The sequence below is a fragment of the Ambystoma mexicanum genome, chromosome 3p, assembly GCF_040938575.1.
Source record: "Ambystoma mexicanum isolate Mex_15411 chromosome 3p, UKY_AmexF1_1, whole genome shotgun sequence".
NCBI classification, from domain to species: domain Eukaryota; kingdom Metazoa; phylum Chordata; class Amphibia; order Caudata; family Ambystomatidae; genus Ambystoma; species Ambystoma mexicanum.
This window is the reverse complement of record NC_090925.1, coordinates 1,072,081,715-1,072,153,803: the sequence shown is the minus strand read 5'-3', so window position 1 is coordinate 1,072,153,803 and position 72,089 is coordinate 1,072,081,715.

The window sequence follows — 72,089 nt, the reverse complement described above, 5'->3', positions numbered from 1 at the left end:
CACTTCCACATTTTCCCAAGCATGCCAACTGGTAGGTGACAATTTATGAGTTCTTGATTGGGTTTAATGCACTAATTGTAATGTGATTGCTTCAATAACTCCCTGTTTCTATTGCAACTACCTGGGGACTCAGTGTATTGTTCCAGCCACCTTTGGCCTCAACAACTGGTTAGTGAGTTATTTATCCTCTCTGACTGGTGCTATGGGACGGAGGTATAGGGACTCATTACACGGAAGGCGGTAATCCAGGGTGCTATTAGCACCCTGGACCATGCCGGTAAATTACCGGCACCGCCTTGGCGGAAAGGGGATTTACCGCCCCATTCCAAGGTTGGAGGGGCGGTAAATCCCCCTTCCGCCATTGCCCTTCCCCATTCCCATTTCTGCCCCATAGGGCTCTATGGGAATGGGGAAGGCGCTAATTACGGCACTGCAATTTTGCGGTGCCGTAATTAGCTCCGAGGTCCCTTAGCGGGTTGGTTTTTAACGCCTGCAAGAAGCAGGCATTAATTCCTCCAACCCGCAATGGGACCTCGTAGTACGGCGGTAAGGGTTAACGGTCACCGTTGCCATTAACGGTGACCGTTAACCCTTACCGCCGTCCGTGTAATGAGGCCCATAGTCTTCACAAGAATCAGCTCTGACACCTTCATTCTTTTGATTTTTTGCTTGCTTGGTTACAAGTCTGTGTCACTCTCCAACCAGTCACTATCATTTCTGCTCACTCAAGAAAACAACACATGTGCATCATTAAACGATTTACTACATTTTCTTTTTTTAATCAAGAAAAAAGCAAGCATTGACAAAGCTAACAATTTGTGTTTTTGTGTAAATATGGGATAGGCATTTGCCAGTCACTTCCATAATAGAACAACATGGCCATACATTGGGAACAAATTGAAAAGTATGTGATTACATCGGATTATGATCGCAGTAGCTGGCAGATTTCTATCTAATACCCATAGATAAGCTAACAGTGTTGGCTGTAAAATGTGTTTTGTTAACAGGACATCAGCGCAACTTATGAATCAAGTGGTTGAAGGAGAACTTGGCTAAGACATTTGCACTGCTCCATTACATAATTTACGTCTGCAATTAAGCTATTAACCCTGAGCAGACTGCTCAGGAATGACACTTGCATAGCATATCAAGGATTCAGGAATCTCCTGTGCATACTAAAGCTACTAGCTGGTGTGAAACATTCGATAGCTTTGCATTTGCACAACACCATTACCCTTGAGATTTTTCAGGGCATAAGACGCGTTGGGGCCTGATAAATCTCTCACCTTGCCTAGTTCTTCATAACAATTAGACTCCCTCTCAATTGTTCCAGCTATTTTCTTCCATAACTCGCCTTCCACACGCCCCATTACTACAAGTTTATGTCATGACACCTCCAGTGCACATCATGAAACCACTAGCACACAACTCTCCTGTGGTACTCATGGTTACCCCTCCAGGCAGCGACGTGTGGTCAGAGGTGCACGATGCCTCCATCGCAATCCAACAACAGAATCTGGTTTGTTACGGCCATGGTATACATGGCGGCTCCAGCAGCGTTATGGTTGGCAGTTGCCTTGGAGACTATGCAGTGTTCGTACTACACGACTACACAATAACTTGGGATGGGCGAGGTAACGTGTTCGCGTTACCAAGTTAACGGCATAAATGAACGCGGAAAAACCCATCCGGCGCTTCTCAGCTGCGTTCTTACCCAGCTCACAGCTTTCTCCCAAGTTACTTCGAACTTCTGGTATTTCTGGATTTTGACCACAGTTTTGCTTCACAGACCCTCTCTTGACAACCCCACGGCTACAGCGACTTCATCTCGGCTCGGATCTCCCAAACTGCTACGACCTCAGCAAGGCGCTACGCACTGCCTCTTGTTTTGACGTTCTGCTTTGGCGCCCTTGCTTTATGAATTTACTTGCTTCTGACTGCAACCTGTGCTACTGGACTGCCTTTTGGAATTCCTTTATTGCTCCACTCACACGCTTACACGGAATCCTCACCTGAGTTCCTATCTGCCTCGTCAAGTACCTTCCGGCACCTGCTATTTCATCCACCTTGCACAGCCCCAGTGGGGGACTAGTCAGGTACCCTGTCCACCCTCCTCCACTTCCACATTTTCCCAAGCATGCCAACTGGTAGGTGACAATTTATGAGTTCTTGATTGGGTTTAATGCACTAATTGTAATGTGATTGCTTCAATAACTCCCTGTTTCTATTGCAACTACCTGGGGACTCAGTGTATTGTTCCAGCCACCTTTGGCCTCAACAACTGGTTAGTGAGTTATTTATCCTCTCTGACTGGTGCTATGGGACGGAGGTATAGGGACTCATTACACGGAAGGCGGTAATCCAGGGTGCTATTAGCACCCTGGACCATGCCGGTAAATTACCGGCACCGCCTTGGCGGAAAGGGGATTTACCGCCCCATTCCAAGGTTGGAGGGGCGGTAAATCCCCCTTCCGCCATTGCCCTTCCCCATTCCCATTTCTGCCCCATAGGGCTCTATGGGAATGGGGAAGGCGCTAATTACGGCACTGCAATTTTGCGGTGCCGTAATTAGCTCCGAGGTCCCTTAGCGGGTTGGTTTTTAACGCCTGCAAGAAGCAGGCATTAATTCCTCCAACCCGCAATGGGACCTCGTAGTACGGCGGTAAGGGTTAACGGTCACCGTTGCCATTAACGGTGACCGTTAACCCTTACCGCCGTCCGTGTAATGAGGCCCATAGTCTTCACAAGAATCAGCTCTGACACCTTCATTCTTTTGATTTTTTGCTTGCTTGGTTACAAGTCTGTGTCACTCTCCAACCAGTCACTATCATTTCTGCTCACTCAAGAAAACAACACATGTGCATCATTAAACGATTTACTACATTTTCTTTTTTTAATCAAGAAAAAAGCAAGCATTGACAAAGCTAACAATTTGTGTTTTTGTGTAAATATGGGATAGGCATTTGCCAGTCACTTCCATAATAGAACAACATGGCCATACATTGGGAACAAATTGAAAAGTATGTGATTACATCGGATTATGATCGCAGTAGCTGGCAGATTTCTATCTAATACCCATAGATAAGCTAACAGTGTTGGCTGTAAAATGTGTTTTGTTAACAGGACATCAGCGCAACTTATGAATCAAGTGGTTGAAGGAGAACTTGGCTAAGACATTTGCACTGCTCCATTACATAATTTACGTCTGCAATTAAGCTATTAACCCTGAGCAGACTGCTCAGGAATGACACTTGCAGTCCAAGGTTTGAGGTTACTGCTTGGTGGAGCTAGTTGAAAGATATCCCACAAGGATATGTTTGAGGTGAAGAGGGGCAGGTAGTGAGTGGAAGTGGCAATCGGGATTAGCACGGCCACAGTAAATCAATGGAAGGGTAAATAATCAAACAACAGCAACAAGCTGTGTCCTTCCTCACATGCCATCTCCCTCCTAATTTTATGTAGTCTGATGCAAGAGGTTCAAATAGCCAACACGTATTATGTATGCCACTCTCAGCCAGTCGTGATGTTTTTCTGTCCCTCACAAAAGGGATTTGTGTATTACTCATTTGTACAACTCTGTCTCTTTTTGCATAATTAGTTCCAATGAATTCTTGTACTTCTTGTATTCCTTCATACAAAAATAATGTGTGTGATCACTCATTTTGTTTCTTGTGAGTATTCTTGTCTTCTGCCAGTCTGTGATTTTATGCTCCCTCTGCAAAAATCTATGTGGGTCTCTGTGAACTCAGTCGTTGTGATTTTCTGCTACAAATTGAAAACAAATAATAATGTGTGCTAGTCTCAGCAACTAACTACATTTTTTGGCCCGTAATACAATAAAACAACACATTTGTATCACTGTGAATATGGCACAGTCTTTTTGATTTCATGTTCATTTAGGGAAAATAATATGTTTCACAGTCCACCATGACTATAATGGTCCGTTTCTCCAGGAGAAGAAGCGCTCCTCAATGGAGGGAAACACAACCATTGCCCCACTCACAACCCAGTACCTGAGATGTTCTCCACCCCCACAAAGGATAATGTATCCCCTCAATTTATCACTTTGATTTTCTTTAAGAACACAAAAATCACTGTGTTACCTCTGCCCAAGAACATTCTCACTAATTTTAAAATAGCCTCACTGTCATTCCAAATCTTCTGTAACTACGCTCTTAATGTAGTCCTAGCTTAATCCAAAGAACCCATATATGTTCTAGTTCTTGTTCTCTGGACCGACTTCAATAGTAATCTACCATGTTCATCATGTAATTCCTTTCGCTAAGCCAGCATCAACTAACAGTAGCTTCCTGCCTTCTCGAATGCCCCCTTCGGATTGACCCCAAAACTTCCAAGCATGTGCCTCGTATAGGCCGATGTTGAACGTGCTCTAACTTCGTTTGCAAGACAGTTTTCTGCATCCGAGTTTAAGAAATTCGACATGGATAAAGTCAGCGAAATGCGGGTTTCGTGAAGCATGCCAGAACTAGGTCAGGATTAAACTTAAAAAATGCAACATAGGATACATGTTATAACTACGACATATACAACATATACTGACATTGTTCTAGGATTTTACACATAAATGAAGCCTACATGTATTATAAGAGCGTAAGAACAGTACAAGAAGTGGTGGAACACTTTGTATTGCCAGTGACACAGTAGCAGTAATGACCACAGAGTGAGTCAATAACGCCATTGTTTTGCTACTTTTTGACCTTTCAGTCCAAGTCACTGGCAAGAAGATAAAGGGCAAAGTAGAAAACGTTATCCTAAACTATAGGAAGCACTATAAAGGGCAAAATAAAGACCACCTTCAAAGTCAAAACTGCTTTGCAGTATGTGCATTGACCATGCAAAACAAAGGAATGGCCATCATTCTTTGTTTATTTTGTGCAATCGTGAACCAGTTGTATCTCCACGCTGGGCGCGAAGAATGTGAACAGATTCAATAATCAGCAGAGCATATGGCTCGGTTAGTGCACATTCCCACTAATAGACATATGGTGTGGAATGAGTGGCTGTGGGAGTCAGATCTGCACCATTCGAGCTGCCACCTGCGGTGCTCAGTCAAACTCACATGAGACTCCGCCCAGAGGGTGACCTAGCAGGCAGGTGCAGGAGGGGCGTTATGGGCAATGCCGCAGGGACGTCCAAGGCGAGGCAGGGTAACTGATGTTACCATGTGGCAGGCCTGAGAGAGCGGAAACCCCCACCCTCAAGCCTGCTCCTCTCCTCCCCACGGACACGGAGACATGCAGTCTCCAGCATACAAAAGCAAGGGAAGGGTGAGGTGTGAACTATAACCTCACCCTTCCACCAAGCAACAAGGTGCTAAGCACCAGGAAGGTAGCTATCAGGCAGGCCGCAGGGTCAAGGACCTTCACCCCCTCCTGGGGGCACAGACAGTCGGCTACACCAGCCTGGGGGCTGGACTACAGCTCCCCCACTAGGCACATCAAAGACCCAGGGCTCCCCTGGGTCTTATAAATAAGAGCAGCATGCTCTAAGAAAACACTGCTTGTTTGTTGACCCTGAATGGGGACCCAAACAAACAGGAGGTTTGCTGTGCACTCAGCGTCCTCCAATCTTTGTTTCTTTACTTAAACACATTTGCCGTGCAATCAGCATTGTGTATTTCTTGACTTCTGGTGTTCGCCGTACACGCAGCGTCACTTTCTCTCTTGAAACATCGTACTATTTCAGTAAATCCCTTGTGGCTCCCCTGCTTCGCCGTTAGCGTGGATAAACAAACAAACGTGAGAGGCCCAGCTGAGTGATCCAGGGAGTTGTGAAGCTACAGCAGGAGCGGTCTGAGGAAGCGCGAAGGAAGGAACCCGGCGCTGCGGCGGCTTTGCAACATGATTTCAAGTAAGTCGGCCGCGGCGCATGGCGGAGGCAGAGGTGCCCGCCGCTCATGAAGAGTGGCTAAATGAAATACACTAAGCCTCTGTTTGGAGGCAAGGCAACAAAACAAACAGGCCTGCTAGTACATGGCCGCACTATCTAGACGGGGGGGCTCGTACGCCACAATAAGGAGCTCCATTCATTTTGCTTCCAGTTGGAAGCAAGGCAACACATAGCAACATGGTCCGCGATAACGTTGACTGATTAGTAAAATGCCAGAAAATAACATTTGTAGCCACCAGGTTATATAGTACAGATTTGAAGCATCCCGCCTACAAACCTGACGACGGGGTTTAGAGCCTTGTGATCAGTGGCAAAGCATAATTTCATGGACGACACTCAATATTGCTCATTTTTGGTACCAAATTATAACAAATCATAAAATTTAACAGGAGCACGGGGGGCGGCCGAAATAGAAACAGCAGGCCAACATATGTTTGTGTAAAGGGGCACAGGGATGCTTATACTTTAAAGGGGTGTGTGGGTAAAGCTGCAAAGTTGCAAAAACCATCTGCAGAGGCATGTTGTCCATACCCGGACAAGTGGCTCAGCGAGTAGAGCGCCAGCGTCGACAGCCGTGCAGAGCTTGTTGATGCAGTTTCGAATCTTGGCAGGGCCTAACTCACACTTTTATCCCTCCAAGGTCAATAAATTAGTCCACACGCCCTGGGCAATATTATTCACAATCCAATGAACGTTACAGAAGCCATTTGATATTTCTTGAAGGGGGTTTTCCATAATACTGAAACTGGATAGCAGATAAAGTGCACAAAGTTGGATGATACAGGCCCAACAGCAGACAGCTATCCAAAGCACGCAGCAGCATAGTCAGGTTTCATGCATACAGAATTGTGTGACACAAACAAACAAAGTGAATGGTGAATGATTAGTCACGTGTTCACAAAGACAGTTAGGTAACCACACAAAGTTCAAAAGGGAATAAAGTATTTACAATTCTTTTACTTAAACAGGCAAAGAATAATGGCTCCCAAGCAAAAACAAGAAGAACCCACAACACCACCACAGAAGCCCAAATCACCCCCCTTGTTGGCGGCAATAGAAGCAGCCGAACATTATGGTTGGGCCTGGGTCAGGAAAAACACTTGCCACCAGGCCTGGAGAACGGCCCACCGCCAACAAAGAAAAGAAAGCCGACAGAAGGCATGGGAAAAGGTAACAAAAACAAAAAATGGTCTCAAATATGTGTAAACATGAGTGAAATGCAACAATTATTGCTTGAAATCAGGGGTCAACAGCCACCTTCCCCAGGATGGACCGTTTCCCCAAGCCCCACCACTCCGCTTGAACCCAACATCATTATAGACCCCCCACCGCCCACAACAATATTAACAACACCTATGTCACCACCTTTAACAGTGCCCCTGCCGCTCACAACGACAACACCAATAGCAGCCGCTACAGGTCAACTTGCGCCAACAGTGGCATCACCAGATCCGACAGGTGCACTGAAAGCATGGGCAAATCCCAGTGCAAATACACCGGGGCAGACGGGGGGAAACAGCAACAACCCAGCAGACATGTTAATGATCAGCAGTGCCCAACTAGACCTATAGCTGAAATCCTTCCAAAGAGAAATCCTAAACAGATACAAAAGAGGCCTGACATGGAACATTGACATTACAATCAAAGAAGCCATATGGGCAAAAGAGTTCAACAAAATCTTTTCACTTATAGAAGCCCAACGCAAAGGGAGAGATGCTTTCAGGGATCCCAAAAAGATAGAGGAAAAAGCCATAGCTAGGAACCGCCAGGTAGAACAGAACTGGGACAACTGGTTACAATCTTTCACCATCCTAGCAACCATCTATGAGGAAAAATTACCCATGAATGGTAGAAAACTATGGGCATACATGGAAAAGATTAGAGAAGTAAAAATAGCACAAAGGGGAAAAACCTGGCTAGCATATGATATTAGATTCAGGCGGAGCATGTCAGAGAGGCCAGCCATAGAATGGGACAAGGTACAGAATGATCTATACATGCTAAACGCTGAGCCTCCATCAGAGGAAGAGGCCAACCAAGCAATACCCAAAAACAACAGAAAGTCACAGGGCCCCAGAAATTCTAAAAATGAAAAATACAAGAAGGGAGAGCAGCCCTTTCGGAAGAACTAGCCATGGGCAGCTAAGTCGAATGCCCACAAAAAAAATCAAAAACCACCCCGCCAAAGCCAACATCCCATGCAGGAAGTTTGAGAAAAATCATTGCAACTGGGGGAAGGAATGCTGGTACAAACACATGTGCACCAACTGCAATGGTGACCATGCAGCAAGCAATTGCACCAAACTCCCAGCCAAAAATGCAACAGCCTAGCAGCAACACCCCCGGCCTCCGCCAATCCCATATTTAGAACCAGGGAGAATGCCCATCAATCCTAACAACTTTAGAGATGCGCTTAGGAACTACCCAGATAAAGAAGCTAGCAGGGCTATCCTGCAAGGTTTCACCAATGGTTTCATCATCCCTTTCAAGGGGACAGGGACACAAAAAATCCCAAAAAAACTGAAATCAGCCATGGACAACCCAGAAATGGTAGAGACCAAAATTGAGAAGGAACTACTACTAGGCAAGATTGCAGGCCCCTGGAACTGCATACCCTTCGCAGAGTTCATAGTCTCCCCACTAGGCTTGGTCCCCAAAAAAGAACCCAGAAAAATGAGGCTAATCCACCACCTGTCCTACCCAAAAGGCCAATCACTGAACAATGGCATCCTGCACACAGAATCTGCGGTATCCTACACACACTTCCAAGAAGCAGTGAGACTCATACAGGAGTGTGGTACGAACGCCCTTATGGTCAAATTAGACATAGAATTGGCTTTCAGATTACTGCCAGTTCACCCAGACTCTAAGCAATGGCTAGGGTTCACTTTCAAAAACAAATTCTATATAGCAAGATGCCTCCCCATGGGATGCGCAGTATCCTGCACCCTATTTGAACAGTTCAGCTCTTTTTTCCAATGGGCATTCCAAAAACAAAGACCAGGAGCCAAAATAGTTCACTACCTTGATGACTTCATGGTAATGGGACCAGAAAATTCTGAAGAATGCAGTAGAGCTCTGGCCAAGTTAGAGGAAATGGCTGCACAGTGGGGCATCCCTCTGGCAATAGAGAAAACGACCAAACCAGCCCCCAACATAATCTTTCCGGGATTTGAAATAGATTCTGCACGGGGCCTATGCAGAATTACAAAAACTAAGATAGAAGAACTACTGGAAAAAATACAAGGCCTGACAACAAAAGGCCACAGTAAAAGAAATCCAGTCACTGGCTGGAAGCCTCAGCTTTGCAGCCAGAATAATCCCCCAGGGGAAGATATTCTCATGTCTGGAACAAAAATCAAATCATACACCAAACCCCAATTACACATCCGGCTAGGCAAAGAAGTAAAACAAGATCTGGAAGTTTGTGGGAATTTCCTCAGAAACTTCAACGGGACCTCACTTTGGCACACACCATTGAATACATGGACAAAAAGGGTCCTTTTTACTGATGCAGCCGGGAGCAGGGCGTTTGGAGCCATACTTGGCGCAGAATGGGTGGCAGGACACTGGCCCAATTCATGACAAATGGCACGGTGGACAAAAAACATCACCCTCATAGAAATATTTCCCATTTGGCTAACCATACACATCTGGGGCAGATCTACCAAATGCCATTTAGTGCTGAAAGTACTACGAGCCATTACAGCAGTCACACTGCAGGAAAACATTGTGGTCAAAGCAAAACACATCGCTGGAGCAGACAACAATATTGCAGATGCTTTATCTCGCTTTCAGTGGCCAAGATTCCAGAGTTAGCGCCGCACGCCCAGGAACAGATCACGCCAATACCAGCGGAATGCTGGTCAATAATGGGAAACTAAGAAAAATGGCATCAACACCAGTGCCAGAGAGCCCAGGCCAGGATGCCCAACAAGAACCAGGCACATCACGCTATCCACAGAGAACAGGAACCCTGGCACGGGGTTCCTAACAGAAATGGCCGAGAAGGCACTGAGAGGCACTACCGCAGCTCAATACAGTAAGTGCCTACAAACATAAATATTTTTAAAATGGGCTCACAACCAGGGTTTCAAGAGGGACTGGGCAAAAAGACACCATGTAGCAATTTCATATTTTTCCAAAATACGGGGAGACTCAGACCCCACCCGGAACACTCTGATATCCTACGCTATGAAAGGCTGGGGCAGAACAGAGGAACCCCAGGTAGAAACCCACTGCCCCTTAGATTTCAACAAACTAGTAAAAATAGCGGAGCAACTGTAGGCCATATGCTGGCACCCCTATGATACCCTGCTATTTAAAACAGCATTTTTTCTAGCGTACTTTGGGGCCTTTCGGGTAGGGGAACTCATCGCCTCCAGCACAAAAGCCAACAATGGGTTAGGCATCATGGAGGCTAGGGTCAGACAAGACAGCGTCAGCATAGACATCCAACAGTCCAAAACAGGGGCCAAAAGGACCATCAATATCTGCTGCATCGACGATGCAGAAAACCGCCTGGTGTGTATCACCAACCTTTACTACGCTCAAAAGCCAAAAGTGGGGGGGAAGTTCTTAATCCACAGGGATGCCTCGGCACTAAGCCGCTACCAATTTAAAGGGGTGCTGATGAAAGTAATCAGCAAAGCAGGATGGGACCCTAAAGATTTTGGCACCCATTCCTTTAGAATCGGGGCCGCCACCTCAGCATGGCAAGGGGGCCTGGCACCAGAACAACTAAAAAACATAGGGGGATGGAAGTCAGATTGCTACAAAAGATACATCAGACCGCAGCTAATATAGCCCCCCACCCCTTTTTCTCTTTCTCTCCACCCCTCCAAAAACAACTGCCAGGGAGAGGACACCACTCCAATCAGCATGGATAGTCGGCCACTCATTCGTCTTCAGGACAGGCCGATGGGCAGAAGAAACTAAAGAGGGTCCACCCTTTAGGAACACCATAGCTTCCTGGTCGGGATACAGAGGTCTTCTCTGGGCCGACATTCACAACACACTAACAGAGCTGGTCGCATACAGAGACCCGCCAGAATTCCTGATAGTACATCTAGGGGGCAACGACCCAGTGTCTGCTGGAAGGAGAAAACTACTGGAAGAAATTTGCTCCTCCTTAGCTAGCATTTCGCATAACTGGAGGGACACAGAAATCTACTTCTCGGCCATCCTGCCCAGAAAGAAATGGCGGGGGGCCAATTGTTACAAATCAATAAACATTTCTAGACAAAAACTGAACAGGGGTCTGGAAAATGTATGTATAGCACGAGGCCTGGGTTTCATAAAACACCCGGCCATCACGTTAGGTGACCCAGATCTGTTTCTTAAAGACGGCACCCATCTATCAAACCAGGGCATGGAACATTTCTTTCGAGAAATCACAGCTACCCTAGCCTCCAGCGGTTTGCAAGTAGAAATACTTTCGGGGGAACACGGCCAGCCTAGCAACCTGCCCATGTGTGTCGGCATGGGCCAGAGGGGGTAACCTCTGGACCCGGTGCACAAAAGTATGATGATATTATGATATGTGATTATTGTTATTCCATAACCATATCTGCACAATAAAATCCTACGGCCTTTTATTGCCAACACTTGACAAATGTGTGCTCTTGCTTATTACTGGTGAGGGTAAGGGTTCGGCCCATACAATTTGCATGCATATGGGCTCAGCAGTTATCACATTGCAGTCATTAGGCAGGGGCACGAAGGGCCCAGAATAGCTTCCGTTGCGCCCTTTTTACTATTGGCCATTTAAACTCTGATCCACCCAGAAGAGTTAGTTCCCGTCTGTAAACATAGCACTGGTAAACATTGTACCCATGGTGTGTGCAGCGTGGGGCAAACGGGCAAACAGTGTAAGTAGGGTGGGGTACACGTAAAGGAGTGATCGGGGCCCTGCAGCATTTGGACAGAGGCACGTGAAGAATGTAAATGCAGCCTGCAATGTATGCTTTGCAGGTGGCATTTATAATGGGTTCCATTAACTTGACACCTGCATAAAAAAACAATATATACGCGTAAAAATGGGTCCCTGTGACACACGTTTTGTATTAAAAAATAAATAAATAAATAAATAAATAAATATAAAAAAAATGCAGGAGCTTTCACCTAAGTGTTAAGAGTTCCATAGGGTTTTATAAGTATGTCACTGCACCACGTGCTGGGCTATGGTTGCCATACATGCTTAAAGAAAGCAGGCCAAATTCACGCCACAGAAGGGAATTCCCTTGGGTAAGCCTGTTGACTTAAAGACCCATGGACAGTGGTGTTAAGGAGGACAGTCCTTGATTACAGCTCTGCTAGTAAGTTAAAGACATGCTGTCAGACTTCAATCATCTGTACAAGGTTTTGCTTAGCAACCCCATGCACTGTCCTCTTGCGTGATGGAAACAGCTTTGGCAGGGGCACACCAAGTGAAACTCCAGTCCAATAAACCGATGGCAGCAAATGAACCGCATTGATCACAAAGGCTCGCGATAAATTATCTCCCGCTCAGGATGAAGGCTGGAACACGGAATGCTGATTGGAGGGCCCCAGCGTTAGGCAGCGTTCCCAAGCCCCGAAATGTCAAGTGCCCAGCAAGTCTTCATACTCGCAGAGAGTGCCTACCTCCTCGTGCCAAGGAAGTATGCTCCGAGGCACCACAGACTGGGGAAGGCGGATGAAACATTCTGGCAATTGTCCACTCTAAAGAACGTCGCAGCGGGTCACGGGCATACGCCATTGCCAAGAACAACATCCCACACGCACAAAAATGAAGGTGATTTAATGGTTTTAAACACAAATTATACTAATAAAATACCAGAAAGAAACACACAGCTCTTCGGTGATGCCTTCCAGGGATTTTCACTGTGTGGTAGCCAGGTGCAGATGATTTCTGCAGCCATGGGTGTCGCTCTCAGAGCATTTTCTGTACAACTAAATATAGGAGGCAAAAACAATGATTAACAAGCATTGGCAATGTCAATAGTTTTTGCATGCACTGTTCTTTGCGTTTTTCATTTATAGGCACCACGGTGTAAGGAGGAGAGTGCAAAGTTTTAAAGGAGGATTCAATAAGGGGTGCAGGTGTGCAAGGAATGAGATGGGGAATAGAGCAACAGAGGAATTCATTGATAGAGGGAGCCAATGATGAGCATGAGGAAATATGAGTTAGAAACAGCGAGAGTGTAAGAGAAAAGGTGAGTGTGACAGGACAGATGAGAGTTGGTTCCTGCTATGACATAAACTAGAACATGGGCAAGCCCAGTGTTGTCATTTTCCGAGAGATAAATATAAATAACACATATATTAAGAAAAAGAGTGTACCTTATCCAAATCTGGAATCTCAAGCCGCTTTGCTGGATAAAATGTGGAGCAGGCGTGGGTGTATCTGAAATGGTTGGAGTTTCAATGTACGTTGAGCACAAACGAATTGGAAATTTTCTGATTCACCAGGGTCTGTATTATATAAAGATGGGAACAAATAGAGGGACATAAGTTTTAGCTCTGCTGCAGAGGCGAGACACTAAGGGGGTAATTCATGGAATAAATGTGCACCGAAATCAGTGGCGCAAGCAGGCGCAAGCAGGCGCAAACGTGAAAAAGCCAGCGCACGCATGCGAATCGCACGCGTGCCATTCTTGGAAGGCCCTGCGCGTGTAATTTCCAGGATGTGCGCCAAATCCGTGCGTGGCGCACACCGACGCATGCGTCATTTCCACATCCCGAACGCTGGGCCCGACGCGCACAGCGAAAGCGCACAACGTCAGCGCACTGATCAAAAAGGGGGCGGAACAAGGGGCAGAACACACGGAATGGGGAACAAAATGTGAAAATAAGGGCATAACTGGGGAAGTACGCTGGGAAGTACATAGAACGCCCACATGCACGCGAACTACACGTATTCATGAAATCGAATAGGGAAAACCTGCGCACGTCAAAACACACGCACATGCACAATTACATCCGCCACACGAAAGCAGGCGGAAGGGCCCTCACGCAGCATAAAAGTGCGCGCCAACAACAAACAAGCATATACAGCTACGATGAATGTCCCGTTCCTCGCATTAGTGATCTTGGGACACCGCAGGAGGAGGAGAATAGCCAGGCCCCGCATTTTTTTGCCCAGGACCAGCCTTTTTGGAATGCCTGATGACCAGGTCTATGGTAGGTATAGGTTTCCACCTCATATCATCCTAGAGCTGGTCAGGGAGTGGGAGGATGAACTCACATCGCCCACCCTGTGCTCCCAAGCATTGAGCCCCTTGGAGAAGGTGCTCAATGTACTCCATTTTTTGGCCAATGGGTCATTTCAGCGGACAACTGCCATAGTGGGGGGTGTCTCACAGGCCACGTAGTCACGCTCCCTACACCAGGTGTTGGCAATCATCACTGCGCGCCCCTCAGTCTGCAGACACATATACATGCCCAGAACACCCGCAGAAAGGCAGGCCGTGGTCCTGGACTTCTACAGGGTGGCACACTTCCCCAAAGTCCTCGGTGCCATAGATTGCACCCATGTGGCCCTACGTCCACCTAGGGCCACTGAGCACATCTATCGAAACTGCAAGCACTGGCATTCCATCAATGTGCATGTGGTATGCGATGCCAAGGGAATCATCACCCATGATAGTTTCTTATTTAGAATGTCCGCCCTGAGCCGGGCCCTGGAAGCTGGAAGCATGGCGAAACATGGCTCCTAGGTGAGTACAAATGCCAGTGCACATGCATACATGTCACACACAGACAAATACAAAAGCCCCACTAATGACAACTATTATCACCTTACCCGAGGACAGAGCCTACCCTCGGAACACCTACATGATGACGTCCATACGGAACCCCACCACACCATCCCAGGTAAGACACAACTTTGCCCATAATGCAACCATGGCCATAGTGGAGTGCACATTCGGAGTGCTCAAGTCACGCTTTCGCTCCCTTGACCGCTCTGGTGGACAGCTACTATATGCACCCCCAGTAGTGTGAAGGATCATTGTGGCAGCATGTGTCCTGCACAACGTTGCAACACGGCATGGCATACCAGTGGACATGGTGGTGCCTCCACATCCCCAACCACACGCATGGCTGCTGTGCATGGGAGGGGAAAGGGCATGTGGCGAGGCAGCCTGTACCCAGCTTGTGGCCACATTTTTCACCTAAACTCCAACCCCTGCGGAGTGCACACAGGCCTGGCACATACCAGGTCACAATCGATGATGACAAAGGGACAGTTAACTGACACTACCTTACCACCCTGAGAATGTGTCCATGGAACTGCCACATTGTGTGCATCCCTAGCTTCTTAAACACAACCAATCTCATGTGACCAAAGGAAACACATTCAAGGCATTCCCCCCGCCCCCTTGCTAAACAGCGCATGAAAGGACTGGCATGCCACCCAAACCTTCCCAACACTCCTCAACCCTGACTGCCACACCATACCATGGCATGCAATGTCAAAACATCCAATCATATGCATAACACATGACACAATAGTCATGAAGTTCCATGTGAGAAATGTGAATAGTCACCAGACAATTACACCTCACATGGAATCAGAAGAAAGGAGTAACCAAAACCTCACACCCTGAAAACGGTGCCACAAATGCATGCCACCAGTCATTCAAGCAACAAAAGTCTGAATACCTTTTGCCATGCAAACTGGACAATAGCAAATGGCCATATCAAACACTGCACAAAGCACAGCACATCGAGTGTGGATTGCATTGGAGAAAACCCCTCTGCATCATTTAAAAAATGGCATACAACCAAATATCACCCTGTCATGCATGTACACGAATAATGACTCGGAAATGAACATGGATTGTCGTGACACAGCATGCATGAGAAGGCAATCTGGGTGCAATGTATTTGGAGGGGGGGGTGTTGCCTAAGTGTATTCGTCCATATGGACATGTCTAGAATACATGCATGTGAAATGAAGTGAATGCCAGTGTCCCGTACACAGCACATATGAACATAGCACCAAGGCCGCCCCTGTGTCTCAAACCACACCCATTCCCTGACACGTCAAAATAAATCACTACATTGCATCAGCCATTGACCAGCAGAACATATCATCGGCAATGGCAGATAGTGACCCTTCACTGATTCATTGAAATCGATTAAATGAACAACACACAAACTTCATCAAAGCGCATCAATGAGGGAGTGAATAAGGGAGAAGAACAGTATATTCCTACATGTCGTTCAAACAGTCCACAATGTGAGAATGAACTGGAAAAGCAAAGTACATATTACAATTGCCTGGACCAATAAGGGAGAGCCTAGGGAGGGAATGTAGGATGACATAACTAGCATCAACATTCCTATGCCTAACGGGAATAGTCGCAGTGCAGGAGTCACATAAGGAGGGGATTGACGGAAGAGGAGTGAAGAGGTGAGGAGAGTAAAAAAAACAAGTGACAAACTGTGGTAGGTCTACAAAGAATCAACATAGTGCTGGGGAGGCGGAGAAGAAAGACAGACAGGTAAGGGGGAAGAGATGACCTGTAATCAGTGGTGGAGGGACTAATGATCAAATTAACTGTCAAAATAATACTTAAAATGGTGAAGGTCGGGTGTGGAAGGACGGAGGCAGAAGGGCAAATGTCTGCAAAGAACAAGCGTCAACGTATCACCATGGACAATGGCAATTGGGCTAGTGGTTGAAAATGACAGCCAGAGTACAAGGAGGAGGCCAAAGGGTGGTGGAGAGGGAGGAGAGAAGGGAGGAGGAATGGGGAAGATGGTGAAAGAAAGCACACACAGGGGGCAGAGGGAAACCTGACGTTGCAGGAAAGTAGGGGATGTGATGTTGAAGGGGGGAGACAGAGGGACACTGACAGGGGCAGGGGAGACAGGGGAGCATTCACGTGACTGAGACGGCATGTGGACAGGTCTAGATAGGGCCACCTTAGTGGTGTTTTGATAGTGGTGGCAGGCTCAAGCATCCTGGTTGGCCGGATTATCACAAGGGCCAAGGGCCAAGTGCAAACAGTAAGAGGGGGGGAGCAGGTCTAGGACACAAACTGAAAATTTAAATGACAAACAATGTAGTCATAACTCAGATGTCACATCCAAACACCAGCCAGGGCTGGGAAATGTCCAAAGTGGTGCTAGCAAGGAATGGGTGTTTGTTGAAATGCGTGGTGACAGGGGTAACTCAGCGTGCAGCCTTGATGTGGCATATCAAAATCACTTTGGGAAAACTGTCCCAATTCAACATTCTGAGCACATGGACCCCTCCCACCATCAGTGTGTTGTATGCAGCCAAAGGGTGCATGGTACCAGCTACTGCACGAAGTGCATCAACATAGACATTCAATACATAACAAACATCTCAAGCAACATGATGAAATGCACAGTCAGCTTAATACTCGCCAAAGTGAAGTGCAGATATGCATTGGAGAACCCATCTGAAATACCCACTAGGGGTGTACACACAAGTAGAACTGCAGGCTGGCCACAGATATGACGGAAGCCCAATGCCCATGTGTGATATGCTGTTACACCGAGCCATCCTTTGCGAGCCCATGGAAAAGGGAAGAAGGAGTAGCATACGTGTCAGGACCCCAAGCAAAACACATACACAAGACAAGCCTGAATGGGCCCATCAGGAACATACAGTGGATGCCTTCCGATGCCACAAAGCACCGCATTTTCACATGTATGCACAAAAGACAAAATAAAATTGAAAAAAAATAATTCTAAAGAAAATACAAATAAAATCAAATAATCAATTGAAATAAAAAAATGAAAAGAGTATTCAAAGAAACAAAAGCAAAATCAATAAAATAGAAGAAAACCAGAAAAAAAACATAACAAATAAAAAGCTAAGTGAAATCACTGAAAAAAACAGCAAAATAACGGAAAAATTAAATAAAATGAAAAATGAAAATGAAAAGATAACATACTTACCAAAAACCATACAATTTGGATGAAAAATCAAAAATATTATCAGAATAAAAACTGCTGGAAAAAATAAATTGCAGGAAAAAAAGAATCAAAAATGGCCATATATGACACGGGGGTTAGGGGGCACCAAGGAGGGGGGAGGTACAGGGTGCACCTCTACAACCATATGTGTAGATGTCGAGGTAAAAAAAAAAACTCAATGTGCTTAGCACCTGCACGGCCCCACCTATGTGGGATATAGGTTGTCATCGTCACCCTCTGGATCTGAATGAGAAGGTGGAGGTAGTGCAGTTGACTCACCACGCCTAGCCACGCCTTGCCCCTCAATGGCCGCAAGTATGCAGGTCTGGTAAGCCAGGTCCTGGTGGGCAATGAGACTGAGGTCAGCATGCATTATCTCACGTGTTACACGTGCTTCCTCCTGCAAGGACTGATGTGTGAGATGGAGTTCTGCTTGCATGGCCTCACATGACAAACCGAGTGACTCCCGGCTTGCACGGAGTTCAGCCGAGATGGTTCTTTCAAGCTGTTCAAACCTGTCTTCTGTCCGCCTACTCTGATCCATCATGAGGTCAGCTAGAGTAGATCGGAGGGCTTGTTGTTCCACCCTCCGGGCCTCACGGTGTGCCTCTGCTTGAGCATTAAGTGATTCAAGCAGTGCCACCATTTCAGCCCGGGGCGCCCTGTCATACGCCATCATGCCCAGCTGGAGTGAGCGGCACGTGAACTGCGTAGTCCGTTGATGGAGCACCATTTTCCTAACAGAGGGGAGGATGGAATGGGCCACACTTTCCATACCTTGAGAAATCATCTCAACTGCTCCCCCTGTTGCTGTGCTATGGCAATCATGGAACGATCCCACTCAGTTGACCCCGGTGGCACACAGCAACCGCGTTGGCAGATACCACACCTGCTGAGCCCAAGGAGCCCTGGTCCTTGCTGGGTTGGTGATGCCTGCGGCTGCAGGACTGCATCCCTCCGTTGACCTGATGCCCCAGGAACATGGCCACTGGTGTCGAGTGTGACCGTGCATCCATAACCGCCACAGGTGGACATTCCAACCCTGCCTGGTCCCCTAGAGCAGGTGTTGCAGAGAGAAGACCTTCCGACACAGGATCACCTACCGGCGATGACATATCATGATGCAGATCCGGCTCAACATAGTGGTTAGAGGATACATCAGAGCCTGACTCAGAGTCAGCTCTGAACACAATGGCCTGGAGCACCTATGGGTTCTCGTGGGCTGCCACCCCACAACCACCACTGGTGCCTGGTTGGTCATGTGAACTGACCACTGTGTCTGGGATGACATCTTTATCCTCTGCCGCCAGTGTGTCATCACCTGCAACATAAAAAAGAGAAACAAGAACACACATGTCAGTAGCACATACCACACACATACAGTTCACAACATTGACAGACAAATAATGAAACAGCCATGTCACAGGCAATCAAACCCCAACATGCATCCAGTAGCATTGCAATGCAGGGCCATCCCAGAAGCAGTAAAGGATGTGTGCAAAATGTGAATGCAACACATGTATTGCATGCTGCACGTCACCTGCATCACATACAACCTCTAGAGGGCATACATCCAATGCCAAAATGAGAGATGGTAACAAATAGTGAGCACCTAGCATAAGCATGTGTTACCACACAGATAGACTCAGCTAGAAATGTAACCAAACACACCATGATACATGTAACATGCATGTTCATGTGCAGCACTCAACTACAATCAACTATGCATAGTACATGTGTCATAGGAGGCATCTACGCTAGTGCATTTCCATACTGTGGTGGGAGGGACATGGGTACATACATGTCAGGTCAACATCACACAGCACCATCATGATTGCACGTTGAAGGGCTTAACTTGGCACAGGAATGTGTGTGTGCTGCAGTGCATGTGTAGCCCCTCAACTTACAACATCAAGATGTGCATAGTGATGACAATATTTAAACATTATGGCAGTGTAACAGCAATTGCAGCCATCATGTGCAAATGGCAGGCACCAGGTAGCATGGTTTCCGTAAAAAACCCACCCTATACCCAATAGCAGGGAGGTACTGCATGGCAATGACATGTTCCATGCAGAACTGTGCATTGCCAGACAGAGTAGGTGTGCGTTTATTGCATTTCGTCAGTCAAATGTCTCTACAGCCAATGAGAAGTGGACATGATGGAGGAGAGTTGAGGAACCATCCATAGTACATCCATGCATGTAGAAGATAACACCAGTTGAAAAGTGGTCATGGGCCTGCAACTGGGGGAGCCATGACCATGATACAAATATGCACAGCTAAAAGACGTGACACACAGACCTACAAAGAGCATGACATGGCTGCACACATGAGATGACACTTGGATCATCCTGGACAAATACAACAATGAGCAGGTGGTGAAGGACACCTAGGGGCATACATGGAATGCACATGTAACAGGATCCTGCACATATGTGCATGGGGTGCCACTGCCATCAGCACACTCAGAGTGAGCCACACTGCACCAAGGACAAAGGATGCGTAAGACTTGATGTGACATCTCATCAAGATTGCACACGTACACAAGTGGCTCAGAGCACAAACAAGCCAAGGGAGGGGAACAAGGGAGAAAAGCAATTCAAAACAACCATCATACTGGGCACAGTGACATACAGAATATGCTAGTGCATGGAGAAGGGACAAAGGGTTGAAGACCCAGGAAGGGGGAGAAGGGGAACATTCCAAACAGAGGAGACCAAAGAAGGAAAATGAAGTGCAAGGATATAATGTCCATTCAAAAAGTGGTAGTGCAGCCAGCAAGTGGCAAGTGCAAGATGATTTGGACAGGGCAAATCTGATGAGTACAGACAAAGAGTGCTGGACTGTATGGGGCAAGCACTGGACCCCTTGATATGGGAGGCCTGTAGGCAGTGCAGCAGGGAGGCAGGGTGAGCAGGTACCTGATCCGATGGACAGAGTGTGTGCAGGGGCACAGTGCCAACAGAGGAAACTGTTCAGCTGGGTAGAAGAGGGGCTAATGCAGGAGCAAGAACGAAGGTGTTGAGGTGCTACCAGAAGCAGATATATCTATCCTCAAGATTCAACGTGGCCAGTTGGCTGATCAAAAGTGAGCTCCCAGCTGTACACACAGATCTGCTCCTAGCTCATTTATTAAATTAACGACTGACCTTGAGGGAGTGTGGGGTAGAGGAGCAAAGGACTCAAGGGGGAGGAATTGGTAGAGGGATTGTTGAAGGTATTTTCTACACAGTCCCAAAAAAACCTTGTGCACAATGCAGAGGGTCTGAAGTAACATCCTTGCATCCACTGGTAGCCAATGAAGGGGTCACATAGCTGGAAAGATGGGATCCCAGGGCTTGAGGCCAAGGACAAGTCTTGCAGTCCTGTACCGGATTAGTGGTGGAGGGTGGAGGCAGGTCGAATATAGAATGAGACTGTCACACTATCCCAACCTTGAATGAACCAGAGCTTGACAGACTGTGAGCATGTCGGAGAATGTTAGGAAGGGTACAGTACCGTTGAGGTGGCAGAGAAAGAAGTTAATTGATTCCAAGATACGTCACAAATTTGTGTGCAAAAGGGATGTGTTGAGTCAAAGGTGACCCAGAGGTTCTAGGCCTTGCAAGTTGTTAGGAAAGATTTCGTAATTGTAGGTAATTTTCCTTCCATGTGGCAACCCCTAAACTTTTTGCTGTTGTTTTTCACCTTGTTCTTGACTTTGCCAGAGAAGTGCAGCCTTCTGCCGCACTCCTCTGGGCTTTCGCTCCTTTTTATGGGGAAACTGACATGCCCTTAAGACAGTCAGTACCGGGGAACGCTGTTTCCCGTAGTTTCTTTTATCATGTTGCGGCTTTCGTGCAACATGACACAAGAGGGCACTGTAAGCTAAGTTACAGCTCTCTTGGGTCTCTAGCCTTCTACAGGCCCTAGATACTCGTTTAGGATTGTATCTGATCTGTGCAAGTGATTCAGGGACGGGAATGGTGGTAGCAATCGTTTTCTTGTGTTTTGAGCTCCTTTTGGCGTTCTAAGCGCGTTTTCCGCGTTTAACCCAAAATGGTGGCCTGGCTCCCAAAATGGCCAGACCACGAGGCTCCTTTGTCCTGTCCGCTGACCGTCTTGCTCCCTTCACCTTCCCCAGGTCGAGCCGACCCGGGTCCTTCCTTATTTGGGCATGTACTTTCCCGCGAAACACGGATGCTTTCGCGGGCTTCTACATGTCTTGTGTGTGCCTCCAGGATGTGGGCTGGGATGTCTGGTCCCAATACACATCCTGGGTGCCAGAGAGTCTAGGGTGGTGTGAATGCCTGGGACCACCGTGGTCCGTGATTGGTCCACGAATGGTGTGAGTGTTGATGAGCGGATCTCCCATTGGGTCCCCTCCGTTTTGGCGCGAAGGGAACCGTGGATAAGAGGGGGCTGGAAACACCACTACCAGGTCGATCTCCTGAGTTCTCACGAACGAAGGAATACAGGAGCCAAGTATCCTGCAAACAAGAGGCTGGACCGAGGAATCGCTGGTGACCCGCTGAAGGACTTCTGCTCTGCACTGCTGTCGCCTTGTGAAACCCTTTTCACCTTTGATCGAACCAGAAGGCCTGTACTGGTGCTTCGTCCCTTGGAATAGCGGGAACAGCTATTCTCGGCATCTTCATCATCTCCTGCCAGTAAGCCTTCGGAAGCGTCTCTGGGCCATCCAGCTGACTGACCAGCTTACACGGGAGTCTTGCTCTGTAACCGCCGCCAGGTTGTGTAGTATTTCGAGTCCTTGTCACTCTCACACGCTTCGTACACTTGGCGTTCCCAGGTCGGAAGTGAGTAGTGTACATTTGGCTCAGATACACACGGCCGCTCCGTTGCCCTGCTGTGGTAACAAACTGTGCGGGTTTCTTCGATTGGGACGTCTTTTTACTCAACACGACGACGAGGCGTTCCCTGCTCTCCTGAACCTGCCAGCTGCTGAAACTGACGCGGAGAAGCCTGGGTCTGCTTGCATCGGGGACCGGTGAGTAGCATAGCTGGGATCTGGTCGCCCTCCTGCAGGAGCCCATTGCTTTTCCCCGCTGTGTAAAACAGCACCCTTGTCCGTACTCGCGCTCTGATTCTGCCCACTGTGGAGGCTGCGCTTGAGTCGCGGAACTTGTTCTTCTTCTTTTGTGCACTAATCTGAACTGCCTGATTTCCCTCGAAGAGCTTCTCCTTTTGCCCGTTGGCACCAGCGCGTGCAGGTACTTTTGAGCACTAGGCTCCACTCTTCGCAGGGCTCGGACTTCCATCTAGTTAGGTGCCTCTGAAGGCGAACTGGGTCTAAGCATTATTTCGCACTGCCTGTCTTCCTTCCCTTTTAGGTGGACTACCCATTTCGTGCATCTAACGCTTGAGACTGTCGTATTTGTATATATATTGTATTGGTATGGTATGTGTTGGTTTAATATCGTTATATTGTGATTTTCTCGCTACGGTCATTGTTTTAAAGGCCTTGAAATAAATGTGTATATATTTTTAATATAACAACTGTTTGGAGTAGTTTGTAAGTGATCTTGCTTTGTGTGCTCATTGCGGGCTTTCAGTCACCCTCACCCCTCTTGAGACCTAGTCTTGACCGCCGCGATCGCTACCTTGATTGGTCTGGCTCTTCCAGAGGTTACCCTGTTCCAAGTAATTAGGTTGGCCTTCTGAACTTCTGCGCCACCAGGACAGAGTTCAGAAATCCGTCTTAACAAATTGGTGTACAGCGGTGGGATACGACTGAAGGTATCCAGTGTTGCGCACGAACTAAGGCATTTCAGGTTATTCCAACCAGGACACGTAGTGAATTGTTGTAGTATAACTTTAAAAAGGCCATAGTCCTATCTAACAGTATGGAAACAAATACCTTGTTAACTTTAAATGCTTCCAAATCAGAAACATTGAAGAAGATGTGTGCGGAGAGAGGTGTTTCCTCTCAAGGCACGAAATTGGAAATGATCCAAAGAATCGTGGCATGGCAAGAAGCGCAGCTTGACGCTATAACTTCTGAGGACAGTGCGGAAGGTGGTGGGGCTGCTCTCACTGGTAGAACCGACGGTTCTGCCGCTGCACTGATCCATCGCGACCACGAGGACAGGGAGGACGAGATGTCTAATGTTTCCTCTGCCAGTGCTGATGGGGAGGCTATGCTTGAATTCAAGAAGCAAGAGCTGCGGGTTAGGCAGCAGGAGCTTGAATTCAGCATAGCCAAACTAAAAATCGAACAGGCAGAAAAACAAAAAGACAGGGATCACCAGTTGGAACTGGCCAAGCTTCAGTTTGCAAATGGGTCCAAGGGTCCTGGACATGGGTCTGGGGCTTCCTCTCATCCACGGTTTCCGAAAGATCTGCTCAGTGTGTATGAAGAAAGGAATGACATTATGGACTGGCTGAATGCGTTTGAGTATGCATGCGAAGTTCAACAAGTTGACAATGCTGATAAGATTGCCTGGTTACTCAGCAGACTGCCCAATTCTGGCCGTAGTGCCATTATGGAAATGTCGAAGGCTGAGCGAGCTGATTTCGCAATGTTAAAGCAAACTCTCATTTTAAAGTTTGGGAAGACTCCGGCCCAATATTTGAAACGTTTCAGAGAGTATAAGAAAAAGGAAGGTGGTACTTGGGTATCTTATGTCACTGAGTCCTTGAAAAACTTAACTGGCTGGGTCGAAGGTTATAAGGTTTCTACCTTCGAAGGCATGCTAAATCTTGTTATGCTGGAACACATTTTTGCATCTTCTTCCCCGGAGCTTAAGCAGCATTTGGCCGATTCGAAGGAGATAGATCCTAAGAAGCTGGCCATTGCAGCAGACTTATGGGTTTCACAAGTCGCAGAGGCTTATGCTAGGATTCCGGATAATACCAAGCACTACTTTAAAGACAGTGTGCTGATCAATGGAGTAGATACTCCAGCTCTTAGGGATAGTGGGTGCAGTCGCACTGTAGTGGATTCTACCTTGGTAGACTCAGAGGAAGTTGCCAGAGCTACTCTGATGCCCACTAAGTTGGCTGACGGCCCACTCCGTATGTTCCCAGTAATACCTGTAAATCTTACTTTAAATGGTACAACAGTCAGGATTCCAGTGAGCATTCAGAGAAACGTACCGGGAAAGGTCTTGTTAGGTAATGATCTCAGAGCTTTAGGGCTCGCAGGAGACACTGCCGAAAGACCCTACACACGGTCTCAAGCACGGGCAGCATTGGCCAAGTCCAATACGCCGCCCCAGCCGAAGGAGAAACCCAAGGCGAAAGGAGTCGACAAGTCAAGACGAGGGAAAGAGAATATTCCCCCGAGCTCGCCTACCACTGCGGTGGAGGAAGTTGGTCAATCGCCCGGGCCTGACGAGGAGGTGGCGATGCCTGAAGTATTTGACCCCAACGATCATCCTGAACTAAAAGACTTGTTAGTTGAAGGAGGTCCTGATAGGGACGAATTCAGTAAAGGCCAACGTGAGTGCCCATCTCTGGAAGGCCTAAGGAGACAGGCCTGCTCCCAGCTTGAGGGTGAACCTCCTGGGACGCATAGGATTTATTGGGAAGGTGGACTCCTGTATAGTGAGCCCACAGAGTCTACAGAAGGAGACCATAGGAGGTTGGTGGTTCCCCTTGCTGTTAGGCCCTTCCTCCTGCAGTTGGCGCATGAAGTTCCCCTTGCTGGTCACCTTGGTATGAAGAGGACCAAGCAAAGGTTATCCATGCACTTCTACTGGCCCAAGATGGGGGTGCAAGTAGAAAGTCACTGCAGGAGTTGTGCCTCCTGCCAGTTGTCTGGTAAGGTTGGCGCGACAATCCAAGCTCCGTTGGTACCGCTCCCAGTTGTGGGGGTACCATTTGAAAGGGTAGGGATCGACATCGTTGGTCCCCTTGACCCGCAAACATCCTCGGGCAATAGGTTTATCCTGGTGCCTGTCGACCATGCAACCAGATATCCTGAGGCCATCCCATTGAAAACTGTAACTGCCAAGTCAGTTGCAAAAGCTTTACTTGGCATATTTACTAGGGTTGGCTTCCCTAAAGAAGTTGTGCCGGATCGTGGCAGCAACTTTATGTCGAAGTATATGCAGGCTATGTGGAAAGAATGTGGGGTCACCTACAAGTTCTCTTCTGCATACCACCCCCAGACCAATGGTCTGGTGGAACGTTTCAACAGAACGTTAAAAAGCATGATTGGGGCTCTGGAGGAACCTCAGAGAAGAAAATGGGATCTTCTTTTACCATGCTTACTGTTTGCCTACCGAGAGGTACCACAGGAGGGTATTGGCTTCAGCCCCTTCGAACTTCTGTTCGGTCATCCCGTACGGGGACCCTTAGCCATCGTCAAAGAGGGATGGGAGATGCCCACTCCCCCTGTTACTACCAACGTAGTTGATTATGTGCTAGGGCTCAGAAAACGGATGGTACTTCTGATGGGCTTGGCTAGTGATAAATTGAAGGCAGGACAAGCGCTGGTGAAACATTGGTACGACCAGAAAGCTTCCCTCATCAACTTTACACCTGGTCAGCAAGTCCTGATCATGAATCCCATAAGGCCTCGAGCTTTACAGGACAAATGGTCAGGCCCTTACACAGTGGTGGAGCCCCTGGGTGAGGTTAACTATTTAGTGGACCTTGGAAGGCCTGGACAGGCTCCAAAAGTGTTTCACGTGAATAGGCTGAAGGCTTTCGTCCCAAGAGTCGAAATCGCAGCACTGCTACTGGCTTCAGACGTTGAGGAAGAGGAGTCTGAACCTCTCCCCGACCTGTTCCAAAGCGGTCCTTCAGATAGCTCCTTTGAGGGTGTCCGAGTGGCCCCTCACCTGACTTCTGATCAGCAGGCTGAGGTGAAAAGTTTGCTTAGGCAGTTTTCCCCCCTGTTTTCACAGCAGCCTGGTTTGACACCTTGGTGCAAACATAACATTGACACAGGAGACAGTGTACCTACCAAAAGTAGGGTATACAGGATGTCAGACAAAGTACGGTCTTATATTAAGACCGAGGTCAACAAGATGTTAGACCTTGGGGTGATTGAACCCTCTAGTAGTCCTTGGTCCAGCCCTGTGGTTTTGGTTCCAAAGGCAGGCACTTCTGAATTGAGGTTCTGCGTGGATTACAGGGCTCTGAATGCTGTCACATAGACAGATGCACACCCCTTGCCTCGAACATATGAGCTGGTGGATACTTTGGGTGCCTCCAAGTACCTCAGCACGTTTGACCTCACTGCTGGCTATTGGCAAATAGCTTTAGCAGAGCATGCCAAGGAGAAGACAGCATTTTCTACTCCAGACGGCCTTTACCAATTCCGGGTAATGCCGTTCGGGTTGAAGAATGCACCTGCCACTTTCCAGAGGCTTGTGAATCATGTGTTGAATGGGTTGGACGAATTCTGTCTTGCATATCTGGACGATATAGCAGTTTTCAGTGCCACCTGGGAAGACCATGTGAAACACCTCGGGATTGTGCTCCAGGCTCTTCAGAAAGCACACCTGACCATAAAGGCTAGTAAATGCCAGATTGGACAAGGCTCAGTGGTTTACCTTGGACATGAAGTAGGTGGAGGGAGGATACAGCCTCTTCCCAGTAAAGTACAAGCAGTACAAGACTGGCCTACCCCCACTACGCAAACCCAAGTGAGGGCCTTCTTAGGATTCACGGGGTATTACCGCAATTTTGTGGCAGACTATGGCACCATAGCTGCCCCTCTGACTGCCCTCACAACTCCGAAGAAACCCAAGAAGGTAACTTGGACCGAAGAGTGTGAGAAGACCTTCAATGGCTTAAAAGACTCCTTGTTCCAGGCCCCTGTCCTCAGGGCCCCTGATTATCAAAGACCTTTTATCGTGCAGACGGACGCCTCTGACACTGGGATAGGAGCTGTACTATCACAAGTAGATGAGAAGGGTAAGGAACACCCTATTGGTTTTATTAGCCGCCAGCTTAAGGACAGAGAGCTCAGATGGTCCACGGTAGAGAAAGAATGTTTCTCTGTTGTGTGGGCCCTAAGGAAGCTGAGGCCCTACCTCTATGGGACCCACTTCACTGTGCAAACTGACCATAAGCCTTTAAAGTGGCTAATGAACATGAAGGGGGAGAATCCAAAGTTGCTTAGGTGGTCCATAAGTCTACAAGGCTTCGACTTCACTATTGAGCATAGGCCAGGTGTCCAACATAGCAATGCTGATGGGTTGTCCAGAATGTTTAACCGACCTGAACAAGAGACTCATCCAGGGATGGATTAGTTCCCCCTGTCCATAGTCTGGGAGGGGCAAGTGTTAGGAAAGATTTCGTAATTGTAGGTAATTTTCCTTCCATGTGGCAACCCCTAAACTTTTTGCTGTTGTTTTTCACCTTGTTCTTGACTTTGCCAGAGAAGTGCAGCCTTCTGCCGCACTCCTCTGGGCTTTCGCTCCTTTCTTATGGGGAAACTGACATGCCCTTAAGACAGTCAGTACCGGGGAACGCTGTTTCCCGTAGTTTCTTTTATCATGTTGCGGCTTTCGTGCAACATGACACAAGGGGGCACTGTAAGCTAAGTTACAGCTCTCTTGGGTCTCTAGCCTTCTACAGGCCCTAGATACTCGTTTAGGATTGTATCTGATCAGTGCAAGTGATTCAGGGACGGGAATGGTGACAGCGATCGTTTTCTTGTGTTTTGAGCTCCTTTTGGCGTTCTAAGCGCGTTTTCCGCGTTTAACCCAAAATGGTGGCCTGGCTCCCAAAATGGCCAGACCACGAGGCTCCTTTGTCCTGTCCGCTGACCGTCTTGCTCCCTTCACCTTCCCCAGGTCGAGCCGACCCGGGGCCTTCCTTATTTGGGCATGTACTTTCCCGCGAAACACGGATGCTTTCGCGAGCTTCTACATGTCTTGTGTGTGCCTCCAGGATGTGGGCTGGGATGTCTGGTCCCAATACACATCCTGGGTGCCAGAGAGTCTAGGGTGGTGTGAATGCCTGGGACCACCGTGGTCCGTGATTGGTCCACGAATGGTGTGAGTGTTGATGAGCGGATCTCCCATTGGGTCCCCTCCGTTTTGGCGCGAAGGGAACCGTGGATAAGAGGGGGCTGGAAACACCACTACCAGGTCGATCTCCTGAGTTCTCACGAACGAAGGAATACAGGAGCCAAGTATCCTGCAAACAAGAGGCTGGACCGAGGAATCGCTGGTGACCCGCTGAAGGACTTCTGCTCTGCACTGCTGTCGCCTTGTGAAACCCTTTTCACCTTTGATCGAACCAGAAGGCCTGTACTGGTGCTTCGTCCCTTGGAATAGCGGGAACAGCTATTCTCGGCATCTTCATCATCTCCTGCCAGTAAGCCTTCGGAAGCGTCTCTGGGCCATCCAGCTGACTGACCAGCTTACACGGGAGTCTTGCTCTGTAACCGCCGCCAGGTTGTGTAGTATTTCGAGTCCTTGTCACTCTCACACGCTTCGTACACTTGGCGTTCCCAGGTCGGAAGTGAGTAGTGTACATTTGGCTCAGATACACACGGCCGCTCCGTTGCCCTGCTGTGGTAACAAACTGTGCGGGTTTCTTCGATTGGGACGTCTTTTTACTCAACACGACGACGAGGCGTTCCCTGCTCTCCTGAACCTGCCAGCTGCTGAAACTGACGCGGAGAAGCCTGGGTCTGCTTGCATCGGGAACCGGTGAGTAGCATAGCTAGGATCTGGTCGCCCTCCTGCAGGAGCCCACTGCTTTTCCCCGCTGTGTAAAACAGCACCCTTGTCCGTACTCGCGCTCTGCTTCTGCCCACTGTGGAGGCTGCGCTTGAGTCGCGGAACTTGTTCTTCTTCTTTTGTGCACTAATCTGAACTGCCTGATTTCCCTCGAAGAGCTTCTCCTTTTGCCCGTTGGCACCAGCGCGTGCAGGTACTTTTGAGCACTAGGCTCCACTCTTCGCAGGGCTCGGACTTCCATCTAGTTAGGTGCCTCTGAAGGCGAACTGGGTCTAAGCATTATTTCGCACTGCCTGTCTTCCTTCCCTTTTAGGTGGACTACCCATTTCGTGCATCTAACGCTTGAGACTGTCGTATTTGTATATATATTGTATTGGTATGGTATGTGTTGGTTTAATATTGTTATATTGTGATTTTCTCGCTACGGTCATTGTTTTAAAGGCCTTGAAATAAATGTGTATATATTTTTAATATAACAACTGTTTGGAGTAGATTGTAAGTGATCTTGCTTTGTGTGCTCATTGCGGGCTTTCAGTCACCCTCACCCCTCTTGAGACCTAGTCTTGACCGCCGCGATCGCTACCTTGATTGGTCTGGCTCGTCCAGAGGTTACCCTGTTCCAAGTAATTAGGTTGGCCTTCTGAACTTCTGCGCCACCAGGACATAGTTCAGAAATCCGTCTTAACACAAGTGGGGGCAGGAGGAGGGCCAAGTGGGGCTGGCCAGAGATTGACGGCAAAGGATGGAAAAGGTGCATTGATGAGGGAGATGTCAGTCTTGCTGGCATTCAGACAGAGACCGTTGGTAGAACACCAAAAGCAAATGGCAATGAGGCTATCGGAAATAAGGGAGGGACAAGAGGTGGCCAAGGGCAGCCAGGAAATGAGTTGGTTGTCATCAGCATAGCACCAGAACTCGTACAAAAAAATGATAATGCAGTAGTTAAGAGCTGCCAGGTGCTCTTTGTGAATTGAGGCCGAAAGGTCAGACCCCTGGTGAACAGCACAGGTGGAGAGGGAGATTGAATATAGGAAAGAGCAAACTTGCAGCTGGGTGGGTCACACATGCCAAACACACATGTCATTGAGTTACACGCATCAATATTCACCAGATGATGCATCATAATCCATCCTCTCTCCCACTCCACGGATTTGTTCCTCCGGGATGAACTCTGAAGCAATCTCCTCATGCTGAGTGAGTTCATCCTCCTCTGGTGGTGGCCCATCACCAGTCACCAGAGACATGGAGTAATTGGAGGCACACTTTTGCTTAGCACTGAGTCTAAGGTCATTCCAGCGCTTGTAGCAGTCCTGAGCTGTGCGCACCTGGAATCCCATGGATGTCACACCATCCGCAACATGCTGCCAGTGAACCCAACGCTGGTGATGTGTTGTATGGCACTGTGGGCCCACAAGCATACCGCATTGGTGTTCCGACACGTTGCCGACAAGGAAGTCCAGTTCCTGATTGCAGAAAGGCTTCTTCCTTGACGTGCCGGAGGCCAGAGCCGTGTCTGGGGTCCCAGCGTCTTGTGCAGGAGCACACTTCCTCCTTTTGGCCGGTGGTACTGACCCTGAGTGGGCAATGTGGCCCTGATCAGATGGGGGCAGTGGTGCTGGTGGACTGGACCAAGGCAGTGGGTATTGGTATGAGGACAGAAGGTCTGGCTTGGATCTGACTCACTGCCGGGGTGGTGTTGGGCGCATCTGCACATGCAGTTACCACCTCCCGGCTGCTTGGGGGAGCAGATGTCATAACTACCCCAGATACATGTGCCACAGTCACAGCCACAGTGGAAATGCATGACCCCCCAACCTCTGGACAAGATGGAAATCGTCCTGGGAGTCCTCGTCACACAACACAACACAACTGCCTGACCCAGAACTCGGGTGTAAGTATCCACAGCTGCACCTGCAGCTACCACCACCTTTGGACCTGTGACATCAGATGTAATTTGCTGTTGGTTGATATGGGCCCCAGGTTGTGATGCAACAGCAGTATCACCAGGGACCACATGGGATGGTGGCATGTCTGCACCAGCACGTGGCTGGGCATCCTGTCCCAGAGGGGCATCCCTGCCTCTTCCACCGCTGTAGCCACCCTGGACTCCCTGTCCTCCCTGGTCTCTGCGCCCACATGCCTGACCACGTCCAGCCCTGGGAGGATGCCCAGCTTTGCCGCCCTTAGCCTTTGGTGGCCTCCCAACCATGGCACCGATGGAAAATGGGCTATGGGAGGTTCACTCAACAATTGTCCTAGGCAATTGTCTAGAAAGGGGTAGGGTACTTAATGGAATAGGTGTCCTAGTGCCCCTGCAAGGCTGTCTGTGACCCCTGAGGAGAAATGACGGGTCACACAATGCTCAGGCACCCCCAAAAAGAAAATAAAAAAATAAAAAAATAAAAAAATAAAAAATAAAAAGAAATTTAAGCACAGGAAATTGAAAAAAAAAATGTGTGCACGCGACCCTGGTAGCCCACGTGCATGAATATTACCTCCAGCAGTACTGTGTGGCACCCAGGAACACTAAAAACACGTACGCATGGAACACGCAGGCTACAATGACCTCTGAACCGTACGCATGCACAGGGGGAACTACAGTGGGAAAAAAGCGTATGGGACTCACCGTCTGCCGCTTGTGTGCATAGGCAACACCCCACCAAAAGAAGAAGTATGGACTTCAGACTCTGTGAAGTAATCGCGTGTGATTCCAGCAGAGTAAACACACGCGTCGGTCTCCACGAACAGCATGTACAGTGTTATGCTGGCCTGCGCCCACCTTTAACCCGTGCAGAGCGCAACACCCGTGCGCGTAACATCACATACACGCTTACGCGCTTAGACCCTTTCCTCGAATTACACGAATTCACATGCGGACATTATTTTTTTCACGTGCTGAGGGAAATGCCTGTGCGTATCTCGTCACATACGTGCTTACGCACTAAGGGCCTTTCCTCGAATTACACGCTGTTTTTTCACATGCCAAATCACTCCGTATCAAGCTGGCCACGCAACAACACACAGAAGACCACACTCCTGCCCAGAAGGCCATTTTCCTGCCCCCCAGAGTCCCGAGCATGCTCCCACCTGCCATCTGCCTGCCTGCTGGCAACGTGCCCTGCTATTTGGTGCCTGCACATCAGCCATCTGCAGGGGTCCAGTAGTTGTGGCCACCCCTGCTGGAACAGAAGACTCCCGACTGGTATTCCATCGCTCCACAGCCCAGCCACAGGACCCAGTTGCCCACCCAGACCTGCCTCTGGGGTTGCCATGCCTGACACAACAACATCTGGCACCAGTGGCACCCCCCCGCAGAGAGGGAGAGGGCTGCCAGCTTCACTGCCAATGAAGTTGGCATCCTGGTGGAGCAAGTCCTGGGGCATTATGATGCCCTCTTCGGAAGTTCACGCGCCGACAATGAAGGACGGAAGAGGATCTGGAAGGACATCATGGCTGCCATCAACACGGAGGGGGTGGTAGCCCGCGACATGCAACACGTCCGGAAGTGCTGGGAGGACTTCAGGTCCAGGACCTTCAGCAAGGACCGGCGCCTATTGAAGGCAGCACATGCAGAGGGGTGCCGGATCCGCCTTACCAACATCCAGATGAGGGTCCTGGAATGCATACACCCAGCGCTCCACCTCCAGGTCCTTCAGAGACAGACCCGTCTGGAGTCAAGTGGTAAGTGTCCATGCATACTGATTGGACAAATGTCTTAAAAGGCCAATGTATGGATGTGTATGTAAAGGGACATGAGCCTGCTGCATGTGAGTCCAGTCATGTGTAAGGCACATCGATGGTATATGTGTTCAAATGCCTGATGCCCAAATGCATGTGTGGGTGCACACATTTATACATTTCCTAACACTATTGACCGATGTACAATGGCGGCGGGCAAGTCCAACGGCTCACTCATTGATGTTTGGGGCCAGGGCATCATCGAACTGCATGTCGATGTCCCAGAGGCGGGCCTCTTCCCTGGCCCAAGGTCTTGCAGGGATGCAGTCATGGCCTGTTCCAACTAAATGCGAGTTGCCTCGAGGCACTCAGCCCGCCTCAATGTCCTGCGCATGGAGTCCTCTGCCCTGACCATAGTGAGCCATGCTTCCTGCGCCTGCTGCCGCTCCGCGTCTATCTGCTGGCCCAACCGCTTCCACACAGAAGACACTCCGAATCCTGGGTCTTCCTGCCCTCCGGCCGATGCCTGCCCCTCTGATGTTGATGGCCCCGAGCCATGATGCCTCCCATGCTGAGCCTGCCGCTGCCTCCGACACAACTGCCTCTGCCAGCACAACGGCATCCGGGATGAGGGAATTCACCGGTGCCGTCGTGCACGTGCCCTGCCTGATGATGCCGGCACATCCTCCATCCTCTGTGGTCCAGTTGGTGGGGTGTCCACCCCTGCTGGACCTCCGACTCCTGACTATGGCAGGGATGGGATCTTCACCAGCCTGGCTGCGTTGGTTGGGGTAGATCCACAGGGGGCCCTGGTGGCATCTGGGCCGGAAGATGGCACGGAGAACGACTGGCATATGATGTGCACAGAGGAGGAGAGGGCTGCAAGTGTGGCCGACACATGGAAGAAACCCCCGACCATGGACCGTCCCAACTGGGCCACGTTGGCACACAGCTCTTTGTGATGACGTGCTTGGTCCCCCCGGGAACCACGCACATCATCACGAATGTCATGTGTGCGCAACACGACACCAATCAGGACGGACTCCATCCGGTCACTGGTCCCCTCGTCCACAGGTAGAGGAGTGCCAGATGACATGGACCTCCCTCCTACCTGCGAACGGGCCTGGGACGGGGCATCCCTGCTGGTGCATGGTGATGCAGTCACAGTGTCAGGGACAGAGACATGCACAGGCACCTCCGCTGCAACCTGTGCTATTTCCTGCCCCTGCCCATGGACTGCACCACTTGCACCAGTGGTACCACCCCCACCAGAACCCATGTGCGGCTCTATAGCAGCCTCCTCCTCCTCTATGCCCACCACCAACCTGTTATATTATGTTATGTTATGTTATGTTATGTGTGTTTCTATAGCGCCGGTAGCCCGTAGGCATCAGGGCGCGTTTAACAAGACAAACAAAGACTATCTAAAAAAGCTTCCTAGACTGCTCGAGTCTCTGTGCTATAACCATGAGAGGCCCACTTAAAAAGGTGGGTCTTCAGGAGTTTACGAAATTGTACATGATCCTCCTGCGTTCTCAGTTTCAGAGGCATGGAATTCCACAGCTGAGCTGCCTGCACTACAAATGACCTGCCCATGGCTGATTTCAATTTGTGTTTTTGTATTACCAGAAGGTTTTTACCTGCGGAACGCAGTAGTCTCTTTGGTGAGTGGATAACTAAGTTATTTTTTAGGTAGGCGGGTGCGTTTCCAAAAATACATTTGTGCACTAGGGTGAGGGATTTAAACTTGATCCTTTCTTCAACTCCAAGCCAATGGAGTGATTTCCTGGCCTTATTAACATGGTCTCTTCTGGATAGATGTTTGATTAGTCTTACCGCGTCATTCTGAATGACTTGACAAGTTTGTAAGTCTTTAGCACGGGCTCCACACCGTCTTCCGCCATTGTAGGCCCCTCTGGGAGCTCATCCGCCCCTTCCGCTGCAGCCGTAGCAGAAGACGCGGCACCAGTCCCCTCGCTTCCGGATGATAGTATTTCCTGCGAGGGTGATTGGCCTTGCGTCGCTGGCCGGTGGAGGCATCCCTGCCACTTTACTCCACAGCGCTGTCTCCGCCCTCTTCTTCACTCGCTGCTGTGCAAAGGGAGACATTGAACACAAGCATCAGGGTACTGAACTATAGTCCCCTAGACACAAAGCAATGGCACATGAAAGGCACTGTCAAACGTCACTTCCATCATGTCCCTCCACAACGCATGGGTCAGTGCAGGAAACACACATGCAGGAACAGGCATGGCACATGCAACATACATTGGCATCCATGTCCAAGGCACCATAGTTGCATCCAATGGTGGGCTGGTTCTCACATGCAGTAAACAAGAGTCAAGTCAGCGGAAAGCAAAATATGAATTCACTTCAAGGACATCGTCCTACCATTAAAGAGATAGAAACAGCACTGCTGGTCATAAGTCAGATCACCATACGTCAATCAACACATGATAAAAGATAACATGTTTATTAAATTTCTTATAAATTTATTTCAAAAATTTTAAAAAGGGATTAAATAGTCTACAATACTTGTGCAATACACGAAATGGTATCGTACAATTAAAGAGATAAAGAAATAAAGTGCATACTGCGGTAAAGTGCTAGTGCCAATTGTGAACCTCGAGGTGATATCAACGGGAAATAAATAGATCGTAATAAATCCTGATGATGAACACAAGGATGACTCGAGGGTGTCCCTAGATGAGTGAAGGGGATCACTCGACCGGGGAAACCCACAGTGACCCAGAAATAATAGGAATGTGTAAATAGCAAATGTCTATTAATAACACATTCCACACAATGCAAAGAGTCAAAATCGAATCGATTATAATAATCAACAAACAAGAGGACCAATAGCTAGAAAAAACTCAATACCAGAGTAAAAACACATATAAAACATATACACATAGTAATACAAGTTAGGGATGCTATGTGTCAACTACTACAATGTCATGCAAAAGGTGGTTAATAATAAAGAAAGCATGGCATTATTCAAGGTTTGTAGTTTTGATGCGGAACAAAGCAGATGAAATCCATCTTCATCAGGACAAAGCATTCCCATAAATTGGATCTTTTCAGGGTCATTCATCATCATCTTAATGAACGTACTCAGATTAAGGTGAAAACATTCACATATGTAATAGGACACGACGAGAAGTTGGTCCCATAATCTCTACCCAGGAGGGGGCTGGTTCCAAAAGCCTGTCAATAAGTCCAGGAAATAACGGCTCAGCCACACCAAAGGAAGATCTCAAGAAAATTCAGATCTATGTTTTAGTAGTCGACAATGTTTCCCATGGTATGGCTCACTCGGCGAACAGCGGTAAACAGTAGCCTTGTCCCTTAACCTTCTCCCGCTAGCCGGCTTCCGTCTGTCGGTGCAGGGGATTGGCCTGGTTCTGACATGCACCATGGGCATGCTGGTCACATGCACACGCGTCACTGGAGGGTCATGCATTTGGCCCGGCATACCCCCGGACACAGTGGATACAGGGTGACTAGGCTGTATCAGTGAATCAACACATCGTCACCAACATGTGTCATGCATCCATGGCACACACACTACTCAAACACACGGACATATACATCATGCATGTCCATGACAACAGCACACATCTCTCACACCCCAAACATGTCAAATTACAGACACAGGCATGCATATATGTGTGTGTTCTGCATGCTGCTCCCCATGATGCATTGTTACACATGCACCATCCATGTGGGTCAAGCCTGACTGGACTCACATCTGGCACCATCATGTCCCTGCACACACACATTCAATCATGCAGCCAAGTAGCTAACTACCAGCACACTGCAACATGCCCTTGTTTGAACATAAGTTCATGGTCACTTACCGCTCGACTCCAGACAGGCCTGCATCCTGAGGATCTGGTGGTGAAGCACTGGGCAAATGCGCTCCAGGACCCTTATCTGCTGGTTGGTAAGCTGGCCCCTTCTTGAGGGTCCTGGACTTGTAGTCCTCCCAGCGCTTCTGGACGTGTTTGATGTCCTGGGGTGCCACCCCCTCCATGTTGCTGGCACCCACTATGTCCTTCCAGATCCTCTTCTGTCCTTCCTTGTTGGCGTGCAATGGTGTGAAGAGGGCATCATAATGCCCCCGAACTTGCACCACCAGGATACCAACTTCATTTTCACTGAAGCTGGTAGCCCTCTGCCTCTCTGGCTGGGGGTTGCCACTGGTGCCAGAAGGGGTTGTGTTGGACATGGCAACCCCGAGACAGGTGTCGGTGGGCAACTGGGTCCTGGGGCTGGGTTGTGGAGTGATGGTACTTCAGTCAGGAGTCTTCTGTTCCAGCAGGGCTGGTCACTGCACCTGGACCCCTGAAGATGGCAGATGTGCAGGCACCAAATGGCAGGGCACGGTGGCAGCAGGCAGGCAGGCAGCAGCAGATTGATCATGGGAGGCTGCTCAGGGCTCTGGGGGCAGTAATTCAGCTTTCTGGGCAGGAGCGTGGTCTCCCGTGTGTTGTTGCATGGCCAGCTTGACACAGAGTGATTTGGCACATGAAAAAACAGCACGTCAGCGTGTAATTTGAGGAAAGGCCCTTAGCGCGTAAGTGCGTCTGTGATGTAACACGCACAGGCATTTCCCTCGCCACGGGTTGAAGGTCCCATGTGGGTTTCCATAGCTCTGTACGTGCTCTTCGTGGGATGCGGTACGTGAATTCCGAGGGTGTGCGTGGACTTTTACACGCGTTTTGGCTGGTGTGAGCAGGGTATGTGTATTCCGAGGGGTGCGTGGGGAGTTTTCCATGTATTTTCGATAGCGCAAGAGGGGTACATGTATTCCGAGCTGTTCTCAGGGAGTTTTACAAGTGTTTTCGATAGCACAAGAGGGGTACGTGTATTCCGAGGGGTGCGCGTGGTCTTTTACATTCGTTTTCGATAGCGCGAGAGCGGTACGTGTATTCTGAGCGGAGCGCGTGGACTTTTACATGTGTTTTCATGCTTGGGGGGGCTGTATGCTGGTCCCATGGCCTTTGCGCCATGTAGGATAATTGTGCAATGTTTTTAGCGCAGGGGGCGGGATTGGGGGTGTTACTGGTGCGGCTGCAGGGTCGCTGCGCCACTCTGCGCCACGGCTGGTTATGGATTTTGAAATCCATGAATATGCTGTGCGCTGAAATGGGTTTTGGCGCACGCGGCTGGCGCAGAATGCCGCAGGCGCACACTGTGTGCCAGCCGCGTGCGCCACTTGTGCACCGGTTTCAATGAATTACCCCTTAAAGGCCTCTGAAAAGCTAGTAGTTGCTCTTTATCAGCAAGGTAGTGATGATGCAGAGGAAACCGAACGAGGGATCAAAAAATTGGCGGATGCTGGGGCCAGCAAATGAAGCCTGTAACATGTGGGGACCAAAGGCACATTCGATAAGTCTTGAATTAAGGGGACAGCAAACAGCAAAAGCAGGCTGACCCAAAACACACATGTCATGTCATGAATTGAAAGAAAGATGTTGCTGTGTAGGAGGACAACCAACATGAGGGCTGCAGCTCGGGGACCATTTGACCTGAAAAATGTTGAAAGGCCTTGATGCTGTTACTGAGCATTTAGAAGAAAGGATCCTAACTGGAAAGCAACAGCGGCTGGTACCTATCAGCAATCGTAGCTTAAGATGACAGGCAGGTGGCACTTACGCTTATCAAACGGAACGCTCTCCGAAGGACCACTTTCGAAAGCAGATGTATGGCTAAAAGCAAATACCATTAGATTGGGTTTTAAAACCGCTTAATGTAGTGTATGCACAGAATACATAAACCTCCTCGGGTATGAGCCATAGACCGTCTATTGTGCAGAGTGCACCTGTGAAACACGTGTTTCTGTGTCCGTTCTGCTGTTTTCATTGTACTCTAATACCCGCTGCTCAAGCTTTCCTAGCACTGTCTTGGTCCTGGTCACCATATTGTAAATACAAAAATCTCGTTTATTCCAGTCCCTTTGAGGACCTGCTAGCTATCGTGCAGAAACTGTTTTGGAAGCAGGGGAGGTTACCGCCTGTGAAGCACAGCATCGAGTAGGCCAGCTCCAACCAACAGCCATCTCAAACGCTTGCACCTGTGATGTCCTCCCAAGCATGCAGGCATACCTCCAGTCACACCCCTCTCCCTGTCTTGAACTTCTGTGTTTACAGCTCGCACTGAACCATTTTCCTTCCCTCCGTGCTGTTGGACTGCCAGCTGCCAATCTCAGCACTTGGGCACAGGGACATAATTTCACCAAAATGCCAGGGGTAGCGGAAGTGACATCACATGACCCTTGCCCTCTGATGACATCACGCGAAGCGATGGAACAGGATGTTTACCCATTGACAAAACAGGAAGTGGCATCACATAGCATTGTTTCTAAGTATACTATGAAAAATATGGTTACAATATTACTGTAACGTGATATACATTTCATACAAGAATTGATCACCATATGTATCGGTAGAAAACAACATGCTATAACTGCAACTTGCGAAAAGCAAAATACAAAGTCCGAAATGGATGCTTATTCTAATGTAAATGCTTTTTGGAGGATTGAGTCTGCAATGGGAATTGGAGGTGTTTAGGAACAGACTAAATCAGCGATTCACCCACTGAAGTGTGCCTGAAATAAACCTTTAATGAGTCTAGCAATTATTGAATGGAATTCCAGAAAGACGAATAGCTTACATAGCCACATGGCATTAGCCGCAGCCTAGGAGCTTCAATTTGTAAAGATAAAAAAAAAAACATTTTTGTTTAGGGGTAGCAAGGGAGACCACAGTGGTAGCAAGGGAGACCTCAGGGGTCACAAGTGTGACCCCTGACGACCCCTAAATGACATTCCTGCTTGGGTGACACTCCTGTGCCTGCCCCACAGCCGAATCCACTACCTTCAATAGGATAGCGCTAATCCGTTAAAAAAAAATCAGCACCAGGAGTGGATTGGTTGCCAGCAAACGTCAATCCAAAATAAAAAAAAAAGTTGCCCTGCATTCTCAGTTCACTTCTGGCCTGTGAGGGAAGGGAGTTGGCCGGGCGACATGACTTTACTCTGAGGCTATGAACCACCTTTCACGTTTTAAATCACCAAAGGATCGTATACGATGCTTTATTTGGACGACAGCACGACCATACACCTGTAGTCGTTGACTAAACTTTTGATACGGCTTGTGTGTGTGTAAAACTATGAGATTGGGCAAAGGAATAACAAGAGCGTGCAGGAAAGTGTGATGCATATGCAGAGAGGAGGTAATGGAACCTGAACCTCCAGCTAACTGTCTGTACCTATTGATCGATTTAAAGGGGGCGGGGGCTGATGTTGTGTGTGTGCATGCTAGTTCCAAGAAGACAACAAGCCGTGGCTGTTCTTACTCACATGGGACACTTCCTGGTGATGGTCTCCCACACAGGTTGTAATGTAGATGGCGGATAGGAAGGTAGGGTGGTAACTGCAGTTAGTATGCTCTCTGCATTCCAGGTCCAAATTAAAAAGTGCAGCTCTACATCCCACGCTTTAACACGATCATCTTCCGGCAGCTGCACCTCCTGATCCGGCCCATGACTAATAACTGACAGCAAACCATTGCCGCCTATAAGGGTGATAACGTGATATATTGAAAGCAAAAGAACAAAACACAATCATTGTTTATGTACAGTTCAAAATATTAATTGTAAATGTGCACATCTGCACAACACACAGCCTTTTGCAGAATAGCATTGTAGTATCCAAAGTCTCATCTTTGACGTCATAAATAAAACCGTGAGGAAATAGGTAACTTTTAAAAGCATGGCAGGTATTCTTAAATAGATTGCCGTAAGTAACATTGTTGAGAGCGCTTAGCTCCTCCTGCGTGTCCCCAGGAAGAGCTGGGCTACTTGAACACCTCGGCAGCAGTAATAATGCTGAAATAAAATGGCTGCCTGCGAGAAAGCAAAGACTGACTGGAGATCCAATCACATCCTACTAACATCACTAAGTGCATGTCCAATCAGGTACTACTTACAGCAGAAAACATTACACACCCACACCTAGAAGTAGGTCCATGGACAATTTGAAAGCCATTTTACAAAATGTATCTTTAACAGTAACTTCTTTATTTTGATAACAACATACAAGACAATATGTAACATAACTTATAACATGCAGTAAATATATTTAAAAGCATCAACATTGACAGATGGCGGCTGCCATTTTGGAAGCAAAAATGGCTGACAAATCCACCACACAGTAGAAATTGAGCCAAAAAGTGCGACCGGAGGTGCGGCTGAAAGGAACATGGGTGGGAATGAGAGGAAATTCCTATACATTTCACTTAGCAATGGGTGTTAAATGGGTGGGACACATAGTCAAACTACCATGTTTCCATCCCCATTTGTCAACCTGCATTGAAAAGCATAACAGCAAACCTGCATCCAAAGCCGTTTCAAGGTCTCATGTTAAAGCTCTTATTTTAATCACAATAGTTTTGGCTGCATAGGTAGCTTTTTCGCACCACTTACTAGCCAAAACTAAAAAAGGGAGAGTGAAATTGGATGCTTCTGGAATGGCAGCAGAACATGTACACCCATTGCATCATTGAGTCTGGGATGGCGATTAAAGGCCTTGCAGAGGGTCTAGTTCCAGTGCAATGCTGTGCTGACTGCCTTCTGAATCGTTCAAACTGTAAAGGTGGCTGGGCCACTCTAGCAGTCACGCCAATTATCAGTGGAGAACACTTGGAACCATCAAAGACTCCCCGCCCCAAGAACAGAAGACTCAGCCCTGGGGCAAAGTTACTGTCTTTTATTAGCAAACAAAATGACAGGGGTCACACCTGAAAAACAAGTATCCTTTGCAGATCTCTTCTTCTATACATGTGTCACTCTGTTTTTATCTCAATGTGATGTCACAAATCCAGGTAACATCCCAGAAGCCTATCACACATTTACATCGGTCAGTTTGGGTGGATAGATATGGGAACTATATGGGTTAGTTCTACAATTGGATAGCCATCTCTTGGGGTTCCTCCTAGAACCACTTTACTAGTATCAATCTACAATTTTGCAGGGTCGCACAGAGACCATTGGCCTTCCCAAAAAATGATCCCCACGTGAAAGGTGAATCTGGATAGGTCAGAATGTGTCCTCCCATCCCTGGGACCCTGGACAGTTACCAGACTGAGTGTATCTTTTCAAGGCAATGGGAATGAACATGGAGGTGCAAAGTGTTCCCTAATGTTGCAATCTCTGATCACCTAAGCCTGGGAGAGTGCAGTCAGTTAGCATGCTGTGGGCAACACTTGGAGACTTTTTCTTTCTGGTTCCACAGAACAGTCTTCTTTGTCTACCTTGGCTGAATGGGCATTATCCTGTTCGGCTAGGCCACATGTGTGTAGACCACAAAATAAAGCTGTCCTGCTTGTAATTATATGTTATAATAAATTTTGCTGGACTTTCTGCAGGTGGCTCATTGCCTTGGTAATTGGCACTTTTCCATCTCCACTTGTCCATGGCCGAGTCAGACCTTCTAGCTTATTGCGATTTTGCGATCCTGCAAAATGCAGCGAAATTGGCAGTTAAAAAAAATGTAAAAATTGCAGTTTTTGCTAAACACCTACAAAAACTGCAGTTTTTGCAAAAATTACATTAAAAAAACACACACACAGGCCAAGATTCTCAAAACTGTTTTTTTTGACACAAGAAATGGAATGTGCAATCACATCTCATCACTTGCACCAAACAAAGAGCAGCCCAATCCACTATGATGCTATGGATGACACTGTAAGTGATGTCATAAGTGATGCCACATGTGAGGTCCTATGTAATGCCAGCAGTATTGTCATCTGTGATGTTATCAGCGTACTCATGAGCTGAATGGGGCTCAAAATCAAGATACAGTAGTTTACCTCCAACACCAATCTTTCACATTTTTTTTTTATGTAAGCCTCAATTTTAAATTAGGTTTTGTCACTGAATTTTCAGAACTTTGTTGCATTTAACAGTTTCACCTTAACTGTTTTTTAATTCATGATTTTTTTTCCTCAGAATTTCCAGGGTCTTGTTATACTATATCCCCCTCTACTTTTTCTTATGTCTTCTTCACAATGGCATTACCATATTGTCTCTTTAACAACATTTTTTCTACGAATTTCAAAGTTTAAAACATAATTATGTACAATATCAGATCTACAGTACCCCTGTAGTATGGCCTGTGGCCATGGCCAGAGAGTGATTAGCACAGGGCATGGTCTTTGGCAGTAGCCAAGGCCCAACCAGTCTTTCCCAATTGGTCACTTGGTAAAGCAAACTGCATGCCCTGTACTCACTTTGAAGTCATTTTGGTTCTTTGTCCACTGCTTATCACCCGTGGCCATGCCCTCAGGCATATTTTCTATGTGCACTGCCACGCCACCTGTATCTCAGGATTTTATTTCAACCATGTTGCAGGCTTCAACAAGCCACCATATGTGGCCAACATACCCCAATGGGGGTCAGTGGCACCTGTATCCCACTTGTGTGATATATCTTTGGTTATATCTAATTGTGTAGTATTTTATTATGGTGGTAAAGAGTGGTATTTTATAGTGGTAGTATCTTTTGTGGTAATTTGTTAGGGTATTTCCGTTTACAGTGCTGGGACTATCTTCAGAATATTGACTAACAATTGTTTTTACTACAGCCACTTACCATAACAGACTGCTGGATTCGGTACGCTCTGGGGTAACCTATACCTTCTCTCCTCACAGCATTTTATGGACAATGCTACAGTATGCCCTTGTGGCTGAGTTTCAAAATCATGAACAAACAAATTGAAATACCGCACATTCATTCACTTTCTAGCTAGACAGTTCACAGCACTTATATCCCTTGGGGACATTTCTAGTCGCACACCCACTTGTTTGTGTAGGTCAAATAAAATGACTGATTGGCACAAAGGTGCACCAGAACACCAAGTGACTTTAGAATGTTTTGTTTTATCATAACAGATAAACCTACAATTTACACATGGCAAAAGTTATGCATATGGCAGATTTCACAGTGTGAGTGTGTTACAATGAGCAATGGCACATTTAAAAAATAGAACAATCTGTGGCCAGTCTTACCAATCCATCCTTGGAAACGAGGAAGTTGGCAAGAGATGCACTTTGAGACAAAAGAGAACAAAACTGCAAAGGAATTAATGTAAATTCGAAATGACATGCACATTTAACATTGGCAGCACCTAAAATGAAATTACCTATCTCCTGATTAAATGACCCACGGACAATCCAATTCCCTCACTTTAGACTCTGCTGGCCATACTTCTAGCTCAGCTGAAAATGGGAATGACCCTCAGTCTGCTCGCCTGATCCACCCTGGGGACGGCCACTCAGATATGGACTGCTACAGCACCAGGCAGCTTGCCATAACTGCTCCCGTCAGCCCATTGTTCCACCGTCCCTCTCTGTGCAGTGTCCGAGGATGCCTGCCCTTCTATGCCCTCTCAAACACTTTTTATGAACTCTTCCTGCCAGTCAAAGGAAATCCTTCTTTGCCGATCATCCCACTGAAACCACATGATTCCATTGTCAGAGAGAAAAAAGATACATCTCTTCTTGAATTTACTGCTAGCACAATGGCATTTTTAGAAAAACGCAAATTCGCATTTGTTTCACCCACCACAAACCCAGCTTGCACGTTTTTACTTTTCAATTGAAAAATAGCGTCACGCATTTATGTTATTTCCACATAGAATAATTGCACTAAATGTTAGGTTAATGTTACTGGATGTTATTGGATTGGATTAATATGTTAATGTATATTAGTATTAGGTAAAATGCAACTCAGTCTGTTGAAATATCATCATGAAATAATACAAATTTAAGCATGTGCCTTGCATTTCTGCGCTCTGCGCATTTTTCATCCTGCATGCGCATTCATTTCTTCATTTCTGTCTTAGACTCACACAAAGACCCTGTTAGGCAGAACCCAGTGCAGTTCCCTTAGGGACCAGTACACACAATTAAGGTTACAGGTGGCAATACAAGTTTTACCTTTGGTACAGCCTGTACTACTATGTCAGAGTGGTAGCAGTGGCGGAGCAGCCAGACTTATCTCAAGAGTATATGAGCAGTAGCAGAGATTACACAAAGGGACCACAATTACTGTGGCTCAAGCAAACACTGACTCAAGGTTTCAGGTAAAAAATATAAGTACATTTATTTTTAAACCATTCATTATAAACACAACACTTCTATTAAACTCAAATAAAAACCACACGTTAAATATACTACAACTAACCAATTCACTTTGTACAGTAAGTCTCAAGTTAAGTACCCTGTGTTTGAATGAACCGGTGTTACGAACCAAACACGCTACCGCAAATACAATTGCGATCACTTTTTGACAGTTCGGTCTACTAAACAAACGTGTATCCGTGACATGAAATGCTACCGGGGAAAAAACACTTAGCACTTGAGATGCCCAGAGGGAGTTGGGGACAAAAATCACAGGCAATATTTTGGTGAGGCAGGCAGAATCAAGAAACGCTCAAAGACAGGAGTTCAAAACTCAAAGGGCCGGAGCCAGGGTTGAAAGACACCGGGGCCAGTTGCTGAAGATCACACGGTCTAACAGTTCACGATTCAACGTAGCCGAAAGTACTTCGATATTGTCAATGTTCGGAAGCAAAAGTTATAATAAGGGGGGAAGACAAGGGCAAGCCTTGGAAATGAAGAAAAAGGGATTCACCCAGTTCCCTCAACACAACACAGTACTTTGTTCCATTGGTGAAGCTGGTGCCCTGGCAGTTGTTCCTGTTGGTTTCCACAGACCCCGATTCCTGGAGCTTCGTTGTGAAGGAGGACATCTGAAGGGGGTCTGCACCACACAGGCATGAAGCCGGCAGCAGCGACAAGGAATAAAAGGTGCACTCCTTAAAAACAGGAGAGGCTCTTCAGGTGGCTATCCGTACCACTACAGCAGTGTGCAGCGATTTCGACCAAGGAAGAGGATCATCTGGCTGTAGAAGTTGAGCTGGTTACCCCCACCAAGCTCAAGGGAAGAAGACTCCGAACTGAATCTTCTCTAAGTCGTTGAAGGGAAGATAGCTCAGTACTGCAGCAGGGCGTCACCAGGGCGTGATAGTTGCAGCAGCCGTCGCTCTCTCCACTTTTCTTCGGTTCCTTGGAGTTCCAGTGGCGGCTCTCTGACTTCTAGCCCAAGAGACCTGCCGTTTAATGCGAAAAACCCCCATTCACACAGCCTGGCTGTCAATCCCCCAGCAGGGGGGTTGTCCAGCCCGGACAACTACCCTAGCCAATCATGACAAAGTGCGACTTGGGTTTCCTAGGATACCCTGTGCAGGGGGTGACTACACCCCTCCCTCACATTCAGCCCACCTAGACACCTACACAGGCGCCTGGTGGAGGGCTTCTGAACAGAAAGCCCACCAAAAGACGGTGAACAAAGAAGGTGAACTTAGTTTGCCACGCAAAGTAAGACACAAGAAGGACTTTAACAAAAAGAAATGACGAATAAACCCAACCGGAGCCAAAAGAAAGACGATTTGGTCAAGCGGGTTTATGTTCGAGGCTAATATAATAGCCAAGAACAGTACCACGTTTATCTAATATAATCACGGTAGAAAAGTTAGGGTAGATACCACTGCCACCAGCCAAGTCTAAATGTTACAAGAGCGAAACAATGCTCTAGGAGGTACATATAAAAAGGGATATGAGTTAACCCTTTCGAGTACTCCATGGAAGATGGGTTGCACTGGATCTGTGGTAAATTGACTAAGTAAAGTTAATGGTAACTTTAACCTTTTCTGGGGGATAGTAGTCACCTCAGAAATGGAGTCGAGGGAAGTCTTAAAGACAACCCTGCGCCACATCACTGAAGGTGCTGTGTGACACACAAAAAGAAGGGGGCTGCTGAAGTGGTGTGCTTCAGAGTCCACAATCACAAAAACAGATAGAAACACATAGCAAAATCCAGGTCAGAGTGGGGGAAAAGCTCTCACTCTTACCAAGTGGAAAAAAATAACTCCAGAAGTCCAGCAAAGCTGCTGGGGGACTCACTAACTGAGGGAAATGAGCCATAGATGAGAATTCTACCTTAAACTCGCCCCCAGACTAAGGGACAAGAGGATTTAATCCACTCCTGGAGGGACCTCATACCTCTAGTCGGTTATAAACATCCTAGAGAGACCATCAGCATTTTGGTGGTGACTTCCTGCTCTGTGCTCAATGGAAAAATCAAATCCTTGCAGGCAGATTGACCATCTGAGTAATTTTGGGATTTCCCCTTTCATTTGCATCAGCCATCTCAAGGGTTGGTGGTCAGTCTGAATGGTGAAGGTAGATCCATACAGGTATGGTCTAAACCAATTAAGTGCCCACACAATAGCAAAGCATTCTATTTTTATTGTTGCCCACCTTGTCTCAGGATCCTTTAACTTCCTGCTGATGAAACAAATGGGATGTTCCCCACCTTTCTCATCCAGTTGACTAAGGACTGCACCTATACCTACATTAGAAGCATCAGTTTGTACAATGAAGGGTTTGTGATAGTCAGGAGCTCTTAGGACTGGAGCTTGACAAAGGGCTTTCTTTAGACTTTCAAAGGCTTGATTGCACTCCTGTCATGAACTTCAGTTCACGCCCCTTTTGGGCCTCCTGGTCCTTGTCTCAACAGGGCTTACATTCCGTACTACTTCCAACATGGCAATCCAGAGCCAAAGCCCTTGCTCGCTCCATGCGCTGAACGCGGCGTGATCTATTTATAGACCACGCCTTCCGCGGCTCCGTGCGTCTCAATGCTATTGCATGATAGCCCTCAGATGTGTGTTCGTAGCTTGTGGTATTGTTTCCTTTGTCCCTGTGCTATTACCCACTCCTGACCCTTTCCCCCTTCCTGATTCCAAGCCTTACTAGCATTTCCCAGACTCCCGGATTCCTGGACTCCGCGTTCCCGGAACTAAACGCAACCTGGAACCAGACGAGACTCGAGCAGCACTGTTCAAGACCAGGTCCGTTCGCAAGAAGGCAGCGATCGAAGACACCGGCAAACAACGGATCCAGGTGAGAAGGGGGAACTCCTTGACAGTTTGAGACGCCACGCGATCGAACCTAAAAACGAGATGGAAGCCGCCATGTAGGACCTGATGCGACGCATGCAAGAATTATCAACCGAGGTCCAAAATCTTAAGGCAGAAAACAATGCACTCAAACAATTGGTCTTATTTCAGGACTCTGTGTCACAAAGGAGGGTGTCCTGTTGGGCGGTATTGTTGACAAGTATGATGGTTCGGCAAAAACACTTTGCGGATTCCTGGATTCATGCCTGGTCCACTTTACCTTTAAGCCTTATTATTTCTCGACTCCTAGGGCTAAGGTGGCTTTCATCATATCCCACCTTTCCGGCAACACCTTAACTTGGGCAACACCCTTTGTTAACTCCAGCGATGCCCTCCTAGATGACTATGATGTGTTCATACAGGCCCTTCAAAGCATGTTTGACCATCCAGAGCAGGTCTATACTGCCCAAGAAGGTTTACTGGACTTTCAACAGGTCTCCCAAGATTTGCCCACTTATGTGACCAGATTTAAACAATTGGCTAAGGAAGCAGACTGGTCCTCTGAGGCTAGTTTTACCCTGTTCAGGAGAGGCCTGAACGATGAGATCAAAGATGAACTGGCCAGGGTAGCTCGACCAAATTCATTCCAAGCACTAATGGACCTTGCCATGCAAATAGACCTTTGCATCCAGGAAAGGAAGGCTGACAAGAAGAAATCCAGGGGAAACCCACCCAAGACGTCCTTTGAGAGCACAGTCAGAACGGACGCAAACCCAAGCCCAGCCCCAGTACCAGAACCCATGCAAATTGGAGCCTTTCGTAGACCCATATCACCTCAAGAAAGGTTGAGAAGGATTCATACGGGTTTGGTTATGTATTGTGCTTCAGACAAACATTTGGTCAGGGAATGTCCTCTGGCACCTCCTAGGCGTTTGGGAAACGCCAGCTCCCGATCTTAAATGGAGCAGAGATTCGGGAGAGCGATGTTTGCTCCACCACAATTCCATCCTTGAACTCTCCTGGACAAAACAAACTGGTCATTCGCCAGGCATTTCTTTCACCCTCAAAGAGTAAGATCTGTCCCATTCTGGCCTTGGTTGACTGCGGAGCTATGGGAATCTTCATAGATCAGGAATGGGTGGTCAGTCATCAAACCCCATATGAGGCACGAAGCACCATGCAGCCTGTGGAAGCCATCAATGGAAGACCCCTCAGTTCAGGGCCCATAAGCCTACAGACCAAGGAAATCCAGTTCAATAAACCACCATCTAGAGCTAATCAGATTCAATATCATTAAGTCCGTCTACTACCCTATGGTACTGGGTATGCCCTGGTTACAAAAACACAATCCGTATATAAACTGGACAGCAGGATCACTATTCCTAGGCTCAGAGTTTTGTATGTCTCATTGTCTATCCCTGGAACCTCCTTTAACACAGCCTGAGGAACCACCTAAGGAGCAAGAAACTCTGCTCATGATTTCCAATATAATACAGGTTCCGGAGGCCTACCAAGGATTCAACGATGTATTTTCAACTGCCATAGTCCAGGCCTTACCGCCACACAGACCCGAAGATTGCGCAATTGAAATGGAACCCTCGGCAGTGATCCCTTTCGGTAGGATGTTTATCCTTTCCGAACCTGAGAAAAAGGCCCTCAAAGAATATCTGGATACAAACCTTGAAAACGGTACCATAAGACCTTCAAAATCACGAGCAGGTGCATCGTTGTTCTTTGTTCCTAAGAAAGATACCCACAAACTCAGACCTTGCCTCGATTATCGTGGCCTAAATCAATGCACTCTTAAGGACCGATACCCCACTACCCCTGATATCGGATATCCTGGAAGCCATGAGAGGTGCAGTAATATTCACCAAATTGGATCTCAGGGGTGCCTACCGTTTGATCCGTATCGGGGAAGGAGACGAGTGGAAGACCGCCTTTAGAACACCCTTTGGCCATTACGAGTACCTGGTCATGCCCTTTGGACTTGCCAACGCCCCAGCAGTATTCCAACGTTTTATCGATAGGGTGTTCTCTGACATGTTTTTTCTCTTCGTCATTGTCTATCTGGACGACATATTGATTTTTTCCAAGGATCCTCTGACGCATGAAGGACATCTAAAGGCAGTTCTACAAAGACTCCGGGAACATCACCTCTTAGCCAAGCCTGAAAAATGTTTGTTTCACGTTACCTCTGTGCACTATCTGGGATTTATCCTTAGTCCAGAGGGGATTGGCATGGATCCTTCAAAAGTAAAGGCCATTCTCGCATGGCCTACTCCCATATCCGTGAAACAAGTCCAATCGTTCCTAGGACTAGCCAATTGCTACCAAAAGTTCATAGCCACCTTTTCCGAGATTGTACAACCGATAGTGGCTCTGCTAAAGAAGGATACCCCTTTTGTCTGGTCAACATTACAAGAAACTGCATTCCAGTGTTTGAAGACCGAGTTAACACAAGCTCCTATTTTGGCTCAATCCGATACAAGTCGACCCTTTTTAGTGGAAACGGATGCCTCTAATTACGCTATAGGAGCAGTGTTGAAGCAGAAAATGGAGGACGACTTGGAACACCCCATTGCTTATCTTTCAAGAACCTTAACTCCGAGTGAAACACTGGAAAAGGAACTGTTAGCCGTTCGCCAAGCCTTCACTGAATGGCGACACCTACTTCTGGGAGCTAGATATCCTGTCCAAGTCCGTACTGATCATCGAAACCTTCAGATTCTACAGTCACTGGAGTGCAGGAACAGTCGTCAGGCACGTTGGGCCTACTTTTTTGCCCAGTATCAGTTCCACATCACTCATGTTCCTGGATCAGAGAACCTGATCGCTGACACCTTGTCTCGCCGTCCTGACTACGTGACCTCTGAAGATAAGGCATATCCTAAAATATTTTCTCCCACGATCTTCGTAGCCGAAGCAGTTAACCTCCTGGAAGAAGTCCGATCGCAAACCCAATCCTCGGAAATATGGAAGGACATTTTGAGAAGAAACCAGTGGAAATTAAGAGCCAAGGAAGGCTACTTATTCAAGGACAATGCACTGCTCATTCCTACACAGAAGTTACAGCAGAAAATAATAAACCTTTGTCATGACACACTCCATTCCGGGCACTGTGGTATCACCAATACCCTCTGTGTTATACAGAGACAGTTCTGGTGCCCTAAAATGAAGTCTGAGGTACAGCAATACATCCAGGCTTGTGTGATCTGTGCCCAAAATAAACCTGATAACAAAAGACCGGCGGGTCTTCTTCTGCAGCCCACTCTACCCACTAAACCATGGGAAATCATTGCTACAGACTTCATAGTGGAGTTACCACCTTCCCGAGGATATACTACCATCATGGTCACCATAGATTTGTTCACCCATATGGGCCATTTCATGTCACTGATGAAACTACCCTCCTCTTCAGAGCTAGCTGGAATATTTCTGGAACACATGTTCCGACTACATGGGCTTCCTTCCAAGATCATATCTGACCGGGGTCCCCAATATATTTCACAATTCTGGAAACACCTCTGTCGGATTTTAGGAATCCAACGTGCCCTCTCTTGAGGATATCACCCCCAAACCAACGGAGCCACAGAACGTGCAAATCAGACCCTGGAACAATATCTCCGATGTTTCGCCACCAAGGTTCAGGATGACTGGGCTCTCCTGATACCCGTTGCAGAATTCGCTTACAACAACTCCGCTGAACACTCAGCGCTACAGACCAACCCTTTTTATTGTAGTCAGGGGTTCCATCCATCAGAGTTTCCCTCGGTTCTTCCTTACCCTACACCAGTACCTACTGTTGAATCCTGGATCAAAACTCTTATGAACATTCACCGGGAGGCTAAAGAACACTTAGAGAAAGCCAGATTACAGACCAAGAGGTATGCACTTGCGACCAAACAACCTGGCTCCCCGCTACTATGGTCCATTTCCCATCAAGGAGTTTATCAATCCTGTCTCATATTGAATCAAGCTACCTGACTCCTGGAAAATAATTAATCCAGTTTTTCACACATCCCTATTGAAGCCCTACATCCAATACTCTCGAAAATCCAGTAGACCTCCTCCTCTACTGGTTGACAACCAACTGGAATATGAGGTGTCCCGGATTTTGACTCCAGGTATAAGCGGGGCCATCTTCAATACCCAGTGGAGTGGAAAGGATATCCTCCTAGCAAAAGGACATGGGAACCTGTTTTAAATATCAAGGCTCCTCGGTTGCTCAGAAGATTACACCTAATACACCCGGGCAAACCTGGAGGAAAAGGCCTTCGGAGGAGGCATGCTGTCATGAACTTCAGATTACACCCCTTTTGGACCTCCTGGTCCTTGTCTCAATGGGGCTTACATTCCGTGTTACTTCCAACATGGCCGTCCAGAGCTGAAGCCCTTGCTCGCTCCATGCGCTGAACGCGGCGTGATCTATTTATAGACCACGCCTTCGGCGGCTCCGTTCGTCTCAATGCTATTGCAAAGTAGACCTCAGACGTGTGTTCGTAGCTCGCGGTATTGTTTCCTTTAACCCTGTGCTATTACCCACTCCTGACCCTTTCCCCCTTCCTGATTCCGAGCCTTACTAGCATTTCCCAGACTCCCGGATTCCTGGACTCTGGGTTCCCGGAACTAAACGCAAACTGGAACGAGACGAGACTCGAGCAGCACTGTTCAAGACCAGGTCCGTTCGCAAGAAGGCAGCGATCGTAGACACCGGCAAACAACAGATCCAGGTGAGAAGGGGGGAACTCCTTGACAGCTCCTCATTCCGCCTGACCTTTTTAGGAAATTTGGGAGAGGAGATGACATTCAAGGGAGAAGCTATGGTACCATAGTTCTCTATGAAGTTCCAATAATACCCAGTGAGACCTAAGAAGGCTCTCACATGGGTTTGAGTAGTAGGAGTGGCCCAGTTTTGTAGAGCTTGTACTTTGCTAGGCAGTGGCCTGATTTCACCTCCTCCTACCTCATGTCCAAGGTAGACCACTGAACTCTGACCAATTTGACATTTGCTTGCCTTTATGGTCAGATGGGCCTTTTCAAGAGTCTGCAATACATAACCTAGATGTTCAACATGTTCTTTCCATGTAGGGCTGAACACTGCAATGTCATCCAAGTATGCCATGCAGAAATCCTCCATCCCATTCAAAACTTGATTGACCATCCTCTAAAATGTAGCAGGTGCATTCTTTAATCCAAAAGGCATTACCTTGAATTGGTAGAGCCCAGCTGGGGTGGAAATGCAGTTTTCTCCTTGGCATGGTCTGTCAGGGCTATTTTCCAATAGCCTGACGTTAGGTCAAATGTGCTGAGGTACTTGGCTGCATCAAGTTTGTCCACCAGCTCATCTGTCCAAGGCAAATGATGGGCATCAGTCATAGTGACTGCATTTAGAGCTCTATACTGCACGCAGAATCTCAATTCCTTGGATCCTGCCTTTGGTATAAGCACAACTGGGCTAGACCATGGGCTAGTAGAGGGTTCTATTACCCCGAGATCAAGAATCTTGTTGACCTCATTCCTTATGTGGGATCTGATATTGTCTGACATTCTGTAACCCCTGCTTTTGACAGGCAAACAGTCACCAGTGTGTATGTCATGCTGGCCCCAAGGGGTCAAGCCTGGTGAAAGTGAGAACAGGGAGGCAAACTGATTCAACAGTAACTTGCATGCATCCTATTGGTCAGATGTGAGACTGGAAGAGAGATGAACTCTTTCCACTTGCTCATCTAAAGGTAAGCCTCTGAGGAGGCCAGGTAGAGGTTCACTCTCCTCCTCCTCCTGAGCTGAAGCTAGAAGCAAAGCTCCTATATCAGGTCTAGAGACATGAGCCTTTAAACAGTTGGTGTGAAAGACTCTGGGAGTCTCCTTAGGATTGCCTAAATCCACCAGATAGTTCACCTCTCCAAGTTTGCCCCCAACCTTGAAGGGTACTATCCATTTGTCCTGCAAGGCCCTCTGCCTTGTGGGGACCATAACAAGAACAAGCTGGTCTTGAGTAAACTCAGCCATGTTAGCATTCTGGTCATGCCAATGTTTGACCAGAGCTTGACCAGCCTTCAAGTTATCACTTGCCTCTGCCATCATGTGTGACATTCTCCTCCGGAGACCTATTACATAGTCAGTCACTCTGACTGGCTTGGGGGAAGGAGCACTCTCCAGCCCCTCCTTAATCAGGGCCAATGGACCTCTGACTGGATGGCCATAGAGAGGTTCAAAGGGACTGAATCCTACTCCCTCCTGAGGGACTTCTCTATATGCAAAGAGAAGGCATGGTAGTAGAAGGTCCAACTTTCTTCTAAGGGGTTCTTCTAAAGCACCTCTCATACTATTCATAGTTCTGTTAAACCTCTCTACCAGACCATTGGTTTGGGGGTGGTAGGCAGTTGAGAACTTGTAGGTGACTCCACAGGTTTTCCACATGGTTCACATGTAGTGGGACATAAAATTTGATCCCCTGTCAGATATCACCTGCTTAGGAAAACCTACTCTGGTAAAAATACCAAGTAGGGCCTTAGCCACATTCGGAGCCGGTACAACCCTCATAGGTATGGCTTCAGGAAATCTAGTGGAATGGTCCACTACAACCAGGATAAACCTGTTGTCTGAAGTTGTGGGTGGGTCAAGAGGACCAACAATTCCAATCCCAACCCTCTCAAAAGGAATTCCCACCACTGGGAGAGGCACTAAGGGTGCCACATTCTTGGATCCACTCTTGCCAGAGGTTTGGCAAGTGTGGCAGCTTTTGCAGAATTTGTCTACTTCTGCACCCGTTTTAGGCCAGTAGAAGTGCAGAGATAGCCTTTCTTTGGTCTTCTTAAAACTTAAGTGACCAGCCAAAGGTACCTCATGGGCTAACTGCAGAAACTGGAGTCGGTTCACTGGAGGTACTACAAGTCTTCTGTAGTCTCTAGGGGTTGACTCAGTTGGTTCACTGTAGACAAAGCCAGCTTCCCAGTGCAAACTATACTTCCCAGGCTCAGTACCATTGAGCTGAGAAGCTGCCTGTTGGCTAAGACCTTCCAAGATAGGGCACTCTCTTTGTCCCTTACTGAAATCGTCTCTGTTGGGTCCACCTTCCGCCAGTAAAGACTGCAGCTCAGGATTGTCAACAGGGTCAAGATCTCCTACCAAGATAAGATCCTCTTCTAGATCTGATTCCTCAGTATCTAGTTTGACCATACAGGGTTGAACCTCACACTCAGCCTCAGCTGGTGTGGGAGTCACAGGTGTGACTTTGTACAGTCTCGGAGATGTCCTTCTAGGCACAGGAGTGCTTGCTGTTTTCTCGCTGGCAGACTTAGGTTTCCCCTTGGTCTTTTCTTGCCCTGCAATGGCAGTAAGTAAGTCCTGTGGACTTGGGGTGATAGCTTCCTCTATCATGGCCCCAGGAGAGCCTCTTAAGGTTCTCTCCCTTGTAGACCTTGTGAGCTCCTGCTTCCTTCTGCTGGGGGGGTTAGGGATGCTAAACACAACTCAAAGAGTTTTAAGGTCATTACCCAATAGGACCCTCCCAGGTACATTATTTTCCACACTTACAGGTATTCTGACAGTCATGTCATTACACTGGATGAGAGCTGGTAACTGAGGAACCATTTGCATAGGGCCTCCAGCTAACTTGGTTAAGTGTTTGGGTGCCTTAGCCACATCCTCCACTTTGAAAAAACATTCATCAAACACAGTTATGCTGGCTCCAGTGTCTCTGATGGCAGGGGTCTCCTGACCATTCACAAGAACACTATCTTTATAATACTCTTTAGTATTATCTGGGATTGAGTTATAGACATCTAAGTTCTGTTGTTACCAAAGACCCAAGGACACTAAAGAAACACTAGCTGAGACTCTCATGGGCTCATCAGCTAGCACCTGAAAGTTTCCACTGGTCATAGGTACTTCATCCACCTGGGAGAAGGCTAATGAGACAGTGTTGGTCCCAGAAGGCTTACCCTTACACTTGGGATCTCCTTTCACATGGCCAGGCAACCCACAAACAAAGCATTTTCCAAATGCTCTCTGAAATCGGGGTTTGCCCTGGCCTCCATCTGGTGTGGAACCAGGTGGTACACTAGCCTGATTTGGTTTACCTTGTGGCTTACCCTGGTTATGTTTGGGGCCCTCTTTTGGATTGGAATTATTGGAATTCTCTTTGTTGTCTTTCTCTGGCTGCTTCACCTCATCCTTCTTCTGAGTAGCCCCAGAATCCTTGTGAGTAGCCCTGTTGGCAACCCACAAGTCAGCAGCCTTAGCTAGCTTCTTAGGATCTATCTCCTTTGAATCAGCCAAGTGCTGTCTGAGTTCAGGAGAGCAGACATCAAAAATAGACTCCAACATTACAAGATTCCTCAAACCTTCATAAGTGTTCACTTTGTAACCCTTTACCCAACCATCTAAGTTTTTCAAACATTCACACACCCAGGTAGCCCAAGGGGTACCATCATGCTTTTTGAGGATTCTAAACCTCTTAAAATACTGGGAAGGGATCTTCCCAAACCTAGCTATTAATGCTAGAACAAATCCAAAATATCAAGTTTAGTCTCATACATACCAATCATTTCCTTTGGCATACGGGGTCGCTTAGGGCTTGAAGACCTAGAGGATTCTGGAGAGAAGCATTTTCTAGAGACAATTTCTTCATTTCTAGTTAATGGTTCAGCTCCATTTCTCTGAGCGTTAACTCTTGATGTTTCATGGCAGTTTGTGCATCAATAGGTGTCACTTCCAATTCAAGTCTCATTTTCTCAAGTGCAATACATGCAGGAGTAAGTGTAGGACCTGTGGGGGTCCCTGTGGACAGAGGTTGTGCATTCTGAGCAGGCAAGGGAGTTGTAGGGTTTCCTATCAAGGACTCATCTACTTCTTCACAATTAACACTCTCAGAATCAGAAATATCAAATTCCACATTTGCTGGAGTGGTAGGTCCTTCTGCCCCACTCTCCAGACTTTTTCCCATTAACTTTGCAAGAAGTTCAGATTTCTTTCCTTTACCAAAGATATTCTTATCCCTACACATGGTTCTCAGAACCTCAGCAGTATAGAGTAAAATACTCTCTTCAGTGTAGTTTTCCATCTTTGGCATGATTTCTTAGTTAAATAGAATTAGTGGTGTAAGCCTTGTGGTTAGTTGAACCCAAGCAATAGCAGCACTCTAAGTGAATAACTCTACTTCCAAATCCTCACCGCTGTACACCAGTGTAAGGCAGAATCTTGTGCAGTGCCCTTAGGGACCACTACACACAATTAAGACTACAGGTGGCAATACAAGTTTTACCTTTGGTACAAGCCTGTACTACTATTTCAGAGTGGTAGCAGTGGCGGAGCAGCCAGGCTTATCTCAAGAGTATATGAGCAGTAGCAGAGATTACACAAAGGGACCACAATTACTGTGACTCAAGCAACCACTGACTCAAGGTTTCAGGTAAAAAATATAAGTACATTTATTCTTAAACCATTCGTCATAAACACAACACTTCTATTAAACTCAAATAAAAAACACATGTTAAATATACTGCAACTAACCAATTCACTTTGTACAGTAAGTCTCAAGGTAAGTACCCTGTGTTTGAATGAACTGGTGTTACAAACAAAACACGTTACCGCGAATACAATTGCGATCACTTTTTGACAGTTCGGTCTACTAAAAAAACGCGTATCCGTGAAATGAAATGCTACCGGGGCAAAAACACACTTAGCGCTTGAGATACCCAGAGGGAGTTGGGGACAAAAATCGCAGGCAATATTTTGGTTAGGCAGGCTGAATCAAGAAACGCTCAAAGACAGGAGTTCAAAAGTCAAAGGGTCGGAGCCAGGGTCGAAAGACACCGGGGCCAGTTGCCGAAGATCACACGGTCAAACAGTTCACGATTCAACGTAGCCAAAAGTACTTCGACATTGTCAATGTTCGGAAGCAAACGTTATAAGAAGGAGGGAAGACAAGGGCAAGCCTTGGAAATGAAAAAAAAGGGATTCACCCAGTTTCCTCAACAGAACACAGTAGCTTGTTCCAGTGGTGCAGCTGGTGCCCTGGCAGTTGTTCCTGTTGGTTTCCCGCAGGCCCACGATTCCTGGAGCTTCGTTGTGAAGGAGGACGTCTGAATGGGGTCTGCACCACACAGGGATGAAGCCGGCAGCAGCGACAAGGAATAAAAGGTGTGCTCCTTAAAAACAGGAGAGGCTCTTCAGGTGGCTATCCGGACCACTACATCAGTGTGCAGTGATTTCAACCAAGGAAGAGGATGCTCTGGCTGTAGAAGATGAGCTGGTTATCCTCACCAAGCTCAAGGGAAGAAGACTCTGGACTGGATCTTCTCTAAGTCATTGAAGGGAAGATGGCTCAGGACTGCAGCAGGGCTTCACCGGGATGGGGTAGTTGCAGCAGCCGTCGTTCTCTCCTCTTCTCTTCGGTTCCTTGTAGTTCCAGTGGCAACTCTCTGACTTCTAGCCCAAGAGACCTGCCTTTTAATGTGAAAAAACCCCATTCACACAGCCTGGCTGTCACTCACCCAGCAGGGTGGTTGTCCAACCCCCGGACAGCTACCCTAGCCTATCATGACAAAGTGCGACTTGGGTTTCCTAGGATACCCTGTGCAGGGGGTGACTACACCCCTCCCTCACATTCTGGTGGAGGGCTTCTGAACAGAAAGCCTACCAAAAGACGGTGAACAAAGAAGGCAAACCTAGTTTGCCGCGCAAAGTAAGACACAAGAAGGACTTTAACAAAACGAAATGGCGAATAAACCCAACCAGAGCCAAAAGAAAGACGATTTGGTCAAGCGGTTTATGTTCGAGGCTAATGTAATAGCCAAGAACTGTACCACGTTTATCTAATATAATTGCGGTAGAAAAGTTAGGGTAGATACCACTGCCACCAGCCAAGTCTAAGGGGGTCATTACAACCCAGGCGCTAATTGCGCCAACTTTACCACCATGGTGTAAACTACGTCCACCATGGTCCATGGCGGATTTACCGCCCCATTCCAAGGTGAGAGGGGCGGTAAATCCCCATTTCCCATTTCCCATTTTCCCTTCCCCATTCCCATTTTTGCCCCATAGGGCATAATGGGAGTGGGGAAGGCGCTAATTACACCACCGTAAATTACGGTGGCGTAATTAGCATCATGGCAGGTTAGCGCCATGGATTTTAACGGCTGCTAAAAGCTTTTAGCAGCCGTTAAAATCAGAATAGGCGTTAAGGGTTAACGACGGCGTTAACCCTTAACGCCTGGGTCGTAATGAGGCCCTAAATGTTAAAAGTACTCCATGGAAGATGGGTTGCACTGGATCTGTGGTAGATTGACTAAGTAAAGTTAATGGTAACTTTACCTTTTTCTGGGGGACAGTAGTTGCCTCAGAAATGGAGTCGAGGGAAGTCTTAAAGACAACCCTGTGCCACGGCACTGAAGGTGCTGTGTGACACACAAAAAAAGAAGGGGGCTGCTGAAGTGGTGTGCTTCAGATTCCACAATCACAAAAACAGATAGAAACACATAGCAAAACTCAGGTCAGAGTTGGGGGAAAGCTCTCACTCTTACCAAGTGAAAACACATAAACTCCAGAAGTCCAGCAAAGCTGCTGGGGGACTCACTAGGTGAGGGAAATTAGCCATAGATGAAAATTCTCCCTAATAGACCTCACTAAATGTGCATGCTAAACTAATGAGCCCCTGTAATTCAGAGCCCCCAGCTACTCCTTCTACACTCCCTCCATTTTTTTTACTAGATTATGAGCTGGGCTTTCTAGGTGAACATCCCACGTGGGACAAATTAGCCAAACATAGCACTCTCTTGGTTCACTCATTTGCTTGTCATCTGGCAATGTCCTATGTGATTGGATCAGTAATATATAATCCATGTCGAGCCAGAAAACGACAGCCTTTTACCATTCCATGCACAGAAATACAACATTTGTATTGGCAAAATACCATCCAGGACAACATGTAATAAGCAAAGGCCACTCCTGATATGTGATGTGCTCTCTCTGTGAAAACGGGACTGCAATGGTGATTGGTGGTATTTTTCTGGCTTAGAAAGGATAATATTTCACTTATCTAAGGCTGAAATACTGTACCAGAATGCAGGTATTTGTGTGAGCAAAACAGAGCACCATTGGTGGCACCTGCAATGCATAATGTCTTATTCTATCCAACGACATTCATTTTGTGCATACATTTTTCAGGTCACAATGGATACCGTCTCATGCCATGGCTTCATCCGCATATCTTGAAACACCAGAATGAGGATGAGGAACGCCACATTGCTGACCACATGAGGACCGATGGCACTATCGAACAGGAACTTGGCTTCTGGATTCCAAATTACCTTCCCCATTCTGTATTACCACTGAAATAGAGTCTAGAAAAGATACCATCCTGGATACAGCCTGTGCCGCAAGTAGTACAGCCTGGCTGTCGGGCATCGTGGGCTAATGCCCGAACCGGGCAATGAGGGCACTGACAATGACCAGGATACGGAGACACTTAAACACCCACCTGGGCAGGGTGAGACTCGTAGACTTGCTATGGTTGAGTCACTTTGCAGGAGCTGATGGTCAATTTTTTTCAGGGCAAGGATTACAGTGATTTCCTATTTTTGTTCCCTTTCCAGCTTCCATTTTTGGGTATGGTGTAACACCACATCCTTTCTGATTTCTAATACATAAAGGAAAAAATACGACATGAATATTATTTTGAGATTTTATTTTACAAATTACATTCTTATTGAAGTTCTGAAAATTTGAAATAAGAAGAATCAGGATAGTCACAACTTATACATGAAAGCCAGTCTTACCTCTCTCAAATACTGTAGTACACATTTATTTGATATTTTGTAGTAACAAATAATACCAGCATGCATATAAAGAATAACATTAGCATCAATAACGTAATGGTACAGTTTGTGTAAATCATGAAAGGGAGAAAAAAAGGGTCTCATTGATGCAACAATGAAAATGTAAGAGGATTTGAACATTTTGGTAAATAGCATAGTTAATCCTTTGGGGCTCATTAAGAGCTTGGAGGTCATTCGGATGTTATTCTGCTAAATTACCACCAAACTCGATTACTGTTATGTTCACTTGGCTTGTGAAGTTAAAAAAGGATTACAAGTGGTGGTAGGGCAGTGCAATTCTCTATTTATGGAGTCCACAGAACACCATGTGAATTTTTGTTGGATTTACCGCTGGCAGAATTCACTGTGCAGTAAATTTGGCCATTTTGGAGGGTAAAATGGAGGAGTTACCTCCAGCAACATGCTTGCACGAAGAAGAGGGCTGAAGAGGCAGGAGACTGCAAGTTCCAACCTACTAGTGTTAATGAAGCACACCTAAGGGAGACTGTGAGGCATAAAAGGCCCATCAGGTGCAAGCCGTAGAGAGCAGTAGTAGGAGGTAAAGTAGTCAAGGTACCGCCACATTGCAGTGGAAGCAGAAGCTGGAGGGGAGCAGAGACATTGGGACTGCCATTGTGTGTCAGATGGATGTCACTCCTGATAGGTTCTCTCCTTTCAGAGACCTTGATTGCAGAATTGCGCAGCAGGAAGCATTGGGTGTGACAGCTTTACCTCTAATGCTGAAGCTGAAGAGGTCGCACAGTGGGAAGGAGAACGTTTTAAAGCTTCCCCCATAACAAGTCAGGCACCATTGGCAGGTGAACATCTGAGAGCCTTTGGAGCGAGGTGAGCTCCTTTTCCAACTGGTGCGGGCCATGGAAAACCAGGAGAAGCAGTTTGCCGGGCAGCGCTGAGCAGCAGAAGATCTGGAGGCAGCGAGACAAACTGTAACGCATGCCAGTCCCAGTGAGTTCACTAGCATATTATGACACCGGAGAACTTTGTGACCACCCGCTGCGCAAGTCTTGGTGTATTAGATAAAAACCTAATATAAAAAGAGTGAAATGGAAAAACAAACATTATTTTGAATACTGAACTGATGTTTGATCTATGAAAGTCTCATCAAAACAGGTTCACCTCTGTTCCTCCAAAACCATCAAGGACCACATAGACACCCTGGCTCCTGTTCTGTCTGATTTCTGCAACCACTTCTTCACCACTAGAGTCTTCCCCTACCCCTTATGCACTCATTTGTGCAGTCTCTTCTTAAGAAACCCTCTGCTGACCCTTCCTGCCCGGATAACTATCGTCATGTCTCCATCACTCCTTTCCTATGCAAACTCCTGGAAAAGTTCACCATCTCCCAGCTTAATCTTCACTCTGATTCTGTTGGTTACCTTCATGACCATCAGTCTGGCTTCAGAGCTGCCAGAAGCATGGAAACTGCTCTCCTGAACATCCGTGAACACCTGCTCTCCAACCTTGATTCCAACACCGCCTGTGTCCTCATCCTACTTGATCTCTCTTCTGCCTTCGACACGGTCAACCATGCCATCCTGCTCAACCGTCTCCATGATAAACTGGGTATCACCGATCAGGCCCTGGCTTGGCTGACCTCCTTCCTCTCTGACCGACCCTCCCAGGTCCAACTTAGGTCCTTCCTCTCCTCTATCTCTATCTCTACCTGTGGTGTTCCCCAGGGGTCTAACCTCTCTCCCTGATTGCTCAACCAATACCTGGCACTTCTTGCGCACTGCATTGCTACTCTCTGCCCCAACTTTTAGTGCTATGCGGATGACATTCAACTCATTTTCAGGCTCCCTTCAGCCACTTATTCTCTTTCTCTCACCTCTGACAGTCTGTCCACCATCCAAGAGGGGTGTGCCGCCAATGACCTCTGCCTTAATGCCAGTAAGACCGAGATTCTCCTCATCTACACATCTGCTCCCTCCTTTCCTATCACTCTCTGACCTGCATATGTTGGGCCTCTTCCTGCTCCCACCTGTGAGGCTAAAAACCTCTGGGTCATCTTCAACTCCACACTTTCCTTCTCTCCTCACATCTCTGACGTCTCTAAGAAGTCACACTACCAGGTGCACCTCCGCAGAGGCATTCTTCCTTTCCTCTCCTTCCTCCAGAAGCTCGCTGTCTCCAGAGCTCTGATTCTCTCTAGGCTGGACTACTGCAACAACCTCTTTCTAAATCTGCCTGCCTTTACCCTCCACCCTCTGCAACTCCAAAACAGGACTGCAAGAATTGTCCTTGGCCTCAAGCCCAGGGATCGCATCCCTCCAGGACTGAAATCTCTGCGCTGGCTCCCAGTGGCGGTGTGGATTACGTTAAAAACCCTCTGCATTGTCCACAAGGCCTTCTGGGGCATGGAACCTCAATACCTTCAACTCTCTCTTCCTAAATATCTTTCTTCTCAGGCTCTTTGCTCATCTGCCTCCAACTCCCTGAGGGTTAGTCGCTTCTCCATGCAGCGAGTTGGTGGTAGATCTCTTTCTTCTGCTGGGGCCTCCCTCTGCAACAGCCTCCCTGCCACTCTGAAACTTGAGGAGAACCATCTCCGGTCCTGGAAGCACCTTAAGACCTTCCTCTTTGCTTCTGATTTCTCTCCTCCTCTCCCCTGCTGATCTCCTGACTGAATCTGAAACTACACTGCTTGCCTGGCTACCCTCTAATCTCGGGCCAGGTACCCTACCGCTAGCTGCACACCTGCACTGCCCCCTGGCAACTCTTGCGCTTGGGGACGGTTTCTGCATCCCTATAGCCCCCCCTAGCACTTGACACCTTATGTCTGCACGTACCCTTGCACTTGCCATCAGCTGGTCGCACTTTAATTTATTATTTATTGTCTTATTTATTTTACTGTTATCCTATGTACTGCATTGCCCGCCATAGCCCCACACTTTTCCCCTTACCCCGTCCCCTGCACTTGCACAATCTCAATGTCATCTGACCTAGTAGGATCACTGTCCCTGTCTTTCCTCTGTTTCCCCTCCCCTGCCTCGTCGCACCATGAAGCACTTGTGTTTAGGCACATTATAAATGCCTTATCATATCATATCATGTAAAGCAGACTAATAGTCCTTGGTCAACCATACCATCCTGCTCAACCGTCTCCGTGATAACCTGGGTATCACCGATCAGGCTCTAGCCTTGCTGATCTCTTTCCTCTTAGATCGACCCTCCCATGTCCAACTTGGGTCCTTCCTTTCATCTATCTCCCACTCCACCTGTGGTGTTCCCCAAAGGTCCAATCTCTCCCCCTGGCTTTTCAACCAATACCTTGTTAACCTTGCCCGATGCATTGCCTTGTTCTGCTCCAACTTCCAGTGCTATGCTGACGACACCCAACTCACTTTCAGGCTGCCCTCGGCCACCTCTTCCTCTTCACTCACCTCTGATTGCCTAACTGCCATCCAAGCTTGGTGTGCTGCCAACGATCATTGTCTGAATGCCAGCAAGACTGGGATCATCCTCATCGGCACACCTCCACCCCACTTTCCCCTCACTCTCTGGCCGCCCTCCCTTGGCCCTCCTCCTAGCCCCCCCTGTGAGGCTAAGAACATCTGGGTCATTTTTGATTCCTCAGTCTCCTTCTCTGCCCATATCTCTGATCTCTCTAAAAAGTCAAACTTCCTACCTCACCTCCTCAAAGGCACTCTGCTTTCCTCTCCTTCCCCCAGAAATGCACTGTCTTCTAAGCTCTGGTTATCTCTTGTTTGGATTGTTGTAACAACCTCTTCCTAAATCTTCCTGTCTCTACTCTCCACCCTTTTCAACTAATCCAGAACAGGACGGAAAGACTTGTCCTCGGCCTCAAGCCCTGGATTCATATCTCTCCAGCTCTGAAATCTCTCCATTGGCTCCCTGTGGATGCAAGGATTACATTCAAAACCCTTTGCATTGTCCACAAGGCTTTCTGGGGTCTGGGTACAAAATACCTTTAGCTATCCCTCTGCAAATTCCTCTCTTCTCAAGCTCTTTGCTCCTCTACCTCCAATTCCCTCAGGGTCAGTCGTTTTACAAAGAAATGAACTGGGGGTAGATCTCTGTCTTCGGATGGGGCCTCCATCTGGAACAGCCTCCCTGCCACTCTTAAACGTGAGGAGAACCATCTCTGTTTCCGGAAGCAACTCAAAACCCTGCTCTTTGCTTCTGCCTTCGCCCCCACCCTCTCCCCTGCTGATCTGTTTTCTCTCTGCACCGTGCAACATACACCTGGCCTATCCGTTGTCTTCCAGGCCAGGTACCTGCTCACCCTGCCACTCTCCTGCACTGCCTATGTGGCCACCCCTTGCACTGGGTTCTGTATCTGTACCCATATAGTCCCCCCCTTCCTCATGCACCTTTCTGACAAACCCTATAAACTGAGCACTTGCGACTTGCTGGCTGCACTACCACTTTTTGTTGCCTCATTAATTATGTACTTACTTACTTATTTATTTATTTATTTATTTATTTATTTATTTATTTATGTGTTTGTTTGTTTATTTATTTGTTTATTTATTCATTTGTGTGTTTATTTATTTATTAATATTATTATCTGTTTCTCCTTTGCTATGCACTTACCAATTCTCTCCTTCCTTGCACTTTTCCTCTCTCCCTCTCCCACGCACTTGCACATTCTCAATGTCACTGGGCCTAGTAAGATCATTGTATTGCTTCTCCCTTGTTTCCCCTTCCTTGCCTTGTCGCACACTGAAACACATGTGTATGAGCGCGATATAAATAAAATATCATACCATATCTTTTCAAAACTAAGCTGACTCAAAGAGGAGAAGGCGGCAGAATACAAACATGACAAACAGACCAGAAAGGTGTGACTGTGTTTATATGGGGTCAGAATAATTGCTAGCAACAAGACAGGGTAATATTACAAGAAACCAATACAAACACCTATTGCAAAAAGCCGAAAGAGAATGATATTGAGACCAGTTAAAAAGAACCAACATTGCCAAAGCCAAAAGTGGATACTTAAAAATCCAAGTGTTTGTAAATCTTATTGCCAGTATGTAAAAGAGGCTGTAAGAGGAACTAGCTTAAACTCACATTGCCAAAGCCAAAGAAGTGTAAGAGTGAGAAAAACCATTGTCAGCATTTAGTTACTGCGGTAGTGGGGAAAAAAGAGTGGCAGGAATGCTCTCCTTCTGACGGAGGAAATTCTAGAGGAGTGGAGCATAACCAGCATTGTGTATGGCAATCACAAGTGTGTAATAAACAGCACCAATGTGTTTTGTGTCTTCCCAGAAGAAGTAGTCAAACTTGATGTTGTGGAAAGACTTTGCTAAATGATTGGAAACAACCCTTTACCACAGAAGTACTTAGTAGTTAGTAGTTTCATTTGTCCTGGCAGGACAGTACACCAGGGCAATGGATCTTGTAGTAGTAGATTGTGAACAAAAAGGGTCCCTACAAATTTGAGGAACAAGACCTGGGCACACTTTCAGGCAATACTTGTCTGATAAAATTCAATCAAAAAACGTTTTACAAAAAGCAATGTTTTTAACTGTGGGTAGATTCATAAGAAATGCAATAGTATGATAACCAATTCAAACAAATACAAATCAACCAATTTCATTAATAAACATGATAGTTGGCAGGACTGATTATCATACTTATTGGCACGTCAGGCCTGCCGGGAGTTCTGTAGCATCTACTGGCAGGCTCTGAGTTTGCCGGTGAGGAAAGGGTACTGGTACATTGCTACTGGCACCCTTATTTTGGGACCGGCATACACATAATGAGGCCCATTGTTGTTAATCCTAAAGAACTATGGAGGTATTTTTGTTTCATGCAAAGAAGTTGTATTGGACTCCTTGTCACAAGTGGAGGGAAGAAAAACATGTGAAACATTGTAAACTGTTGGTGGAGTTCAAGCTGGATTAAAATTATCTTTATTGGAAATTTGTTGCGAGACAGGATTTCCTCATGCTTTTGGAATTGTTGAATAAGATCCTGCTTGAGCCTGGGGAAAGGGAACTCACCCAGGTTACAAGGAGAAATAGTTACCAGGGTGTGAATATAACTGTTATTTTCTGCTATATTGAAACTGCCATTTATTACTGTGTTACGTTTGTAATATGTACATGGGTGAGGGACAGAAAACATATGTTAGAGTGTTTCCTTTATTTTATTTTCGGCAGGGAAATACTAGTCAGGGTAGGCATAGTGAGGCGTTTATCCAACCTTTTGAGTCAATAAAATGCCATCTGTGGAAAAACCTTCACAAAGTTGTTCGCTACATGGTTGGCTTTCTCTCTCCTATTGCCTTTTCTCCCATTAATGATGGCACGCGATGGGATATTCTCCTCAACCTCTGTTTCCAACACCATGCTGCCACTAGCCACTGTGAGCTGGGATAGGCAGCTGCTCATGCTGTCCCTGGAAGTAGAGAGGCAAGACAACCAGGCCATTGCACAGGGAGTAAAGAGGGAGGTTTGGGGGAGGAGGAGAGCCCAGGCAAGGTGTGGAACAAGCCCCAGAGTTAGGCCCTCACCCTGGACCCTCACTGACAGCAGGTTGGTCACCCTGTACTACCGCAACAGGCGGTACATAATAGAGCTGCTCACCACAATACAGGACAACATATGGAGATGCTTTAATATCCAGACAGCTGTGCCCCCACTACCAAAATAGTGTCTGTCCTATGATTCCTCAGAACTGGCACCTTCCAGCACTCAGGGGCCATGATGCATGGCATGGCACAGCCCACATTCTGCACATTGTTGGGCCAGGTGCTTGAAGCACTCCTGCGGCATGTGCAACGCCACATCTCACTGCCTACCACCTGAGCCCAGGTCAATGCCATGAAGGCAGTTATATGCAGTTGCCCAAATCTCAAATCTGATTACTACCCTGGACTGTGCGCATGTTGCACTTGTGGCCCCCCATGCCCACAAAGCAGTTTAGCATAACCATGGCACTACCACTCCCTGAATGTGCAGGTGACCTGTGACCCCAACCTGTACATCACCCACTAATGTGGCTGTTACCCTGGTTCCACCCACAATGCTATGGTCCTATGGAAGAGCACACTGCCAGGATACATGTCGAGGCACTGAGGACAACAGACCTGGATAGTGAGTTGTTAGAAAAGCCTGCACGCATGCTCTGTGAAACACATGCTAAAATGGGTGGGGTGCAAATAACTACAGAAAGGATGGCATGACAAGCAAATACGAATTCCGTACTTGACCACTTCCCACACCAACATCACAGAACAGGCCACAGAGCCTGCACATGTCGGACTTACCTACATGGAGAAGTTAATATACACATACAGTAGCAACTGGAAACATCCGACATGACTACAGGTACCACAATGCAACATACACTTACTAAAGCAATGGTGATAAATGGGCACATCATCTCACTCAAGAACAACCCTGCTAGTACCATAGCCATGCTCGCATGTGCGGCCAGCCCATAGTGGCCAGCCGGCAGACCCAGATACTCTAGAAGGGCCCATGCGAAACCCAGCATGTCACTTGCACAGTGGAAATACACTGCCACATGACAGCCACCATGTCAGCTACACATATTACTGACATACAACTCACATAACATATGTTCCAAGGGAACAGGGTGCATGTGAAGCAGAAACAATGCATGCCACGAGTGACACAGCATGCACAGACATAGAATCGACGTGACAGCATGCCATGAAAAGAAGCCCATTTGCATGCACAAGTTACACCATGACTAATGTCTGTGCCTCCCCCATGCAGGTGACTCCAGATACCCACAACTGCAGTCTCTAATGAACCCTGTGCATGATCCAAAAACACTGCCAGATGTTGCCTACAACCATGCTCACAGCAGGACCCATGTGTGCATTGAGCATACCTTCGGTCTCCTGAAGGCACATTTCCATTGTCTCGTCCATATTCCTGGAGCCCTGATGTACACTCCAGAGAAATTGGGCAAAATTGTGCTTGTATGTGCCATGCTGCACAATATCTGTCTGAGGAGGAATGTCACGCTACCCCATGATGTGGACATGCCACCGCCAGAGGATGAGGATGCAGTGCCTTTGACCGAGGTAAATGCACGCTTTGCCAGAGATTATGTGAAGGACATTGGCCCACCAGGGACTGGTAGACAATTTATCTGACACTTTAACATAAACAACTATTTGACACTCACCTTTATAAATAAACACAAAGTTTAACAGTGTTAATGTAATTAAGTGCCCCAACTAAACTCCCTTCTGCCTCCCCCACCAACTCCCCAGCACATTATGCCCCCACACCCCACCCACTCCCCAGTACACTATCCCCCTCCAACCTCCCCCCACCAATTCCCCAGAACACTATCCCTCCTCAATCCTCCCCCACCAACTCCCAGCACGCTATCCCCCTTCTGCCTCCCCAACCAACTTCCCAACACACTAACCCCCTCCCACCTCCCCCGCCAATTCCCCAGCACACTACCCCCCTTACTGCATCCCCCCACCATATCTCCAGCACATTAACCCCTCTCCCACCTCTCCCCACCAACTCCCCAACATACTATCCCCCCTCCGACCTGCCCCCACCAACTCCTCAGCATGGTCACTCATAGCAATTAGTGTCTCAGAGTCCATTACAACTGTGGCATCTTTCCCCCTTGCCAGTCTCTGGTGATCTTGGGTGCTGAAAGCGATATGACTGACGCCTTGCTGTGCTCTGCTGTGACCCCTCTGTGGGAGTGATAGAGATGGAAGGGTTGGAGCCTGGCCCCTGCATCTGCTGGCGTGCAAATGGTTGGTCTGGCAGATGGCCTCCGACAGTGCAGAAACATCTTCAGTCATCTCCCTGACCCTCTGGGCGCATAGTGTCAGGACGGCCGTACTGGCAGTTGTCGCGGCCCAGTTCTTTGCAATGGCCTGCAGAACCCTGCGGGTGGCCCCTTGGATGCTGTCCCATATGACCTGCAAGTGTTAGGAATGCATGTGCCCTATCACCTCCATCCCCTCAGTCTCCACTCTGTCTCATCAAGCCTCTGCAGCATTGTCCTTTTAGTTGGTTTATGCTGTATGAGTGGAGGGCTTTTCAGTGCACCAGGGCTGTTGTTAGGGGAACCATAGGATGGGGTGTCCACGTCTGCCTCAGGTGTGAGCACGCTGCCACTGATGAGGGCTCTCAGGTGTTGGGCTATGCTGCCGACGATGAGGGTGCTCAGGTGTAGGGCTACGCTGCTGGCGGTGAGGACACTCTGGTGTTGGGCTACGTTGCCGGCGGTGAGGGCGCTCAGGGGTCTGTGGCCCTTCTCCATGTGGCGATACCTGTCTGGTGTACCCACAGTGACCCGGACTAGAGTTGTGGCCTCCGTGTCAGACCCTCCAGCTGTGGGAATGGGTGCAGTGGGAATTTTGGTGGTTCTGGTGGACTGTCGGGCTGTCCCTTGATTCCCTCCATGTCCAGCACTGTGCTGCATTTTTCCTCCCAGGTGGTGAGGACCAGTGGCTCCAGTCCCTCCTCCTGTGTTAAGAGACTACCGGTGGAGTTGTGACAACAGCCCATGCACCACGACCCAGAGGTCATTCCACCGTTTGAGACAGTCCTCCCCTTCATGGGGAACACCAGCCACAGCTGTCACTTTCTGGTTGATTGCATGCCAGATGGCTGTCCTGGGCTGTGCTGTTTTCCTTTGGTGAAGGCCCTATAGCTCATTAGTGTGAGCAGCATCCTCATCGTTCAGGACCACCAGCTCCCCTCACTGAACTTTGTTTTTTAGAGTCGATTTCTGGCCACCTTGCCTCTTATACATTCCTGAGACATTCTGGCTTATTGCCAGGTTGGATGGCTGCAAGAAGTGGAGACATTTGATGGATTGTATTTTTCAAAATGGCCACCACAATGCTTCCCTTTCCGGCGATGAAACAATTTCCACCAGTGCCAATAGCGACGGGGTTAGCAGCGGAAGTGCTATTAGCACCGAAGTTGCAGCATTACCACTTATTTCAGTGCAATTTCCACCAGGCACTAATAGTGTTACTGCCAGAGTCGGGTCGCGTTCACACCTGGTTGTGATGCAGTGCTAATTCTGGTGCATGACCCAGAGTTAACGCTATTTCTGATCGCCAGAAATTTCACTGTTTTACCGCCAGACTTGTGATGAGGCTCTAGAATTGATCTGGCATCTAAATAGTCGCAATTGCCTACTTTAGTCAAGTTAACATTGTCAGTGCAAAAGAGCAATTATATTTTTCTAATAAAATTTCACACTGGTCTTGTCTATGGTGACGCACATCTCACACGTATTGGTATAATTATTATACCTTGCTATTAATTGCTGAAGAGCAACCCATACATAAGCAAGAAGATGTCATCATCCACATAAGCTAGACATGAGAGGAGTCCCCTTCCTACATGAAGAACATCTGTTCTTTAGTTGAAATAAAACAAACAAGACCTGCTTTGGCTCTACCTCTTTTTGACTTGTTAACAGGTATAAAACCTGCTAGATATGTAGTATTTATTAGAAAAATTCCTAGAAGAAAATGATATCATACAACACAACAAATTCACACCAGTTAAGATCTAAAGGTTTGGGTGCCAGATGTGCAACATTCCAGAATACTAGTGACCAGAGTTGAAGACTATAGGAATTTGTAAATTGAGGTGATCTATCTTGAATGACATAATTTGCAGTTATGACATTATTAGGTGGAATACAAAGAGAAAATGTACTTGACATCGTAAAGGTTTCAGTCACAATAACTGGCCCATGGTAAATTATAGTTACGTCCACCATCTTTTGTAATTGACACAGTTATTCTAAATGTCATTCAAGGATAATACACATACATGCCATGTAACCAGGCAGATAAAGTACCATCCAGTGTATTAACCTGATTGCTATCTTTGAAAAAACTGTCAGATAATTGCAATTTGAAATTATCCATCCTATGCTGTGATCTTAAATGAATAGACAATCCTTCTGATGGATGAGAACAATAGTCAATAGCCAGTAATCCTTCTACTATCTCAGGGTTACAGAATATCAACTTAATAATGAAATCAAAATGATCATGATCCCTTTCATAGAGATTTTCTGCATACCAAATGTAACTTT